We start from the raw sequence: 60,948 nt of genomic DNA, 5'->3' as shown, positions 1-60,948 counted from the left end.
CTCCATGCTTTGTTCCAACTGAAGCATGGGTCCCGGCTGAGAAGGGCAAAGGTGTCTTGATTACGGCTAAGCAAGCCAAGAAGGATTTGAAGCAAGGAGAGAACATATTCCTTGCTGCCCTAAGTGAAGTGCAAACCGAGGTCTTGCAGAAAATTCCTGCGGGTGTGCAGAAAGTGTTGTCTGAATTCTCTGACATCATGCCAATGGAAATGTCAAAGAAGCTTCCACCAAGGAGGCTGGTGGACCATCAGATTGAGCTGATTCCGGAGGTGGTTCCACCAGCAAAAGCTCCTTATCGTATGACACCTTTGGAGCTTGTTGAATTGAGGAAGCAATTGGACGAGTTGTTGGAGGCCGGTTTGATCCAATCATCCAAGGCACCGTTCAGGGCGCCGGTGCTTTTCCAAAGGAAGAAGGATGGATCCTTGAGGATGTGCATCGACTACCGAGCACTCAACGAAGTAACGGTAAAGAATCACTACCCTATTCCTAATGCGGCGGATCTCTTTGATAGGTTGGCGAAGACGTCCTACTTCATGAAGCTAGACCTACGATCCGGCTATTGGCAAGTGAGGATTGCCAAAGGAGATGAAGCCAAGACCATTTGTGTCACGAGGTATGGTGCATTCGAGTTCTTGGTTATGCCCTTTGGGCTAACCAATGCTCCGGTTACTTTTTGCAATCTTATGAATGCTTTACCCATTCTTGGATAAATTTGTTGTAGTGTATTTAGATGACATTGTAGTCTTTAGTAACACTTTAGATGAACATCTAGAACACTTGTATCTTATATTTAGTGCTTTGAGAGACAACAAATTGTATGTTAAAAAGGAGAAATGTCAATTCGGCGAAGAGGAGATCTCATTCTTGGGGCATCGCATAAGCTATGGCCGAATCCATATGGAGGAGGACAAGGTAAGGGCGATCCAAGAATAGCCGATTCCATCCAAGATTGGTGACTTGCGGGCTTTCCTAGGGCTTGCTAATTACTACCACAATTCATCAAGGGGTACTCAAAGATCGTAAGCCCTCTCATGGATCTTTTTAAGAAAGATGTGACATGGGAGTGGTCGGCCCGATGTGATGAAGCATTTGAGGAGTTGAAGTCCTCAATTTCACATGAACCGGTTCTTAAACTTCCGAATTTTGACAAGCCATTTGAGGTTCATATCGGTGCTTCTAATGTCTCTATTGGAGGTGTTTTGTCACAGGAGGAACATCCGGTGGCATTTGAGAGCCGAAAGCTAAATGCCATGGAGCAAAGGTACTCGGTACATAGAAGGAGATGACGGTCGCGATCCATTGTTTGGAGAAATGGCGTCACTACTTGCTGGGGACTTGCTTCAAGATCATCACCGACAACGTGGCGAACACCTACTTTGCCACCCAAAAGAAGCTTATACTGAAGCAAACCTGATGGCAAGAGTACCTTGCTGAATTTTAATTTGAGTGGGTGCACCGACCAAGAAAGCAGAATTGTGTGGCTAATGCTTTGAGCCGGAAGCATGCGGAGGGATATGTTGCTGCCCTCACTGCGTTCAACAGCAACTTCAGAACCCAGCTCAGGGAATTTGCCTCCAAAGACAGAGTATGCCAAGCTACTGCAGGATGTACAAGCCGGCAGTGTGCAGAAATTCTAGGTTGAAGATGGGTTACTGTTTGCTCGTGGAAGGAGGCTGTTCGTGCCGAAGGGAGGTGAACTTCGGAGGATTCTGCTAAAGGAAAGTCATGATCCTCAGTGGGCGGGTCATCCAGGGTCTGAGCGCATGGTGCCGCTTACAAGGTCCTACTATTGGCCGAGAATGGAGGCTGATGTTGAGCTCTATGTGAAGACGTGTCATGTGTGCCAACTGGACAAGGTGGAGAGGAAGAGAGATGCCAGACTTTTGCAGCCACTTCCCATTCCCGAGAAGTCATGGGTGTCTGTCCATGGACTTCATCACCGGTTTCCTGGAAGTGAGGGTAATGAGGTCCATTTTTGTGGTGGTCGATCGCTTCTCCAAGCATGCAGTTTTCATGGCGGCACCTTTCCCATGCCCAGCTGATGTTGCAGCAACCCTCTTCTTCAATGGCGTGGTGAAGTATTTTGGTGTGCCGGTCGATGTGGTATATGATCGTGATCCAAGGTTCACGAAAAAATTCTAGGTGCAGCTCTTCAAAACAATGGGCACCGAGCTGCATTTCTCCATTGCATACCATCCACAGACTGATGGCCAAATGGAGAGGATCAATGGACTGCTAGAGGAGTACTTGAGGTACTATGTTTCAGCCAGCCAAAGGAATTGGCTGGACTTGTTGGAGCCAGCACAGTTCAGCTATAACATCAACCGTTCCTCTTCTACGGGGTTGAGTCCAGCCGAGCTGAGCATGGGATTTCAGCCCATGGCCTCCTTGGACATCGCACTTCAAGAGGAGATGGGGGAGTGCCCAGCTACTCACCAAATGGCACAGGACAAAGAGGAGCTGATTGAAAATGCCAAGGAGAGCCTTTTCAAGGCAATCCGAAGGATGAAGAAATTTGCTGACCGAAAGAGGAGGCCATTGGAGTTCCAAGTGGGTGATCTTGTGTTGTTGAAGATCACGCCACAAATTTGGAAGAAAATGGGCAAGATCAAGCTTCATCGAGGACTTATGCCGAGGTATGATGGACCTTTCAAGGTGTCGGCAAGAGTTGGTGTGGTGGCTTACAAGCTTGAGTTACCGGAAAGATTGAAGATATACCCCACTTTCCATGTAAGTTTCTTGCGGCCTTACAATGAGTCTCATGATGAAGACCGGGTGGTTCCAAAGAGGGCACCATCAACCATTGGCAAGGAGTATCCCAAGGCTATCCATAGGATACTTGCGCGCCGCAAGGTGGGGAAAAATACAAAATTTTTGGTGCAATGACAAGGTGAAGGCATGGCGAAGGCTACTTGGGAGCAAGCGGCCAACTTGTGGCAATTTAAGGAGCAATTTTTCTCTTTCTTGCAGGAGGAGTCAATGAGGGCGTTGACCTCTTCGGCCGAAGGAGGATTGTCACGCCATCAGGCCTAGCGCGCGGGGGGGGGGGGGGGGGGGGGCTGTGCATGGACGCTTGGCTACGCACTGGCCGTGCGCAGGAGGCGCGCAGCAGGGTCAGGCGCAGGAAAGTCTGTGCGCAGGTGCGTGCACAGTAGGCGCGGGCGCTGGCCTTGGCCACAGGCCAGGCGCCTGCCGAGGTCTGGCCATGCCGAGGACAGACACTTGGCCCATGCGCGGGCTGTGCGCAGGAGGCGCGCAGCCGGGCCGAACTCAGTGACATCAGTGCGCAATCAGGCGCACAGTGGTTGGGCTAAGCCCAAGCCAGGCGCGTGTGGGGCCCGCGCACACTGGACCAACCGAGCGCGGGCGCGCACGGTGCAGTGGTCTGGCCAAGCGCTCGCAGGCGGGCGCACGCGGGGCGAGCCGGGCGTAGGCGCGCGCTTGGCAGGCATGCAGGTAGATGCGACATTGGCCACGTACAGGCCGAGCGCTGCTCGAGTGCGCGGGGGGCACGCACGTGCTGGTAGAGCCACGCGCAGGCATGCGCATGGTTGGTCGACCTAGGCGCAGGCCGCGCGCAGGCGTGCGCACGGTTGAGCCAGGCTTTGCCCGGAGCACAATGAGGTTGGCCCTCAGTCGGGCCGTGCGCAGGCGGGCGCGCGGCCGGGTCAGACACGGCGAGGTTAGGTGCACAGAACCTCGCCCGAGACAAACAGCAGGCCGTGCGCAGGCGCACGCACGGTCGATCCATCCGTCATGGCTACAACAGGTGCGCGCGGGCCAGGCGCAGACGCGCGCAGGTTGGGCGCACAGGGCACGCGTGGTGTGGCGCTTGGGCAGGGTAGCCGGGCTGACTGGTAGACAGCGGGCTGGACTGCAGCCAGACCGCATGACACACAGCCAGACCGCGGGACAAGGCGCTGCCGATTGGTCTGGACAAGTGACGGACAGAATCTCCATGTGCTGGGCTGATGTGGGAAACCTGGTTGGGTGACTTGGCGGGCAGCACATGGGTTGAATCAAGAAGACCAAGAAGTGGTTAAGGAGTTTGTTAAGTTAGTTTGGGGGTTGCAACCAACTAACAGAAGTAGTTGAGGTTGTTATGGTGGTTAGGCGGTTGAACCCAACTACCTTGTAACTACTTGTAACCGACTCAAGTCCAAGCCTATAAAAGGGGCTTGGGTTGAGGCCGGCGGACACAAGAGAGTGAATGGGGGAGTGAGCTAAGTTGGGAGCCTAGAGTTAGCCGGGTGAGGCTTGTGGGTTTCTAAGGAAAGTCTACTTGGGCGAGAGGGGCTGAGTGCTTTCCATCGGCCAAGGGGTTAGGCCGGGCCAATTGGGGTTGGCCGAAGGATTTTGGAGGGGCTTGGGTTTTGTGGAGAAGGACTAAACTAGGCTCTCGGCTTGTGAGAGCTACACTTGTGTTTGAGTGGAATACAAGCCTTCTTTCCCTTCATCCTCATGCACTTCATAGAAAAGAGTGAGTGTGTGATTTGGCCTAGTGTCTGAGGGGCTGAAAGGAGTTAGTGTGCGAGCTAATGTGCACCGAATGCATGCTAAGAGGTTGAACTAAGGTTTTGAGAGAAGAGAGAACCTTAGTTGCCGCACACCGTGAGAGAGGGAACTCAAAAAAGTTTGATATCCCTCTTCCAACCTCACAAGGGTGTGACACCAGTGGTGCCCAATTTTATGGTTGCATCTATGCTTTTTTAGTTTGTTTATAATCAAGAGAGTCCGTATTTTTTCTGCTAGGTGATATATGTGTTTATATACACACACTAGTGATCTATTGTTTTAAGTAGAGCAAGACAAACTTCGGTAATGCTGTGCTAAGCCGATGTTTAATTTTCCCAACTTGGACTAAAGTATCACCAACTTCCTACCTCTATCTTCCCACAGTTTATATTGAGAATATGAGATTGTAACCCTTTCAAGTCATCAACTTGAAAAGCAATGAAACATATGCAGGAAAGAATAACAACCATGTCAGAACATACGATATGACTCATTTTTCAGTGAATATTGTCTAAATTGAAGCTTAGAAGGGAAAAATGAAAATAATGATTTCCAACACACCAATATATATTACACATTCTCATGTCTAATTACAGTTCTACAAATGCCTGAGAAACTGAAAAAACTCAACTACATCAGGGAGAAAAGGGAATCATATAGGACACAATAAAGAACCAATTCTCTAGGCAAACAGATACAAGGAATGGTTAAAGACATGACAACCAACAGAGCTTCCTTATTCCATATCTTACACATCAGATCAAACCAATGAGGACATCCCTGGTCCTTCATCCACTTTTTAATGAACAAAGCTTTAATGATTACAACATGACAACTCTATAATGTAGTTTATCTACAACCAATGACAAACCAAACTGCCTAAGGTGGGCTAGAGCACAACCACCCTATAAGAAGAATAAAGAATGGGAGAGTACAAATGCTTAGCTCGACCCAAAAAGGATATGGAAACAAACAAGACTAATACAATAGAAGGCCAAAGGAACATTTCAAAGCACCGGGAAACATACTCGCACACCTAAGAACAACTTTGATGAAAAACAAGCAGAAGGTCTATGGCTCATGAAAAAAAAGCAGCAAGACAAATCCACAATATTGGGATAATGATACCTTAGAACTTCTAAAATAAGAAAATGCTAAGAGAGATGTAAAAAGACCTAGAATTTTTACTGATTGGTCAGAGGCTATCAAGAAGAGCCTTTTTGCAGGCCGGTGGTTGAGATGATTTGGGGCTGGGAGCTGGTGATGGCAGGCCAATTACACTCAACAAGAAACGCCTCTCCTGGAAAATAAAACAAATCTAGGTATCAATTTAACAGCAAGAATTTCATTACCCAGTACCGATATATTAGATGAAAGCAAATGCAAATGTTACAAAGAACACGAAGCACAAACTTCATCCCTACTAATTCAACCAGGAACATAAAAGAAAATATCACTGCATATGGTTAGCACTACCTTGCTAAAAAGATTACATGATTCATGCAGGACATGTACAAGTTTCCATCGAATTTTATGTGATGCTAAACCAAAATGTACCTTTCATGCTTTAGGCAAAAGAAAGGCTCATGCACATCTTTTTGCTGTTTCTACATGTTATGTTATGAGTCTGTAAGTCCATGGTATTTATGTGTACTTGAAAATGCTCCGAGGACACAACAAGATATTAAAATCATTGCTTACACTACTTGTAAATTTTGGGGTTGCAATCCCTTCTGCTAACGATTGGAAAGGTGGAGTTGTCAGAAGAGGTGAAGCAAACTCTGAATTTGAAATATCACAAATATTTTCATCATTCTCCTTTGACTTTGTAATAGGAGGCATGACTTCCTCTGCGAGAAGAACAAGTCGCTTTCTGTAAAATACTTTCCCTTCCCTAGTTATGTGAAATAAATTGAAGGAACTGAAAGAACCTAGGTTTTACGAGTATTGATTATTACCTTGACAAGCAGTTATACCCAAACACTGTGCATCTTCATGAGGACCAGTGACCTCAGGGTCATTGTCAAATGAACTATCATCGATCTGATGATCCCTTTCATTTCCCTGATTATTAAAGTGGCCGGTTGACCCTGTGCGGCACTCAGAGCTTTGTCGACTGTTTTCATGCAAATCGGATTGCCTGCTTGATAGACTAGCCATTAGTTTGAAGGACATGGAGCAGAAAAACCAGCAGAGTTATCAGCCAAAGAACTGCATTATTACCTCAAAGATTGCAAACCTATTGAATCGCTGCTCATTAGTTCCTCTATCAGGTCCCTGAAGTCATCAAGTACAAAATCTGTACCAGATATTTTCCTGCTCAGCATTCCACTCTCTTCTGTTTGGGCGACGTAGTCTTGGATTTCCTGAATTATCAATTCAATTACCATAACATATGAAACCAGAACCTCCTAATATACTTCGCCAATTACAAATAAAGCAAGCAGGTAATGCTTGTAAAAATAGGCTAGTAATGGGCACCTTCCAGGCATCCTCAAGGCTCTCCTTGGTGTTTTCTGCATTAACTTTTTGTGCAAGGGAACTAAGCAGCTCGGCTTGCTGAAGCAACGCGGTTAATTTTGGATCATCCTTTTTAATAAAGGTAGCTCTAGTCTTGTTGTCTGTTTGAATAGCGAGATAGAGTATTCGTTAATGATGTAAGAAAGCAACTTCTTTAAGCAAATTTAGAGCAGCAATAAAAGAAGCACAAGTTCATCATTGTGTACCATTATGTACTGCTGTCCTCAAGTCATTGCCAACATGAGTCGGCAACTCACCTGCAATGTTAGAGTTTTGAGCAAGCACTGCCAGAGGAGGCCGTAGTTGATCTTTGTTCATTCCATGTTTCCTAAGATATTCTTCGCTTATTTTATTTTCTTTAAGATCTGAAATATGGTACCTGTGTTGCAAAAGCAAATTGCATCAAGTGTATCAATTGCATTAATCAGTTGTTTTAACAACCAGTAAAATGGAAAAATGTGTAGTTTTGCTGGTGATGTTGATTCGCATCGATCTTTTGCATACCTGATCTGCTTAGTGGGTAATGATAACTCCCTTGTCTCAGCTGTGATGCATCCATTTTGAATTATGACCCTCTTATTATTTGGGTTCAGGCATGAACCGTTATTTTCCTTGGATAAAGCCTCATGCTTCGCTCTTTTCTTGCAGAGGGTAGAGAATCGGTTCTTGACTGCGTTATCTGTTCTGTTGTTTAACAAATGATACACATCAGTTCGCTACTTCTCTTACTTCTGTATTCCTCTGTATCATTAGAAGTATGTTTCCAAAATGAGTAAATTACCTGCCCGAGACTACCTTTGCAATCTCGGTCCATCTGTTCCCGTAAACCTTCTGAGCCTGCATATGTCACTCTTAAGCTGTCTCAAGGTTGAAACTCGAATTAAAATAAAAGCAAGAAGCACAGGGCCTTAAGACAACGAGTTTGTGCTCTGCAATTGTAAAGAGCAACTTAAAATAGCTTCAGATAGTTTGATAAGATCAGAGAAGATATGCAGGACCACATAATCCCAACATCACATCATCACATACCAAAGCAATACGATAAATAATATAATCATGAATTTTTCCCAACAATCGCAATTCTGGAAACAAAAAAAATTCCTACTTTGCAATCAAACTAGGTCCAAACTATATCTAGGAAATAGATACTGATGCGCACTGTTAGTCCAATCCTTACCTCACACAAAAGCCTGTCCTCTTCTGGCGACCATCCACCTTTCTTGCACTCTGCATTCAAGTACGTGTTCCACCTGCAATTTCACCACCATGTCTCCATCATTTCAAGCCAAAAATTCAATACAGCCGCAATCAAATCAACAAAAAGATCGCTCCTTTTTAATTTTCTTGTAGCCCTTTCCAACTTCGCCTACCTCCTTCGGCACTGTCTGCCGGTCTTGTCCTTGAATTGAGCTGCAATTCTCGTCCAACTGCACACAACCCAACGTCAGAATCATCTCATAAATTCCGATTCAACATCGCAACTGTTCTAACAAACAAAACAAATTAAGAACAGGAAGATAAGAGGGAAATCCAGAGACTGACTTCTCAGTTCCATGAAGAGCGACTTGCTCTCGGAGCAGATCATCCTCCTGCGAGAAACCAAAACCACCTTCACTTCAGAAAACTATCCACCCAAGTAAACAAAACATAAACATACGGGTAAAAAGAGAGACCTTTGGAGTCCAGCTGACGATATGCCGATCCTTCTTCGAAGGCCCCGCCGCCGCCGCCGGAGCTACAGAACCATCAGAATTCATTCCCGCAGCTGCCACTTCCGATCTCCTCTCCATTCGGCAACTCGCGGCGTCATCCAACAACCCGACCCCGAGAGCACGGATTCGATCGAAACGAAGCTCGTCGGAAAGAGGATCCCGAGATCGAGTCGAAGAGATCAGCGGATCCAATCTCCGATGAATCAACGGGGACTAATTTCCCCTGGGGATTCTCGAGCGCGCGAATTCGGATACGTTCGGAAAATTTGAAACAAAAAAAAATGGTGAGGATGTGAAATAAAACGGGGAGCGGTAGGGATCAGTAGCGAAACGAGGAAGCGGAGGTGATGATGGAGTTCACCACCGGTGCGTTTAATAACACCTCAAGCTCTCCGTGACCGGCATTTTACCGAGGTGAAAAATTAAATACTTTCAGTTCTATAGTTTCAAAAACTACCGCTCCCATACTCTTCCCCATCTCCGACGAGTCGTGAACCGGGGATGGGGTTATTTATTGTTATCCGCTCGGGCGGTCTGGTCACCGGCATCAGGTTACCTTCTGTTGTGAAATGGGAAGACGGGGTTGAATCTCAGGTGGGTAAGTTGTTGGGGGAGGTGACTGTAGCACTGTTCGGACCGGGATTGGAAACGGGTGGGCGAGATTGATTGGAGGATGTGGGCCCCGCCGAGTGTGGGAAGGAAGTCGGCGGCGTTGTGACGATGCAATGCAGCTTTTTTTGAAAAAATAGAGGGAAAGTTTGCCGGAGTTAAGATGAGAAATTCTAAACGATACCCTTTTTTTTTTTTTTTTTTTTTTTTTGTGAAGACACATTTCTACACCCTGGCATGAATGTTGCGTGACATTATTACAAGATTTTTACAAAAACATATATATAAATAGTTAGCAATAAATATGTAATTCAAATTGCATGTTATGAAAGTAAAAATTTCTGAAATCTAATTTGCATGAGAACTTGAAGCCTTAAGAGTCTGATCTTCGAGTTTCTAAGCGGAGCTAATAGGCATTGTATTAACCCAAGATATTTGATCTGGTTGCCGGCAATATTGTAATACCTAGTATGATTAATTAGGTTTTTCCATAATATTAAATTGTTATATCTATTTTAGCTTGAGGTCCATATACCTCATTCTATGACTAAACAATAGACCAAGCTCATGCCACCTTGGATTTGATTGTGTGAGTCTTTCTTAATGCTTAAATCATGCATTGTATGCTTCGATCTTTTTTGCACCATCTGTACTTAAATAGTAATATTAACCCTCTATCAAGTGATTCACATCAAATTCCTGCATAACAACAAAATGGTAGCTTGAATCATAGACTACCTCACAAAGCGACAATAGTGCTAGCTCAGGTGCTAGTTGCTGCACAATTTCATTATACTCGTTAAGCAACATTTTCATGAAACTTGTTGCTTCAATTCTCTTGAATTAGAAAATAAAAAATATTGTTTCGCACATTGGAATGTAGAATTAAAAACAAGCACTAGATTGTCATCATAAAGTTGTTTAAATACATCTGTCATTGTAGTGCATGCGTGCAACATAACTATAAGTGCAAGACAGGCCGAGGTAAGGCAACAAATAGGTTGTTTGAGCTCAACTCATTTTATAAAGAAGCTAGTCGTGCCAAGTTCGAGCTTCATCCAAGCTCAAGCATACTTTTTAGGCTTGCTTCGGTAAGATTCAAGCCAAGTTTTTGTTTTCAAATCAAGTTGAGTCTTTATATGTTTTGACAAACTCTTAATGATCAAGTTTGGTATACCATGGCTAAATTGAGCCATTGACAAGCCAATTCCAAGTTACTCATGAACGGCTAAAGCTATCAAAATGAGCAAATCTGTGCTTCCCGACTTAGCCTCCACTTCCTTTAAACTGATAGTGAGATCATGTCTTTTACTTAGAAATAAGAGATTATGTGCATTAGAGAATTCATGAATATAGCTAAATAATTGATAAGAGAATTACATGAATTAAAAGAAGTTTTATCAAATCTATTGGAAATATGATATGTGGAGGGTATGTGGAGAAGCAATCTCATGAAGAAGTAATGCATTTGCCTCCAACTCTAACACCAAAAGGTTTCCCTGCATTGCTGGTATTCCATGTTTGAACAAGGGCTTTGGTGCCATTGACATTGTTGGGCCAATTCAGAGGGCCTTGGTCGAAATCTCGTATTGCCACCTTGGATGGTGGGCCTCCCAGTCTTTTCCCGTACTGAAATAGCCGTTACAAGGTCTGGGGTATTTTGGAAGACGATGCTCGCCGACAACGTCGGTGACCCCTTGACAGAAACGTGGGATCCGCTGTGTCCTCCAAGACTCGAACAGCAGGTACAGCCAAGTCAGGTTTCGGCTCCAACCATGCTCTTCTGACACAGATTTCGGTGCCGTAATTTAAGTAGAGTCCGAGCGAAACCGTGCCCCAACAGCAAAGAGCTGATGCCCCCCGAGAGAGGATCCGCTGAATAGATCATCGCAGCAAAGCTGGCGATGACGGATGACTTGTGTCCCTCTTCGTATCACACGTGTCAGTGACAGTCTATTAAAGGTGCGCCGATTTCTAGCTGCTGCGCTCTTCTTTAATCGTTTTTTTTGCTAGTTCAGCTATTAATGCTTTTTTACTTTTTCAATCAACAATTTTAAATAATAACAAGATTTGCACTCTCTAGTCAATTATAGTTGCCATCTCCTGGATAAGTCTGATGTATTTCGGAAGACGAACAGTGCGACAAATTAGGTTACTTCTTTCACAGCATATCACTCTAGAGCCGTCACATGAGAAGTATTGGAGCATGTGCCATTGACACTAGAGCGTATTTTGTACTGTGACTATTTTAGACATACTCACGACCGTATGTAGTGAGACGCCGATACACCAGAAAAAAAAAGGCTTTATTGCATAAAAATGTTTGTTAATTGGTTATAATAGTAAATGATGATCAGAGATCTCTAGTTATAGGGGATATCAGCCTAATTGAAACATAGCTCGGGTATTGTTAGAAGTGGGCGCCTTGGAGCGTCGTTTACTAATTAGTACAACACTGGTTTTTGGGGGGCTACGTAATTTTTTTGAACTATTGGTATAGACATGATTTTTGAGGAAATAGTAGATATTATTCCCATATGGTATAAACAAGGACAAATGGTAGATACGCACTCCACCTATGATTTTGAGCAATGGGCAAAAACAATAAAACAATAGCAAACACAATAGCACGGGGAATAACATATAGTATCACTAATATGTAACACAGTAATTGAGGTCAATTCAGATGATCATTTGATCAGCATTAAAATATCAAGAACGATTCAAAATATATAACTACATCGAATGTAACAAGAATTTTAGATTTCGTCGCAGGGTCATCTTCTCAAGGTGGCCATTTTACTCCTTTGCTGAGCATACTCCTTTCTTGCTTACAAGATCATCATCCTCGTCGGTCTCTATGACCATTCACCATCACCACCAGTTGAGATCCTTCAACTATTCTATTAACCTTTTGATCAGGATGGTTGCAGAACATTTGAATTCATGATATGATGTAACAAGAGCATTTAGAAAGCAGAAAAAGGGGCAGAAGAGTGCATTTTACGTGGAATAAAGCTTAATGAAAAGCCATACCAACGCAAAAGTGTGCAGTGCCTTTTCTTTTTCGTTTCTTCTCCCTTTCTCTTTTTAGAATGAAAAGCTTGTCTCCGTGCCATTAAGCAGAAGCTGCTTGCAAGTAAAAGCTCCATGAAACAATCTTAAAGGAGAATATATAGAAAGGTCCCACGGGAGCTATCTGATGATATCTTGACATCATGGGTTACTTCGTGCTGCATGGGATTCCCTCATGCGTGTGGGATCTAGCTTTGATGTTTGAGACAACCTTTTGCTGCAGACCTCACCCACCCTTCTTTAAACAGGCAAGCATAGGCAAAAAAAAGCAAGAGGAATTGGAATCCTATGCCCTCGTACTCTATGTTGAGGACGGTACAGTGGGTTAGACATTGTGGGATGACAGCACTGCTAAAAGATTCCTCTTATAGGAAAAGAGCTAAGGCTTGTTACTTTGTTCATGTAAAGCAACATCAAAGTTGCAATATGATGAGAGTCGGTGCCACCTTTTACTAGGACCGGCAAGTGCATGAGTACACCATCAAGGGAATTATTATTAGACATGGTCTGACTTTCTTTTTTCTTTTTTCTTTTTTTTGTTGATATAACAGCGACTCACACCAGACGTGCATGAGTACATTCAGAAAAATCAAACAAAAGAAGTTGATGGAGAAGGGAAGGAACAAACTCGAGACTCTCCCAGAGGAATTTTTCTAAATGGTGCACATCATAGGAGGCAACCCAGTCAGTAACACCGTTCATCTTCCGATAAACATGAGTAACCCGAAAAGAAACAAACCCTCTCATGAGCCTATAGATATTCTCGAAGCAGTGGATGCCAGTCAACATGGTCTGTCCTTTGCAGGGGGTTCTTATCCATTGCCAATGAAGCTAAATTTTTTTTAGTATAGCTTCCTCATCAAAAAACCCATATAATAATACCTTAAGGGTCACTACAACACAAAGCAAACAATTTAGTCATTAATGATGATAGATTCATATCTTCCGAAAGCAATCAAACACCTTATATGATCTTCATAAACTTATGCAGATCACAGATATTCTGTCTGGAAATGATATATCCAATTATTAGTTCGAACTCCAGAAATGAGCCTTACAATCAATCACATTTACCTAGATAATTAGTTCACTAATATGTTGCCGGTAAATGACAACCAATTCTAGTCTTCTACAGCTGATAAGTTCTTTCTTTCTCAGGTAGATTTAGTTCTCCACTGCAGCCTAATAGGATAAACTTTATGGATAAACTATATTCCACTAGTGCCAAATATGAAAGCAATATGTTTTTGATTAGGAATACCATACAAAGTAGCTTAGCATGCAGTCTTTTGACTAAAAAGATGAAAAGACCAGCCATATTCAAATAGAGGGCCCATGGAGACGGGGGAGAAACTAGTCCAGATGGGAGAACTACACTTCACCATCTTCAACAAAGATGTTTCAAGATGCTCCTTGAAACTGGCAGCTTCTTATCCTATCCTCTAGGAATGTGCAGATTAGCTGTATGGTTGCTAAGTTTGGCTTCCAATCATAACTTGACAACATGGCGTTCGATAAGGAGGGTGAGTTTGAGAAGAAAAAAAAAAAAAATGTACACGTCCCTGTGGAGATTACAACATAGTGAAGCTTCAAAAGCTGTAATATTTGGGCTTTTTGAAGTTGGCATCAGTAAGTATTCCTTCTGCTATCCTCATATTTTCCTACTTGTTTTTTTTCCTATATCCATGTTTAAAACTATAGGGGATCCTTGACAGTGCATAAACAATTTCTTTCGATCATCTGAACACAAATTGTAATAGTCAACAAATAATATTTGAACAAATAACTTGAACAAAAATTAAAGCAACCACAGATAACTCCTTAAATTGCTTCTCCTTTAAAAAATTTCAGCAATTAATAAAGAAATTCCTTTTCTCACCTTGATTATCATACACGAATCTGCCTAGTATAGTGTATATAAATTTCACCATTAGAAATGGAATGACTGTTTCTATAAATGGAATAGCTTCATAGCTAAATAGTTATTCAAGACATAAAAAACAAAAGAAATTAACCAAGATATAAGAAGACTACCAAAGCAAGGTTCAGAAATTCTTTCACCTGTTATGGTGAATCAGTGTAGAAATCATGATGAACTTGACAAGCTCTGTAAACTTAATTGCATTGGAAAGATGATCTAACAGACGCGCAAAATCACGATTATAAAATTATGGTATTATTCACAGCATAAAGTCAAATTACCTCTTTCTCTACCCATGAACTAGAATTTGCAATCCTTGAAGTTTCACCATATTATAGAATTTGCAATCCTTGAAGTTTCACCATCTTATCCTTTGAACATCAACCCTTATTTGGACATCAAAGAAATTCCCCAATGGTTGCGTTTCCACTCTAATCTCCAAAAACTGTAATAGGATCCACTACTTCCTAACAATTAGCTTGGACGGCTGTGATGTAGGACTGTTAGTCAAATTCTATATGTTGCTTAACAAGTCCATGCTCCTCTTCTACTGGAGTGTCCTTTGGCATTTGTTCACATCTCAACTGTTTTACAATCATATTATCCATTGTAGCGCATTTAGTAGCCTTTCTTCAAATTACTTTATTAAATTTTGCTTTTCGATTCCATTAAGATGGCAAATCTCCAAAAGCAAATACTACTTCATCGCCTCAACTCAAGTCAATATTTCACATAACTTTCTGTAATTTTGCAAAGTAGATCTGGAGAACAAAATAAACACAGTCATGATACTATTCACTTTAGGTTCTGCTTGAGGTTTTATTTCCACTTATCTCCCTATTAGAATTGTATTTTATGTGATCCAATTGCTTCGTCTACTCAGTTTGAACCTACTTGTTATTTTTAGAGGCCTATTCTTTTTATCAATTAACAAAACTGCTATATTTGATTTGTTGTCCATAATTTTTCTTTAAACTCTTATTGCTCAAGTTATGGAAAGAAACAATATGCTAAGCAAAAACATGAAGGCCCAGTTCAAAAACACAGAGCAACCAACTAAATTGCATCAAATTTAGGACTCTGATATATCAACTCAACAGAAACAGTGAAACACCTGTTTCGTTTGTTTGGAACCTGAATTTTTTTTTCATGATTTGCATCACACGCATGCAAATTTTCATTGACAACAAGCTAGCATCACCTTTATTTTTGCTGATAGCATTACAAATTGAATGATGTCACAACTTCTTTAAAATACCAGGTACCAAATTTATTTCTATCCCCTCTGTGATTGAAAAAGAAATATCATAGAATAGATTAGACAGTCCCTTAATCTCCAACCCATCCACACCCTTTTGTTTATATTTTTTTCATCTACATTGCATGACCATCCATATAACAAAGCATGCTAGATTAAAATGCAAGATATGACATGGGATATCTCAGAAATGTCATCTGAAAAATTACAAAACAGCACTAACATGATACGTGGCATATTCATAAACAACCAATCTCCATTTTCTAGAACATTATTACTTATCAATTATGAACTTTCCTCTGATCAATTAGGTCTAAATATTATTCCAAAAGGAGGCTTTATAGATGTCCTATTTTTGAGCAGGTCCAAGACCTTTTGCTGTCTATAATAGATGAATGCAAGATAAGCATAAACTTAAGCAATGGATTCAACCATAAATTCACCAACTAATAATGCTTCTACAACAACTAAGTACGTGCAAGAGTTTAGGACTTGCAATTCTTGAGTTAACCAAGGGTCACATGAAATTGGTTGCTTTTTCTTCCAGCTTAAGTATTCCTTAAAGATGCTCTTTTGTATCATATAGCAAAGGGAATTTTACAATTAATGTTATGCAGAAAATAATCAAAACGAACAAGCGACAACTACAATTCTAGGGAAGAAAGAAATGATCACTCTTTCTGTAATTCCACATTCTTCCTTCTAAGCTCATTTTCTTGATTGAAAGGAGGATATTAGCTTATGCAAGGATGGACATCTATGGATATAAAAAATCATTAAGCACTAGAACACTTGATTATTAGCTGCTTTAGTGATTACAGTGATGCTGCATCATCATTGATCTTGGTACTCTTCACTATTTCATACAAATTTATGATTCCATCGGAGTAATATCTTCTTCACTGCTGACCTCCCATGGTGCCCAATAGGTGTTATGTAGGGGCTACTGGAAGATTTCAAAGAAATATATTGAACCTGGTGATTAAATAATTAGTAGAAAAGAATGATCATACCAATCTAGTCAGTCTGAACTATTAGGCATATCGAACGATAAGGTTTAACTTTATAGGTTTATCAGTGTATAGGTCTTTGTGGACAGGCCATCTAATTTACTTTCACCAGATAACCACAAATAATTTGTTGTGTTGTTAAGTTGAACTGTCCTGGCATTGGAAGGTGTGAGGACCTATGGAGGTATATGTTTAGTCCCACATCAATTATGTGCTAAGTAGATCTTGAGTATTTATATATAGCCAAGGAATCCAAATAATATCTTCTGACTAACCTTTTTAAGTAGATCTTAGATATTTATATAAAGCTAAGTAATCCAAATAATATCTTCTGACTAACCTTTTTGAGTGAGATTTTGGATTGTCACAAATAGTATCAGAGCGGATCCGACCCATGACCTACATCGACTAGGGGACACGGGCTTATTTAAATAGACCACAGGCTGATTGTGGTACTTATGATTAGATTGAATGGATTTAGACCTTTAACTTGGCGAGGCTGGATAGATGTTGGGTACTTATATAGGACCAAAAAAATCGAAATATTATCTTCTAGCTAGCCTGAGATCCTGGGTTGTTATAATACTAAATTTTTTTGGGAATTACAGCTCTAACTATTATAAGACTATTCTTCTTCTTCTTTTTCTTCCATATTCTTTATCCAACCAGCACATTCCTTTGACTTGAATCTTTCTCTAACTCGTAAACTTGAATTCTTTATATCATCAGCAATCCCCACCCAACCATATTACTCACCAAAATAAATGTTCAATTTTCACTCTCTTCTCCAGTTCAAATAATTCATTCGCCTTTCCAAATTAAATTCAGAACAAAAAAATGTTGCCAATCCCCATTCCGTAAGATCACAATTCAAACACAACATGACCTACAAAACCTATTGCTTCCTTTCCCTCCATTAACAAGAATATCAGCAGAAAAGTAATAGAAATCGGTCGCATACCTCCCGGCAGAAGAAACCCCACATCCTCACCAAAGCACCCAACTTTCAGCTCAGAATCCCCTCGGCCCGCCTCCCCTCTTCTCCTCCGATCCCTTGGGCCCCTTGGCCATAAAAAGGCAGTAGTCGGCGATCTCCCGGAACTTGGTGCGGTCCTGGCTGGTGAGGCCGAAGATGACGGTGACCCGCCGGTTGGTGAAGTGGTGGCGGAGGAAGAAGGCCCGGGAGACGGCGGCCAGGGTAAGGGGGAATCAGAGGAGGGTGAAGCCGAGGACGAGGTTGGCGGCGAGGTCACCGTAGTGGGCGCGGGGTGGGGGGGGGATTTGGGGGAGAGGGTGCGGAAGGAGACGAAGAGATTGGTTCGGGAAAAAGGTGGATTTTTGAGGGGAAGGAGGAGGAGAAGAATTGGAGGAGGGTTCTGGGGGCGGCGAAGCGCGGTGGAGAGAGGGGAAGGGCGACGGCGGCCGCCGCGGCCATTCTTTTGGTGGCCTCACCCGTCGGTAGTTGGGAAAAGTCTGCGTCCTTGGGAAGTGAGGCCTCCTCCAAATTGCTTTGATAGCCGTGCATCGAATAAGTCACAGATAAATGCTTTGATAGCCGTGCTTAAAGTTGTTGCCTAATCGGGCTTGGGCTTGGTGTTGGACTTGGACGGCCTCGTACTGATATGCTCAGTTTGGGCCGAACAATCAGAGAGATCTGAAATTCTGGTGATATAAAAAAAAAATATGAAAAATATCAGATAATTCATATTTAATATTTAATGGATGGATTTAATATTTAATATTTAGTCAATCGATGTACAAAATTGCAATAGCTATTCTACAATCTGTGCCATTTCTATTTGAAGAAAAAAATCTAGTTTATAACCCAAGGAAAATTAAATTTTTAATCTTGTTTTTCTTTGCTAATAAATCCAAAAAATTCAAAATTTTTACTCTAGATTTAACAGACTTTGCTCAACCTTATGCTAGTTGGTGTATATTTCTAGTGCCATGTAAATGTTATGATAAATCTTTTTTTTTCTCCAGTCAACTTCAATCAAAAAACGAAAGACGCAACTTAAAAAGAATACAATAGGAGTAGCAAGACAAAAATTCTTAGAGGATTCTCTCCAATACTCGATTAATACAACATTTTTCTGTAACCAACTATAGATATCCAACTTCCAATAAGGAACTTCACCTCTACCGAAATCCTATCATCTGAACATGACCTCGAATTGGTCCACCCCATCATTTATTCTCCAGATCCTTGCCGATTTCCTTAATGATAGAATTAAAATCATGCACGATAATTCTCTTACTTTAATCTAGCACAATCTAATCATCATACGATCACCATGATAAGTCTCACTAGTATCAAGGTATTTAACTGCAGCATATTACTATAGCAAGCAAGCAGGTCTTTTTACCTCTCCTGTAATTGAGATAATGAGAATTTTTTTCTAAGATATATTTAAAATAAATCATAGTTCTCTCTGGCATTGGATCTGTGAATGGAGGATATACTTAAATTGGTCAGGATTTGAACCAACCTGTATAAGAACCACAGAGGCCTAGCCCCGGCCCTGAGCCACTTGCACCCCAAGACAATGGAACCGACGTACACTTCTTTGTACTTCTTAATACTCAACTCATACAATCCACATATAATTGAAATATGATGATTTATGAGTGCATTTATAAGCTTAGGAGAAGATAGGAAAATAATAAGATATATTCCTATTTGATATTTTAACGAAACGGCGGGGTTATAACCCAGTAGTTGCACCCCACTTCTGTCGTCGAAAGGTTTTTTGGATCATATCATGGGAGGTAACCGTCCGAGTGTTTGCATGGGCAATTATTTTAATATTTCTATGAAATGACTGATGGTACTTCCTTAACTTTTTTTCAAGAGATATTATGTATTGTTTTACCTTCATCCCCTCCAAACCTATCTTATAAACAACGATACAGTATATGAATGATAATATTCACCAAGTGGTACTTGCATGTTATGGATGAGATTAGTCCCTCCTGCCCATACGTTAAAACTATCAATATATAAGAACTAACCGATATATGTTACTTGGTTCTTATCAAATTGCAGAGGAAAAAAAAGAGAACTTCCTTAGCTTGCAAGTGAGACCATATATCACAAATGGATCATATATTTATTTCAACCATGGACAACGCTACGAGGGTGAAGAAGCAAATCATCTTCGATGGTGGTGTAAGTAATGGGAGTAGCAGAGAAAAAGTTGGCTTTGTGATTAGAGGCTCTGACTCGTGCTTTATTACAGTGGGATGGGAGTCGGATCTATGACACCTCTGTTTCAGGAGCTGAGCTAAGAGCGGTCTAGGCAGGAGCCAACTATAAAAGCTTATGCCTGTGGACGGACTTTATTCTACCGGAGAACGACTCAGCCACTATAATTAATTGGATCTGTGGGCAATCCACGGCCGTGGATAGACCTCTTGCTTTTGGACATCTGCCGATTAGATTGCACTTTTTATTGCGGTCACTCTGATAAGATGCTGTGGTTGGATGGTGCGGCCTTGCCATCTCCTCTTTGGGATATTTTACATTCTGACTCTTGAGGATGTATTTGTACTAGATTTGTGTGAGTCATCCAGCTTAGCCAAAAAAAAAAAAAAAGATAATCCAGTTTATAATTTTTTTTTCAATGAATTGTTGTGGTTGGCTTCTTGCCCATGCAAGGAAGCTTGGTCATTATGCTCCCACATAGGGCAAATGCTCCTGGCCAAGCAGGGAACCAATAGAAAGGTGTCGCCGACACTTGCATGTCACGAGATCCCAACAATTCTCACCCATTCTTCTGAATCGTTGCAAGCATTATCGTGCATGGAGGTAGGCCCCCACAACTTTCTTCATTCATGCTTTGTTGAAGAAGATAATGAGGATAGAACGCCCCCCTTAATCTCAATTCATTGTGGAAGAGGAGATGGACTGTTTCCTACAAACTTGTAATCATATTCTTATGGCATCATATGTTTGCATACGTTCTCTGAAGAATCTCACCGCAGCGCTTGAACTTCATACATCCATAACACAATAAACTTCCATAGTTCCATCCATGAATCAACGATACAATTTAGGATTGTTTGGCTAACTGCATGCTTCTTCTGTTTTTTTTACCTTTTTCTAATTTTTTTGAGAAAGAAATTGGATTCTAAATCCTGAAATAAACTTTAAATTGACCTAATTAAGCTTATATATATATGTAAGAGGAGGTTGAAAGTCAGGTTCCCAGGACAGAGAACATATAGTCACATCAAGAGGGTGATAGGTTATTTTTGACAGGCAAGCTGGGAATATACTGTAACAATTTAGGACTACCTTCATATTTTAATAAAAGATAGGTGGCATCTGGCCTCTCTTTCAATCAAAAAAAAAAAAAAAAAAAGAATTTTATCCTTACTAGCCGAAATTAAGATGTTATTTGAATTTTTTAGTTTTGTATAAATATCTAAAATCTACTTAATGCCTAGCCTACATAGAAATAAATATAAATTCTTATGGATCCTCGTACACACCGCAAGTTTGTATTAGGTATTACCTACTTTTTTTTTTCTTTTTCATTGAAGAAATAGGACCACAAGAAATTCCGCCAAAATCAATCCAATCCCTAATGACTTTGCTATTTATTTATAAATAAATTAGTCATCCCTTTAATCTTTGACTACATTCATCTATTTAAAATAATATGGCTATCCATTTAAATATAATATAAAAAGTTATTTTCTGGGTTACAACGATAACTACCTTTTTTTCTCTTTAATTTTAGTCAGCATCTTCCTCTCTCTACTATTTCTTCTGCCCAAGCCATAAGACCCATAAAAGGTTTCTCCAAAGGGATAAGAGATGAATTGCTTAATTGGCTGGCTTTAATGGATCAGGTAAGATAAATATGGAAGGAGAAAGAAGAGAAATGATTACTACGTATATGTGCCCAATAATTTTATGTTAATTAATATAAAATTATTCTTTTGAGTGAATTTTGATTTTTTATACGATCTTTCACATCAATGCATGTATTAAACACTAGTAAAAAAAATAATTGTACAAGAAATTCCTCTGTCGTCATGACAGAGAGAAATAACGCAAGTACAAGTACACTATATTGTAAGGAGTCCCAAGACTTGCAAATGCATTGGAGAAAGGTGGCGATATAAATCATTAAGGGTGCATGCAAAGAAAACGTAGTGTGGTCCATACGACCCACTCGCCCTCATTTCCGGAGAAAAGACCACGAGTGCTTGTTTTGTGACCTGTAATCTTGACTCCTTTCCTCGCCCTTGGACTTGGGATGCCTAAGAATCTATTCACAAAGTTTGACTACTAGTGCTACTACATCACTACAAAATTAACAAAAAATCTTTTGCGTCAGATGTAAGAGATCGAGGTCTATTGTCTATACCCCAGATTTTTTTTTTTTTAACATAGACCACTGCAAACATGGCTATAATCCCTTTGCAGGAGCTCTATTTTACAGCATGTCCAATGCTGGGATTGTAGCATATTACCTTTTGTTGTTTAACCTAACTGCATGACCCTTTTGTGCTATTTTCTCTTTGCTTTATAAATATAAATAGGCCCAAAATATATTGAGAATCACATGCGAGGTTTAGTCTATATAGAAAAATAATACAAGTGGAAAGGATTTGTATAGATGCGTGGGTTCAAAATTTAATAGTTTTGGATCAAATTTAATAGTTTTGATAGGCGGGTGGATATGGAGGGAGTTAGAAACAATCCAAGATGTGGTACCAAGGGCGACAATTCGAGACGAGCTGTGTCACGCCCCCGCCTCTGCGAGGCACGTGAGGCACCTAGTGCCCACGTGGGGGCCACATGAGGGGGGAACACGGGGCTCCCCTGTCAGATATTGTTTGGTTTTGGGCCTTCACGCAAGCGTCCTTCACTCCTCCCCGGTTTTGTTTTCCACCCAAAAAGCGTCTGCAGGATTAGGAGACACCCGCCTCATATGCCCAGGCTACGGAACGAGTCTTTCCGATGTGGGACTATTGGGCCTCACAAGCTGCATGATGAATATGGCTCATAGAAACGAGAGATTTGGTTGGCATGATGCACTGCTAAAGTAGTGCACCTAGTGTAGGGTGTAATTTCTCCCATGCAACCAACCACCGGCTTTAATAGAAGCCTGATGTTCTAATTAGGGAATAGAGTCATGCAATTAAACTTTTCTCCTTTTGAATTTGGAATGATGAACAAAAGCTATGGAAGTTCTGAGAGAGTTTTTGAGCATCAAATAATCAATAGCATGAAAGGATATTATTCCTAGTTTGTAGAATTCTTGTTCTATCAAAATTTTGATGAATTGACTTCATGACTTGAATAGATTCACAATTTGTTACTTTCATAGAAGATTAGCCTGTACATGCTGAGGATGGACATTGTGGGTTTTCCTCTCCACTGCAGGACTTGTATTGCCGTTTTAGGGTGGATTTTATGCCCCTCCTCCTCCTCCTCCTCCTCTGGGTTTTTTTTTTTATTTTACCCCTCTTCTCTTTTGGGGGATTGCGAGAGTGGATTCCATGCTTTTGCCCCATCACAAAGGGTTGTGAGATAGTGGGTGACAGTGGGTCACATGCCTTCGAGCAGGACCCTTTCTTGTGATCCAGAGAGAGGGAGTACGGATGGAGGATGCCTTGCCTTGTCAGTAGGAAATTACTACCAAAATCAAAGACAGATACCTTTTGAAACACCTTGTTTTCTTCCCCCATGTTCTTTCCTGCCCTACCTCCACACCTGTCTTTTCCCTCCTTTCTTTGTTACTTTTATTTCCGTATTCACTCTTCCCCTTCAACCAACCAAGTAGCTTTTTCATGGGCTTTGAGTTTTATAAGCGGATGCTGCATTGAACCCCTAAAGCCATCACCAAAACTTCAAACAGAAGTTACAGAACACCTGAATCACCACAACAACTTCACCAAAAGAAAGTTTGAGCTCGGATGATGTAAGGCATCCATAAAAGCTGAGACCTTTGAATTCATGGTCCATTTCGTAGTTCAAATCAACTAGCTGCAGATTGGCTACTTAAATGTTCTCTCTCATTATCTTATAACCAGGTTGGCATGCTTTAAAGCTTTTGAGCTTTTGTAGTACTGGTGTGTGTGCTGAGCTTTCTTCGGACACCTGAACGGATACATATTCTTGGCTTCTTAAGAATAGAGGCAACAACGTATAAATACTTCACGCCCGCGCAAAGCCACAAACCATCTACAGAATTCTGTGAACTTGGTTTCGAACTCATAATACTACTTCACATCTTTAGCAATATAGGAAAAGAGTTGGTGTGAGTTGGAAAAAACCACTACATCAAAGACACTTTATTCCTCTCCCAGGTTCCTCCCCCAAGCTGACTCATGAGGTGGTATTTTCTTTCATACACCATTTGTTTGGATTCAAAGCCCAAGATTAAGTCTATCCAGAGAATGGAGAGTGATCAACAAGTGGGCAGCACTCGAAACATTACCAATGAAATCATTTAAATAGATCAATGAAAACCTTGGTGATCTGACCATGGCCAGAATGGAGATTGTTCTTCCATGCTGCACAACAAGTTGCTGAAGCTTCCATCGGGGATGCCTTGCTCGATCTTGGGGCATTGGAGCTCTGCTCTGGAAGAGCTTTGGAGGATCTGGTCCATCTCCGCTGGCCTAATTGATGGGAAGAAGGGTATGCTTTGGTGAGGATTTAGGGGACTCTCGGTGGCCGATGTTCTCGAAATATCCAAGTTGATCTCCGAGCTGTTCTCGCTTCTATTGCTGCAAGACCCTTCAGTCTCCTTATTGAGGTTGATGAGTTCTGATGTTTCTCTGCCCTTGAGAGCCAAGATCTGCCAATTTTAAATGGAAGTTCAGTTCAAATGCAAGAGATATATATTTTTGAATGAGCTAATCAATAAGGTGATGAATTGTGTGAGAACTACTTGAACTGAAACATAACCTTGATGGCCAACAATATAGAAATTAAAATAGATAGAGAGAAAAAAAAATTGCATGATGTGCGACTTTTATTAAGTACCAATTTAGAGACCAAAAGATGTTTCTTTTATTATTATATATGTAAAGAGGAAACGAAGAAAATATCCAAAAAAAAGGTGTGATCCCACCATTCATCCCATTTCTCAAAACCATTATATGCCCAATCATTAAAAGAATACATTAACAAATCTATGAGGCACCTTTCTCAAAAGACTCGAAGCCATCTAACAATCCTAGCAATCTGAAACAGATCCATAATTCTCAAAGACTCAAATCAAAAGGATTTGACAGGTGCATGCAATAGATACTATTAAAGCAGAAAACTACTTGCAGCCCACAAATTTAACAACCAAATACTTGTTTCGAGCTAGCAATGCGCTACAGCAAGGAGAAGAACGTAAGAACCATGTATGCCGGAGAGATGTGGGATGCCTCAAAATACCTCGGCTTGTAATTTCTTGTTCTGGGCTTGGAGAGCATCATTCTCCGACTTGATGGCCTCAAACTGCCTCTTGAGCACATCATAGTCTTTCTCCAGTTGCTTGGTCTTCCACCTGGCCCTCCTGTTCTGGAACCATATGGCCACCTGCCTTGGCCGCAGCCCAAGGGCTCTGGCCAACTGGATTTTCCTCTCGGGCTCCAGCTTGTTCCCCAGCTCAAAGTTCTTCTCCAAAGTCCTCACCTGTTCCGTGTTGAGCCTCCTCTTCTTCTCCCCTGCCTGCGAGCACTCATCAGATAAGTCATCATCAGCATTCATCTCCTCGCAGGCCTCAATCCCGGAAAAGGACATGGATATCTTCCCCAGCATCGGGGCCACACCTGCACCACCAAAACCAGAAGAACACCAATTGAGTCGGAGCCAATTTAAGAGCTTAGAATGGCTGTCATGGTTGCTCCTTGTCACCTCTGAGGTCCTGGAGGTTGGTGCATGGGGTGGTAGGGAGGATGGGGTTGAGAGAGGTTGGGAGTGGGTGCTCCTCTCCATGGGGGGTTTGCATCTGAAGCATGAAGTTAGGAGGAAAGAAGGAGGAAGCCATCCCATTGCAGGCCATGTTCTTCAGAGACGCATGGGGTCAGCAGCCCAAGGACGTAATGAAAGAGAAAGGAGGGGGTCTTATGACAAGGATGGGAGGGGGGTGGAGGTGGAAAGAGATTTGAGAGTGAGTGAAGATGGAAATATATCATAGGATATTCTTCAATAAGAGAGAACAAAAAATATGCCTCCTACTGAAAGAAACAAAGGGCCCAACTGACACGGGATGAAGAAAATGAAGTAAATGGTATATAAGGAGTTCTACTCTTACATCTTTCGTTGAGGAAACTAAGAGTTTTACTTTATCTTCTCATCGTTGAGTAGTAGGAAAAAGAAACGTCGGTCTGCTTTCTTTTGTTTTGTCATTTAGTCTACATGAGTAAAAGGCAGTCATTCTGATTAGGCTTAATTGATATAATCAAGTCTTATATATGCATCCATATAAATACACTATCTCTACTCTCAATCATCATTTATACGTGCAGAATCATGTTACTTCACAGTACCATGGCATATAAATGTTGTGTCTACCATGGACACACATACTTATTTGAGAAGCTGATAGCAACCATAGTTGATAAAATTTCAGTTTATTAATAACTAAATTTTCAAGCAGACAACTCCATGCGTGGAGCATAATGACATTATATTCCATAAACATTGCAGATCATACAACGCCATCCGACGACATCGGGATCCAAAGCCCGGTTGTTGTCGGAGCAATCCCCGGCCGATTTTATCATAGTTTCAAATGATACCATCATTATACACTGACCAAGAGGTTTATTCTCCTTGGGAAGCATAACTTAAGATAGATGGTTATTATTAATCAATGCTTGAATGCAGTAATAGCGAACTATGTTAGTTAATTTGCTATACAGGTTAAACTCTAGTTCTTCGAAGATAAGAGCTAGGGGTACTTAAAGATACTCCCATTAGTTTTCTCTTCCATGCAACGGGATGGGCAGATGGGGACTTCATTTTTTTTTAGAATTCCTAAAACAAATCCTCGCACCTCAAATGTTTATTGCCAGAGCTTGGACATTTCCATTTCCATTTGGCTATATTTTATATATGCTCAAGAGTGAGCGCTGGGTTGTCATATAAAAGTAGAAGCCCCCGTATCTTATATATGGATATTCATAAGATATTCATAGATTGGTGTGACCATGGGAAGACAAAATTGGGCAAGGAGATTCTTTACCAGCGATAGGTGGGATTTTTTCCTTGATATTAGAGACAGAAGGAATATGGTAAAGGAAAACCAGAAAAGGGCTGGCTCTAGATAAATAAATATATACAGTAGTTAAGGTGATATCCACTGTGTTGATATATATTATATATATAAAGAGGGAGAAGATATATATTATATATATATATATAAAGAATGGAAAAAAATGTATAAGATATAAGCCAAGCGATAGCTATGGGTTGCTGTGATCCACCATTGCTACGGAGAGAAGTGTGACAGAGACACCATTGCTAGAGAGAGAGAAAGAGAGAGGTGTAAGAGAGAGAGAGAGAGAGAGAGAGAGAGAGAGAGAGAGAGCGAGGGGTGGCAGGAATCTAGGATGGGTCCTCCGGGGTGCAGGGTTTTGCTACCTAACCGACATACAGCTATCATGCATCTGGCTTTCTCCCTTTCTCACCCAATAGGAGGCAAGGATTGGAAAAATCCTCACGCGACACCACACCTAACCTCAAAGTGGAGTTGGATTCTCTTTTTCTTTATTCTTTTTTTTTTTTTTTTTTTTCCTTTTTACGAGCGAGCACCGAGCGCCCTGCTGGCCTTCCACCTCCTACCTGCCACCTCCAGATAGCTTCTCTCTCTTATCTTTCTAATTCATTTCTTTTTCCTCAACGGCTCGAGGTTTTTTCTTTTTTTTTTTTTTTGATACAGCATGTGAAGACCAATGCATATGTATGTTTAGTCCCATATTTATTATTCACTATATAGATTTTGGATACTTATACAGATCAAAAAACTAAAATAATATCTTTTGGCTAGACATTTTGGATGAAGTTCTGGATTGTTACAAATGATATCAGAGCGGACCCAACCTATAAGCTATGTGGACTAGAAGACACTACAACACGGTTTTATTGGAGCTGACCGTAAACCGATCATGGTGTTTGTGATTAGATTTGAATAGATTTGAACCCTTAGGCTAACGAAGACGTTAGGACTTAAACGGAAGGAGAGTATGTGAAGATTCGTGCGGACGTGTGTTTAGTCCCACATCAATTATTCGCAAGTATTTGAGCCGTCACCTCCATACTTATTGAAATGGATAGAGCAGAGATTGAGCATGCCACCCCTTCAGCTTGAAGGTAAATGGACTATTCTCCCCTAATTCTATCAAGAGAAAAAAAAAATTCGCTAGACTCCATCGAAATAAAAGTCCCTAGTTTAACTTCTTTAATTAGTAATTTTATTTATCTAAAACCTTTTTTAATTTGATCCAAGATTCTATAATCAAAAAAATGTATGGATTGAAAATATATATTTAGATATATTATTTTTTAAATAAAAATATTTTAAAATAAATTTTTATCCTCGCACATGCATCACACTTGCAAAATACTAGTCTCAAACTTCTTTATTTCTTCTTTCTCTTAATGATGAGAGGTTATCGGCCCGCCCCTTAGCATATACATGCACCTTCACCTCTACCTAGTTGAAACCTGAACTCCTAAGCAGATCGAATCGAATATTTGTCGACCAGGGTTCGACGGGGGCTCAAAAGGAAGGTCATGCCCCTTGGGCATCAAACCCTAACCCTTTAACTTAAATGGCAAGACATGGTACCATCTAAACTAATGTTTGATGGTAGGTAACTCCCAAGCAACTTCATGAATTAATTTTTGTTTTCGTCAAACTATTTTAGTCATTCGAAAAGTGTTAAACATGGAATGAATTACCCTCATTATTTTGCATATTTGAACCTACATTTACATGCTTGGCATTCAGGACTAATGCCTCACTTCAACTGTCTTCATTTTTTTTTCCTAGAGCAAGTGTGGGAGCATCAACAATTTAAAGTTTTTATGGGCCAAACACTTTGGAAGCACCTCACAATGATAGAACATACATCAACTTGACCATAGTTAGGACATCAATCATCATCACCCTGTTCCCATAGGAGCCAAGTGGGCGGTAGCACAATGTTCCATTGAAACAAAATATGAAAGAAGCCAAGGAGGACAAGCTTTCACCGGTTGTCACAATTTCGTGGTATGAGCGACGACCAAACTTTGTAACGTGGGGCCTAACCCAAAAAAAGGCACATTTTTTTTTATGTAAACAAAGAAGATGATCCAAGAGAATCTTTAAAGTAGATATAGATCATTTTGGCCACTAGGAGAATGATAGGATGAGGTCCAGAAATAAGATCTATCATGTTGGAAAATTGAATTATGCGCTAAACTTTTAAAAGCTCTTACTTACTTGTATAGCTTCCAATTGAGATTTTTGTTTTGAAATCAGATAATTTTTTGAGCTTGATGACGCGGTACATATCAAGAGCGCGGTACAATGAACATTTATTTGGGTCCTAAAATGGGCAACTCAAAGCAATTTTTTTTTTTATGAAATATTTTGAACAAGCATATCTTTCAATTTAAATAGAATTAAGTGAAGTGGCTGAAGATAAAGTCAATATAGGAGTGATCTACCTTATATAAGATTTTTGTTTTTCATGATTGTTTGCCCTAGCTAGTTATAGCTATTTCAAAAAGGCTGTATCTTTTTCTAACTGGAAGAGAATTTTGATTCTAATGGTGCAAGGGTAGAAGAACTGAATTGGAAAGCTTAACGCGGAAAATTCAAATACAGTTCGGAAGATGACATCCAAAGGCAATTTGCCACGCAAATTGCGGTAATGTGAGCCTTCTAACTGCTCCTTGTCCTTTGAAAGCATTAATTGACCCTAGGGACTAGTGTAAATAGTCCTCAAATTCACTCTCTCATAGATCTCGGAGTCCATGAACTTCACCTTTTAAGTGGTCCACCATTTTCCTAGTTACATCGTACCCTGGATAGCGAACCCAGCATTGCACACCATGTCTGCATGTGATAGCAAGCTCTTGAAAGAGATTGATGAAGCAAAACACTCTTGGGTTATCTTCCCCAGTCTTTGAATGTTGATAAGCTTACAGAGATTTTTCTACCTTTCGGATGTATTCAGGGAAGCAGCAGTGATGAAGGATAAAACCACAGGTCTAAGCAAAGGATATGGTTTTGTTAAGTATTTTGATCCTATCTTTCCTGTTGAGGTAGTGGCACGTATGCATGGGTATAATATTGAGTAGAAGAAGCTTGCTGTTTGGTAAGCTGGAGCCCTCCATTATATTGTCAATACAAACATGAGGTCAAGCTAATTAAGCAGCCTCCAGGCGTAAACCCTTCTACACCACTTACTAGTATAAATTAAGGCATGTAACTCAGTTTTATTATTTATCTATGAAAAAGAATAGAAAATTTTTTTGAGTTAAGCGGATTAAAGAAATTTCTTCCTTTTTCTTGGTTGGATCAGAAATTAAGAAAGCTAAATTTGAAAAATGAAGAATCTAAAGTGATGCATATATAAGTAGAAGAAGAAGAAAGCATACGACCACTTGTATCGTTTTTTACATTATCATCGATTTGATTTGAACTCCTTAAAAACAGTCATTAATATGTATTTATTATTTTTGTTGCGTGCGTCCTCTCCTCCTTCTTATGCTACTTCTGTCTTTGATTAGATCTATGACTTGAGCAGTCTAATTGAAATCTTGATCTATTTAAAATGATAAAAATTGCTACCGCCTTCTTTCACCTCCTAAAGAGGCCTATTCATCTTTCACCTGCTAAAGAGACATCCACATCTTGTAGTTGTATGAACTTTCAAGCAGCAATGTAATTTGGTTAAATTTCTTTCCATTTTGACCTATCAACTATGAAAATTCTTGACTTTTATTGTGGTCCTTTAATATATTTTATTGACGCTTGAAGCATTCTATAATTGTAAGGTATAGGAAACACTCTTGATAAGGAAATGATAGTTTTCTTATCTCTCCATTATTTCTTTCATATGCATAATTGAATGCCAAAGGCTTATCATGAACTCATTGATATATAGATCTACATCATAGGATCCAATTTGAATCCAAGGTGATAGATCTACAACATTGGATTTGATTTGAGTCTAATGCCCTTTCTTCTCCTCATTTCCTTTTTCTCCATCATTTTGGAATTTAATAATACTTAGCCCCATGCAGCCACTTCTCTTCACAACAGTGATATTCTTGTCAAAAAGAAAAAAAAAAACTGTTTGAAATTTTGTGGTAACATAAAGTCATTTCTTTAATATACTATATGAGCATGTAAGCTATATATTATCAGTAATACAGAAATTCACCAAGAATCTTTCTGAGACAGAGAAATAACTTTTTGCAAGTCCTTGGCCTATTTTTAATTCTCAGGGTACATTCATCCTTGGATTGGAAGCCAATCATTTATAGAATTTCCCTCATACCAAATATGAGAAATCATTTTTTGCCAGCCATTAATGTCTAACGCCAAACTGAGTCAATTCATTGCGATCCTAAGTTTCTGTAACTTGCACTCAAGCATTACTTGTCTCTTCTCATCCTTTTCATTTCTTCTTGCAGCATCCCTTCTATGTTAATGGAAGTGCTTGACCTGTTCAGTCTAGGCTTGACCACAGTCAAATCCAGTCATAAAAAGATATTTGAAGAAATTTTTCTCAAAAAAAATCCAGAAAATTTAGAAATCAATGGAAACAATTACTGTCAAGATATCGTGAAATTATATTTGATGAATTCATATATATTTCTTCTCTGAACAATAAAAAAACACCCCTAATTCATGTCTATGAAGAAATGTACTCGATGGAACTTCAAATTTTTCTTCTATACTCTCATTGTCTTAGATTTTTACACGTATTTTGGTGAATAATTGAAAGCTTCAAAACTTTCCAAACCTCCAAATATATCTTCATGATTTAATTTTACAGCAGATTTATCACCACTACATACAGAGAGTAGAGGACAATGGATCTAAGATTTGTTCTACAACCAATGGTCTTCGACAAGATAAGGCCGAATCAATTGCTGCAATGCTGGCTCTTGATAATGCAGGACTCTGATTCGTTCGGTGTCTGATGGCCAATGGTGGTCAAATGGGTGTCCAAATTTGATTGGAGCACGAAGGTTAGGTTGTCGTTAGAACGGTCGACTCATGTGTCAGTTAATCAGACATGAATTGCTACCAGTGTGGTCAGCTTGAGTTGATGCAAACATAAGAAATGCAATGCATGGCAAACTATGAGATTCATAGATGATTGCCTCCACATGGGTCTGTCAACAACTTGTACTATATTTCGAACATGCATTCTAAAGAACAATGTCCTTCTCATCCAGCTCCAATGGAAACATTTTGTTTCCATATTGTGCAGGCTGCCTGTGACATATTGATCCCTAACTTGGATTGCAAAACTTTAGACTCATCATCTTTTCGATTGGTGCTAATAGCCAAGCACTTTGTGACATCTTTTAGCATAATAATTTCAAAAAAAAATCTCCCCTTACATTAGAATATTGTAAAGAACAAATTGGAGCGCTCCGTTCGGTTGCCTGCTTGAATGCAGATTGCTCGAAGAAGATATCTTATCGATCTTGTGGTCGGTTTCATTATTCCCTTCTTCCTTCTTATATCTACATAGCATGTGGAAGTAGCCATGTCCCACAATTTTCCTAATCGCAGGATGGTGGCCCTGGCTCTAGTTGGCATTATACAAGCCATCACATGGCTTTGTTAATTAGTTGGAGATCTCAAGCAATTTTCCATTGGAAAGTAGTGGATCTATGAGGTTGTAGGCTTGTGGCAAATAAATAAGTGGCCGAACCTTCTCCTCTCACATACCAACTTCATGTGGATTCCATCAGCCTAAACAAGGTTTGGCTACATTTTAGATATGGCTTCTCTTTCATATACAGGGCCATACATAATAAGTTCTCTTGTGTTGGTTGGTACCAATCGATCTCACTGCTTCGGTACTGTGATAGGCTAAGTTGAGAGGAACTACTGATCAGAAGGAAAGTTGTATTAGTGCTCTCTCCTATTTCATAGAAATGGGTTGAACATACGTAGCAAGGCTCATGTGGGTGATATAATTGGCTTGGGCGTTTGGTGACTCGAGTTGATTGGAGCAAACCTTGGCCAGCATGAAATTTTGATCAATAGAGAATTGAATTCTTTGCATATAACTCCTATTATAAATTAACCGCATCAAGAGAGTTTTTTTGGATTTTTTTTGCATATCACCCTATCTATTATAGACTAATCGAGAAAATTCACCCTATCTATTATAGACTAATCGAGAAAATTCTTTCTTTCGCGTATTTATAGAATGGAATTTTTATCTGCGAAATCTTGTATTAGGATCCCAAATTATTTTCTTATATTTATGGTAGCAAGGAGCTTGCATTCAATGATAGGTGGCATTGAGAAACATGAATGGCCCGCAAGCTAGAGGTTGCAAAGAGGAAAGCAAGAGGAAAATGGAACAAAAAAAAACTTAATAAATATTGTGTTATATTAGATGTGAAGTTAACTTGGGCCCCACAAGAAATTTCTAGTATAGGAGAAATATACATTTGCACATAATTTAATTGGCTTATAAAGATTGTGTATGCTTTATTTTTTGTTAAAAATTTGAATAAAGATCTTACTTCGAACATGTGTCATTATGCTTGTTAGCTCAAACCTTGCACCAAGATCTCTAAAAGATTCTATTTTAAATAATAAAATTATACTTTTCTTATTTATACATCGAACCTATTTTTGGTCATGCTTTTAGAAGAGGGATGCATACCGACCGACCAACCGACCAAATTTAACTAATCAGAGATACCATTGTTCATGTAGAACTTTGGTAGAATCATGCATTTTGCTATCAACAACTTTGCTAGGATTACACATGCGAATCTTTTCATTTTGGTAAAAATATGAGGAAAGGCAAGCCTCAAAGGAAAGAAAGAATAAAAGAAAAGTCCTAAGAAGATAACTAAATAGAAAAAATAAGTGGTGCACAAATCTACATCTTGGTTGCCTTCTCTAAATGTATGTGGCTTTAAAAATGTTGAAAACAAAAAGAGAAAAGAAAATTATATTTCTGACCATCAATTATAATATACAAGAGCAATCTTTATATAGTATTAGGAAGTTGGCGAAGTTTGGTAAAACCGACTAAGTTTGGCACAATCAATCACAAATCAATCAAGGTAAAATTTGATAAGGCCATTTAAATTTGACACAATCAATCTTTATGAAGGTTGACCATGTTTGGCATAATCAATCACAAATCAATCAATGGTTCTACAATGATTCTAACAAAAAGAAGCATAGAGAATTATCTCGATTTACTGGGTATCCTTAGGAAGAGAGATAATTAGGTTTAGATCTTCAGCTGAAACTCTGGTAATCCAATGCACCAGTGCCATGGAGTCTCCCTCCGTCCAGATTTGAGTGGCTCCCATCCGGTGCAGAGCCCTTGGTGCTCCAAGTCCGGCAGCTGGCACGGTATTGTTAGGATTCTTGCCTTGCTGCCGTATAAGACTTGTTCCCAATTGGACTCGGCTTTGCCCAACCTTGAAGGCCACCTGGTTCCCAGTTTGAACAGAGCAAAGGCCCTTGGCATTGGATCCGGGCCCACTCGAAAGAGCTCCCCTGTTTGCTCTGTTTAGAAGGAGAAATTATGGACCAGGTCTGGCCCATATGAAATCATTCCACCTTCCATCCTTTTTGTTGATGTATTATAGCAACACCATCGAGGATGGTTTCATTCCAGATTCACGATCTAATCCACCTAATAGTTTCTCAGAAAAAAAGGGAGTCCGACCTCGGCCCCATTTTGGAGAAAGCGTCTACGACTCTTTCTTATAAAAGGAGCGGCTCCGGCATGCTTTTGCGGTGAGCTGCAGTAGGCTGCAAAACACCGCATGTGGGTGGTTGGCTTGAGAACAGAGAGAAAAAGAAAGGGAAGGGAACAAGAGGAACAAAAGGAGAACAAGAGGAAATGAGGATTTTTTTTCAGGTACATTATCTAACCCGATCTTATCCGTAGCAGATTCAAGGCGGATGTGGGTCATAATATAACTTACTTTGGACTTGATCTAGATATATATAAGTCTTCACAAATTCACTCTTCATTTTTTTTTTCTCTAATCATGAGAAAAATTACAAATATGAAAGATTACATATCATGGTGCTTAGTTGTTCATTTTTTTTAGTTGATTGCTTTTTTTGATTTAAGAGATATTTGACTTTTAAAAAAAGAGTAATTTTGTTTGTTATTTTTCTATTATTGTTGAAAATTTGGTTTGTTATGTTTTATATATTTGATTTTTATTTTGTTTAATACTATATGAATTACCAATATTTATTTTTATATTCTTTTTTATTTATTTAATTTATATATAAAAAATTAAATTTTGTAGCTTTACTCAATCTGGTTAATTCAATTTATCCCATACCCGTTCCGTTGCTATCTCTATTTGGTTTTCTCCCATAGAAGTCCTTCCACATTACTCTCCGAACTATTTTCTCTCTGTGAACACTTGTAAGAAGTCCTATTCTTTATCTATAATAGAAGATTTCAGACTAGGGCCAGAAATGTGTTCGGGTCGGCGCGAAGCCTATCGGGTCTAGGCTAGGCACGACAAATTTCAGGCGAGGTTTGGGTTTAATTATAGAGCCCACTTTTTTTTTAGGCCGGGCTTAGGTATATCATTGACCCGGCTCGGGCCTGTCCGAAGCCCGAGCTTGGATAAGGCACGAAATCCCCACGCCCTCTAGCATCGACTCTGGTCACCGAGGGAAGTTAGTGCTCCGGTGATCACGAGAGGGGACGAGGCCTTAAATTCGGTAATGGCGTGGCTCCTGGAGCTCGGCAAAGCATGCGCCTACGCGGATCTAGATGAAAGGTCCAATATGAAGGAGGTAATCCAGTTGATTGAGGAGATAGTTGTTGAAGGTGCGGACTAAGTGAAGGATGTCGAGGGTAGGCTATTTGGACCACTGCCATCGCTAAAGAACGGCCATGCCTACGTGGCATTGGGCACACCGAAGCTGGAGCCAGAGGGCATGGGGAGTGTGGGGAATACCGACGAATGACAAATCTGAGATATTTTTTGCTATTCGATCTATTCTCCAAACTCCCAAATACGGAATCTGATCGATCAATGAAATGCAATTTGGAGCCTAGGGTTCGGGTTCTCCTTCTTCGCCATTCTCCTGCTCTCATCCTTGATTCCTCTTCTCTCCGCCTCCACCACCATTGAAGAGGTGCCATGATCTTCTCTCCTAGTCTTCTTACTCTCTTTCAATTCCATTTGGGATAAGGCTAAGTCCATTAGGTTGACCCAATTGGGCTCAGGCCGGGCTCAGGACTAGGTTTGGGTTGGGGTTTTCAAAATATTTTTTGGCCTAAGCTCGGCTCGAAGACCAAAAAAATATTTCAGGCAGGGCTCGGGTAGGGGTGTGGCCAGCCCACCTCGGCTTGTTTCCAGCCGTATTTCTGACTACTCTTTTTGTCATTTGTGCAAGTAGATGAACGATAGAGATTAGAATGTTGAGTGCTTTAAGATCTATGTAACCGGTGATCTGATGGTAGTTAAGGAAGGTGAATCCTTCCTTCGCTGGAAAAAATACAATCGTGCCCTCATAGGCCAGGGCAAGGGCGGACCCGGTTCTAAAAACCTTATCAAGTGACCAAGCTGAGGGCGTTCTGAAATGTGTTGTTAAATTTCTAGAAGAAAGAAGCTCTCAAGGGCCAAATTAAACTAAGGTTTCTAAGTTCGAGAGAGTTAGGTGGTAGATAAGGTGGGACCCTGGATCTTATCTAATGGACTTGAGGACTGCAATTTTTTTTTCTTTTGAAAAGCCACTCACATTAATAGAAAGACATTATACTTGTTGTATGATACCAAACAACCAATCCACCCAGAATCTGATAACTCCTCTCCTTGGTGCACATCACTTCTAGTTGAGGTCCGGTAGTCAATCGTTCCCTTGTCACAATTTTGAATTAGATCTTAAGACCACCTGAAGATATCTTTGGACTGAAACCAGAACCTAGACTATTTAAGTGACAATTGAGTCCATAATTTAAGCCAATTTTGTATCTAAGCCAACCTAACCTGGCCCAGCCAATTCAGATATTAAGTTTCAACAGCATCGATATCTTTAAATTAGGACACCGAACAAAAATATTATCTACCAATTATCAATGAAAAGGAGCCTCTAGTCCTAAGATTAAAAAATAAAATAATAGTTGTTATGATGGAAAAATAATATAAATAAAAGAAATATGATGATATTATTTGCTCAAGTCAAATATTACTATTTTTCTTTATCATATATCATTTTTAAGCGCATAATTTTTATTTTTTATTTTCAAAAAAAATATAATAGGCAAACAAGACAAATAATGGTCATTGTTACCTTTATTTGTTTTTGGTAAAATAATGATATTTTTTCTCAAGCCATTGTTTGCATGATAAATATTTTAGTTCATCTAATTTAGATATTAGAATTCAATTAAAAAATTAAAATATTTTATTTAGATGAACAATGAAAATGCCCAATAATAGTTATTAATTTTTCTGTCATGGTCCATTTTTAAATATCTCTCTTTTTTTTTTAATAAAAGGGAGGGAAGATATCTCTTATTAGGAAATTATTTTGTTCTGCACTTGATTAGGCCATAATTGCTGATTTGGTATAAATCAATAACCCTCCTATTTGGCGACAAATTCATGGGTGTTGCACCAATCCTCTCTTACCACATAGCAAGATAATTGTTTGTGTGCATGTAATGGGAGCCCCATTGCATTGCTCCTATTAAAATGTGTGACGTATCCAGGGCCTTAGCCTTAGGAATCATTCTAATACATGTTATAGTGTTATGACAGCACTTATTTTAAACCTCGCCAAATGTTATAAATCATAGGGTGGACCAGACACAAACCAGGTTGACCCAAGATTCGTCATTATGGCCCATGCCAAATCTAAATGGGCCATCTTTAGAAGCTACCCCATTGTCCCCCTCTGTAGCCCACTTCTTCGCTAGGCAGTTCTGTCGGGTTGTACCTTTCTTGGGAAAGAATGATTGATGTTCGACCATTGGATCGCTCTGTATATATCTCAAAGCACTTTGAACTTTCTCTGCTTGCACAGATTTCAAAGCTATAATTGCACGATATAATGGTGGATTTTTACGACAGAAGGCAAATCTTTCTTTCGTGCGAAAGATACAAAACAATGTGGGGCTGGAGTTAAAATGACTAATACTTATTATCGTAGAAAGTATGGGAGTTTGTTTGCTATCCATGTCAAAGGGCATGATTTAGGTTTGGTAGATAAATGTGAATAATCAAATAAGCCGATGAATTTAATTGCTAGCTCAGATCATACACGAGACATGAATTAATCGAACTGAAGTTTAGCATATATACACAATATGTAAATCATGATGATCCAACAAACTATGAAATTAGTGGGGTAAACAATTTGGGCCTACATCAGGTCTGGCCTATATCCTAACAAAGGTTTCAATAATAAAATTATTTTGTTACCATTGGATGCCCACCAAAATGGTTATTGACTGTTCTAATGACCGCAACTACTATATTTCGCCCCATCTTAAGCAACTCCAAATTTTGTTATTAAGATAACGATTATTATAACGATCATTATGACAACATTGTAAAGGAAAATAACATGCAATAATGAGAAAAAATATGTTATCCAAATTACTACTCTCTCAGTAAATATATTTGATTTTTTGTGGTACAATCTTTTTTTGGAGGAATAATTGAAAAAATGTCGCAGTTCAAAACAAATGATATTTTATTTAAGAAAACATTACAAATGCCAAACAATGGCCATTATAATGGGATAAGGATCATTGTATAACATTTCATTATTAATAACATAATTGATCCGCTCTTAAACAGTTATAATGGCTGTTTTACATCCATCATTTTAAACCATGATCTTAACCAAATAAGATCCATCCCAAATCAATCTAATTAATAGATTGGATCATCTTAGATTCAGTTTCATTTTGGGCTTGGATCAGCTTACCCTGTAAAAAGAGCAAGTGACCTCAACCCAGAACAATGCCATGCAGACAATGGATCAAAATATTTCAGCATCATCTAGATGCAATCCAACCCAATGCAACCATTGTAGATCCACATAATTAGCACAATTATACATTGGTGCTTATTAGTTTAACTCCATTGCATTATTATTTTAAAATAGTCTGTAAAAATGCAATCCTTTTTCAGGTACGTACAAAAATATAATCTTTAATGGTCAAAAAGTTCATGATCAATACTTAACATGCATAGCTCCGAAAACCACCAGGGTTTAGGCTGACGTGATACTGAGAGCAGGCTTATATTGGGCTGGGCTAGGAATTTGGGCTGGTTGTTTACTCTCTGTGGGCCATCATGTTTCTTAGTAATATCTGTGGTCGAGGCAATTAGTAAGGCCCAAATTTGGACCTTGTGGTTGGTTAACTTAGGGCCATCTCAGACTGGGTTCAAGTTGACTTAGGTCCCAGTTGTGGGTTGTTTCCAATTGCACTAGGGTTCCTCGCTCTCTCTATCTCTGTGTGTGGATGTGTGTCTCGAGTAAACTGGTTCTTTGATACATGTAGGGCCCAAAATTAATTAAAAAAAGAAATATCCGGCTCGCTTTCAGGCTAGCTTTTTGCGGAAAGGTTGGATGCCCCCCTGTTGAGCTCCCCATCTTGATCAATGATTTCGTGACTGCAAAATTGACTTGTACAAGTGAAACAATCACATCTTACAAGATACCATCTAAATTAGTTGCATTTCAGCAAATAGCCTCGTTCCTTTATTTTGAAATAAATTCCACTGCTCGTCTTTTCCGATAAAGCCAATCATGTTAAACACTCAAAAATGATAAGCATTACTGTTAGAGCAGGAAAAGAAGTTGTGTCCCTGCACAAGGTATTATCCGCTTTGGGATGGTTTCAAGCCCCCCTCATAGCTTTGTCCAAAAGGGGATGGTGACCCCTTATAAGCACAAGCTTTTCCACTACTCAAGCAGGTATTGGACTACAGGGTATGGCCCCCCTCCACCCCCAACAGTAGCACTCTTAGTAGGAAGGATTCGTGCGGGGTCATGGTGGGAAGGTCCACGCACCTTCGGGGCACCCTATCTGTTAGAGCAAGAAAAGGAGTTGTGTCCCTGTGCGAGGTATTGTCCGCTTTGGGATGGTTTCAAGCCCCCTCATGGCTTTGTCCAAAAGATGCCTCACGAGAGAAAAGAGAATGGAGATATCTTATAAGCACAATCCTTTCCACTACTCAAGTAGTATGGGACTAAAGGGTATGACCCCCTCCATCCCCAACAAATACAAAAGTGAAGCAGTTGAAACCTCCATCGATTCTGTGAGACAGAAGAACATGGACGCACTCCGTTTTTCTCCATGAAGGTACATGCAGAATGTCATTCTTCGCTGTAAAGAGACGAAACAATCTCATGTGATGATGTTTTTACCATCTATCAAGTTTGGCTGCATTAGCAATGCATGAAAAATATGGAGAGTTTAGATTCGTAGGATGCCAACTATATTTCAAGCATGATAGGACATAACTGCTAAACAAGGACAATAGTTTATAGTTAGAAAAAAGTTAGCGAGATGCCATTTCAACCTTGAGCTAGTTATACTTTGACCACAATTTTTTTTAAAAAAATAAATAACTACTAAAATTTAATTTATGTTGCAGTATAGCCCATTTGTCTATCTTTATTATAAATTGTTACCAAATGATGGTCACGTAATAATAAAATATTTATAAAACTTTAGAAATGCCCTTTCTATCAACTTAGCAGGGTGCCTCTTTTTTGGTAAGAATTGAAGGAAAGGGAAAGATGATTGAAATGAAATCTTCTTGCTTTGGGATATGTACACAGGCGGATGAATGAAAAAAATTAGAACACTTTGAGATCTATGCAGGAAGGTGAATGAATGATAGAGGATGGAACGCTTTGAGGTCTATGCACGCAGATGAATGACATAGGATGGAGCACTTTGAAATATTTGCACACAGATGGATAAATGATAGGATGCTTTGAGACTTGTGCAAATGGACAGATAATGGTAGAGGATGGAGTACTTTGAGATCTATGCAAGTAAATGAAAGATGATGGATGGAATACTTTTGAGATCTGTATAGCTCAATGGATGAACGACAAAGGATAGAGTGCATTGAAATCTATGCAGGCAGACTAATGATAGAGGATGCAACGCTTTGAGATCTGTGTATATGAATGGATTAATCATAGAAGATAGAGCGCTTTGATAACTGTGCAAATGGATTGATGAATAGAGAGGATGGAGTGCTTTGAGATCTATGCAAATGAATAGATGAATGATAGAAGATGGATGCATAAACTCGCTTTAAGATCTATACCGATATCAAGTGCATAAACTTGCTCTAAGATCTATGCTGGTGGAAGAATGATGAAGTGCAAAGTGCCTTGAGATCTATATGGTAGGTCTATCTTGCATTAGAGCCACGATCCAACCTGTTTAAATCGAGGGTATTTTTGTTTTTTCTCTAACTCAGTTAATTGTTTTAGGATTTGATAGACGATTGGGCCACATTGCAATAAAAATTAAATTTTGGTAGGCCCACATTGTAATAGAGATTAAATTTTGGTAGCTAGTTGAAACTTTTTAAAAAATTAGGATCAAGTGTAAATGCCCCAAAGTTGAAGAGGTGTCTTCCTAATTTTTCCTTATAGTTATCATTAAGTTATTCTATAACCATTGAGGATAGGTGAGACAAAATATGAAAGTGGCTGCATAAGACATGTAGGTCAGAAGTCATACTTTGATACTCAGTGAAAATTGTAGGCAATACCAGGTTCACTTAAGTTAAAAAGTAAATAAAATGATATTATCTAGCGAATTTAAGTGATACCTTATGTGTGTGGAATTATCTAGTGCATGGTTGGAAAATTTTGTAGTGGCCGCCATTTACCATTGATAGAGTAAAGATTTTTACTTAGTCGGTGAAAGATTACTTCTCGTTTTACAAATCATTTGTATTCTCGTGTATTTTTGCATTCTAGAGAATGAGCAACTCAACTGCTTGATTCGATGAAGATGGGTACGATATCACAGACATGGTTGCCTTTCACGCGAGAACGGATGGATGGGAGGGTCACTGGGTTCATACATGTTGGCTCCTTCCATCCGAATTGGTTTTTAGGGTCCTTTTTTTTACGTTTGCTTTGCCATATTTTGTATTCCTTATTCTTTTATTGGTATTACCAAATGAGTATAGTTTTTAATTATTTTCATTGATTGCGGATTTCGTTTCTATGCTTTCAAAAAAATCCATTTTTTTGGATGTTCATGTCCTTGGCTATCTTCGTGATAAGAGATAAATTTAGTATTAACAATATGGTTACTCTTAGCGCTCATCAGATAGTGCATTTCTTCTTATTAAAAAGCTGTCATCTTTGTTTACATTAATTAATAATTTTTCCCTTTTTTATTATTTTAGAGCAAGTATTAGTTATGCAACAACCAACTAGATCAATGCTTGTATGTATTGCAATGCTCCGAACTTATCACTCGGGTAGACTATGTGACATGGTTATACATTCCATAGGGTTAATTTTTTTAGAGCCTCAAGAGCATAACTTGGTTAAAGTTGGGTCTACTAGTGAGAGATGCATAAAGGATTAAATGTAGCAAATATCATTGGATGATCTCAAATTTGTATTTGGATTGCTATTATTAGAGTCAATTTATTCTTTCTTAAAAATGATAATTTATATTATAAAAATTGTTCAGAAGGCCTTGCACATTTCATAGGGTTATTGCGTTGCAGAATGTGCAGCCTTGTCACGTGGTTGATGCGGATGATGGATTCGGGGCCTGACATATATGTTTTTCCTTTTTTTTTGAAGATAGCCTAAATATTATTGTAGGACCAAAGAAAAGGGTCATATATGGTAACTCTGTTTCTACTATTTGAGGAAAAGGGGGTTGCGGGCAATGATCTGCTGAATAAAAGAATAGAAATCAAATTAGTTCGAATTCTCTCTCTCTTTTTTTTTTTTTTTATTCCAGTTGGTGCGATATGCTACATCATCAGATTCATAATGGGAGTTTAGCTCAATTTTTCTGGCATTTCATTTCTTCTTTTCATATCACCTCAACTTGTCGTAACTGTAGCGGTACCAAAGATGCTGATTAGTTTAATCCAAACAACTCAAATCCACAGAATCAAGCAAGTTGGCCAACTTCTAAGTTGTGTAGCTGCATATAATTCTTTTGTAAGTGCTCATCTGCTCTTTGGATTGCACTTAGAACCTCTTAAATTTGAGCTGGCAATGACTATCCTGCCTAAAATGCCATATCCAAGGGATCTTTCATGCTTATGTTGGCATTGGTCCATGCCCATCCAACAATATCGATCTCATATATAGGTTCTAAGATTCCCTCCTTCCCACCCACATGAACTGGCTGACATTTTCCTGATCGACTGCACTGATCTCATGAACAGACTCAAGGAAGATGTCGGCCCAACGGTAACTCCACCAATGATCACTTTCATCCTATGGTTTTCTGCAGATTAATGATAGTATAAGTGATATTTGTTCAAATGAAAATATGGGAAGCATTCATAAATTAAGTATGGACAAAGAAAAGAAATTAATATTGGAATCATGATTCAAGTTTTTGCAAGCTAGCTAGGTTGGCACTCCAAGCGCAGTGATGCATGACTTCATATTCACAAGAGAAACGGAAGCATGAGTTTATCGTTCTAAAGATCAGAAATCCTAGAGATTGTAAATTTGACTGTCTTGAGAAGGGAAAAAGCAACCTCACTATTATCTTGGTATCAACCAAGGTTAAGAGAGTCTCTTGAAACTACCCCCCCACTAACATCAAAAGAACGCAGCACACTCTTTGTTGCATCACCACTCCTTCCAAGGTTAAGGCAAAACACATCAAACCACCCACATCCCTTCGGCCTGCCAAGAACATTAAGACGAAGAACCATTGTTTTATATGGAGCTGTTTAAAGATGAGAATTTCTAGGACTAATAAATAGCCACCATAGCAAGATTTAGCTTATAGGTACAGAAAAGACTAAGCTTAAGTTTGCTACATTGAAGACCACGACAAACCTCATTAAGCTAAAATTAAAGGGTAGCTTCTAAGCGCATCTTAATTTATTCCAAAAACTCAAAGCGTTCGATCACATGAGCAAGCTCCTAATTATGGCTGCTTGAGCACTGGTTGTGTCGGTCGTCGCAAGCAGCTCCGACAGCCTCTCACTCAGATCGTCGACTTCTCGATGCAGGCTCCTAATGTAGTTACAGGTGTCTTGCAAGACCCGAGCAGCCGACGCCTGCACCCAAAGGCCAAACTCTAATCATGCTTTAGAGGAAATAAGAGCAAATGAGCTTGTAAAACACTATGGTGGGTACGTAGTTGGTATGAAACCTACACTGCTGTTGCTCCTAATGCTGGCTTCAGGGAGCAGCGCTTCCAACTTGGACACGAGATCATTGATCTGCTCTTCGCTGATTCTCGATGAGCTTGACTGCCTTGATCGAGTCCTCCTGCTGGACATCTTCGTCAATAATGGGATGTGTTCTTTAGTGTAGGTTGAATCAGTGACAGGGAGGTAAAGGTCCAAGATACTAGGCTACTGGCTCTAGTGGCTATTTTATATGAGGAAGAGAGTGAAGCAATTAGGCAGGTTAAGGGAACAGAGGCAGCGAGATGAGAGATGGAAGATGAGAAAGGGGAGATCGAGAGAGAGAGAGAGAGAGAGAGAGGCAATGGGAGAGCGCTTGAGGTGTTGATGGGAGGAAGACAGGTGCATGGGAGAAAGAAATGGGCAAGTGTTGTATTTAAATAGCGTGGTGGCGGTTGGCCCGGGGAGTGGGGTTGGGTTCGCTATAGTGTCCTCTGTTTGTGTGTCTGCGAAAGGCGAAACCATGATTGCCTACACTGCATCCACCACGTGGCTGTACATGCAGCGAATCACGACCGCTGGTATCTGCAACCCCCCTGCCTCAATGAATTTTTAATCTGAAGTGGAATCTTCTTATTATACTTCTGAAATGAATTTTACAGGGTACAAGAAAACTTATAAGTGATGGTAATTCACCAAGAAACATTCATATATATTAATTTCTACTTTCTAGATACCATGATCACTAACCATGACTAACTAATCTTGTTTGATTATATGTTAAGATTTAATTATATTATTAATTCACTTCCTAACAATTTAAGCTTTTGGAATCTTGCAGGCAAATTAACATGATTGACTTTAAAAAGCCCTGTCTAGTTCATTTTGTTTTTTTAACATGCAAAGTAACTACTTTGTAGCTTTCCCTCAAAGTTCTTGGTAGAAGCCATGGGGGAGAGCAAGCAAGCTACCTAACCAGAAAGGCTGAATGTCTAGCTAGTATCACTAGGAGACCAATCCATTACTCGATTAGTTATTCGATCCATGAAAACTTATATTCTATATTCTTAGGTTTTCCCATTTTGGTTTGCCTTACTATCTCGTAATCTTTCTTGATCATCAATTAAGAATTGAAATTCAATTGTATGCTGTGGACCTTTAGGAATATAATGCCAAATATCAAAAGTCAGGAACACCTTGATATCGGCCGGCCCAGACCTAGATCCTCAGTTTGCACCGCATGTGGCATTTATCACATGCTTGATACTACCTTGTCTCACATTTACAATAATTGGAAGCATTAAAGCCTCTCTCTTTGTTCATCTTTTTGCAAGCTAACTAATCCTCTACATGTTTTCTCTTTTTCCTTTCGATATGGTTGCAACCATAGTACCATAATCTGAACCTAGCCGGCCGTGTGATTCATAAGTCAGTCCGATAAATGTGGCGATGATCTATATGTTAGACTGAGAAGCTGGTTATTAGCATCGAGAGAAGTGTCATGTTTGAACCTAAATGGTAAAATTTCTATCATATTTTTCACAAAAAATTTATTATCAAGAGAGACACATGTGGACGTTCACAACAGCGTAGTATTAATACTTGGAAATTTTAACCACACTATGTTATAGCTATGGAGATACAGAAGAATTAATAGAGCTATAGCTTAGTGAAATAGCTGATGATGATAATTGATAAGAACATTCATAGAGTGATGCAAAGCAATAGTTTTCATGTATGAGGGTGGCTATGTGCTCATTTAATAACGTTGGCTATAACCTTGCAATCATCATTATGCTTGAGTTTATGCACATTATTAACAATAATGCAGATGCTCGGCAGGAACTTGGTACACTGTGCTTAGCCAGCCAGTCAAAGGACAGAAATGCATGGAAAGCAATGGTCCCATACCTGGATGCATCTAAAAATTTCTTTTATTTAGATTGTAAAGTCCCTACGCAGCCTCACTATTAAATACATAGGGCCCAGATCATTAACAATAAACAGAATAGATGCTCATTAAGATCCAATGATGGAACTGACACCCCTATTAAATTATATATCGCAATGTAATATTCTAAAAGGCTACTACTAAGCTTAACTAACTCATAATATGATACTAATTTTTGTACAAAATAGAGTATAAAACACTTAGCAAAGAAGTGCAAGAGGATCTTAGACCAGCATTGGGTGATATTGAATACATTTGATCCTCACATAAGCAATGGTAATTAAAAACGACCAACAGGTGATGATCAAGGTGAGGTTTCCATGCTGCAGCGTTCTTCACGGAGCACATGATCGAGCTCAATCCAATCGACAGCGAAGACTGTACTCAAGTCACAAGGCCACAGGGTTTGTTTAATCCCCGAATTTTCTGGGGCCCATGAAGGATCCAACGATCACTTTCTATGTATCCTCTTTCCTAATTCTTAGTTCACATGAAGGAAACAAGGAATCACATGCATCATCAGACACCACGTAACAGCCCAAATAGATGTCGTACGTGCATTGCAGTGAAATGAGGAATCACAAGCACTCTTTGCTACCATTTATTATTACATCACAGCTCTCTCTTTTCTCTCTCTCACTCATATCAGACGTAGTGTGGTCTTTGTATTTTTTCTTAGATAGCCACGAGCACACAGCAGAAAAGGTGGTGAAAGTTTCCTCTAGGAACATGCCTGTGGTGCAACAAGTGGGGCATTATGGCTTTGTAAGTGAAGCTCGATTAGCTTTAGGAAGCAGGTTTGGAGTTTGGTCCACAAATCCGGCAAAAGCAATTATGATGAAGTTGAATGCAGAAGTACTGCAACAAGCTTTTTAGAGATTCAAATAACTTAGGAATGATAGGTTGGTGTGAAATAAGGTTGGCCTTTCTATCAAAAGCGGCATCATTCAACCCATTTGGTCAGCACCTATGACTATTAGCTTCTAGTATATGCGTACGTAACATGTTTAGGAAGTTGCACAACTTTATCCTTAGGCTAAAAGAAACTTTATTCTTTTTTTATTATTATTTTTGCTTTACAAAGTCTAATATCACCTAATTAGGTTGAGAAGATCGGATACAGTATATCCATATCTCTATCTATTTTTATATGATAGATACAAATATAGATACGGGTATTAGTTGGATGCCAAGTTTCATATCCTTATTTGTTTTAACTAGATATAAGTGCCAATGGAATATTAATAGAATAGTCATAAATATGAATATAAATAAAATAACTACATTTTATAAATCATCACATAGGAAATATCATCCATTTTGTTTTTCTTTAATGGATATAAATATGGATATAGATATTAATGGAATGGAGAATTAAAGTTGTATTCTTATTCATATAGATCCAAATATGAAATGGATCTGGAAGGATGCTATCGGCCGGGTTCATTTTCATCCCTACGTCCAAAACTAACCAAAACTATTTTAGTTATCTTTTCTCAATTTTTTCTCCAAAGATCTCCCTTTTCCGACTTTTCCTTCTCACCCTCCCTTCTTTCCTAAGCTTCCGCTAAGTCTTTTATATTCTTCCAATTTTCCAACAAAATCCAGGCTATATCCACCAAGGGAATGAGAGATCCACCATAATAAACAGGGTATAGAATTTTTACAATTCTATTCATCGAGTCAAAGTGATCAACAGAAAATTCTCAAGAGTGCTTAATGCAAGAGAAAAATAACCGAGAATTTTTTTTTAAAGAGTTACACCAAAAGATTGGCGAGGATTTAAAACCCGATGTGAGTATCAAGAAGAAAAATACTTTCCTTAATTCTCTTCCTCCATCTCTCTTCATCTTTTTCTCTTCTCCTCTCTTTTTATACTCTTCGATGGAACCTTTTGTGTCCTTATCTATAACTTCAGAAAAATCTCCGTAATAGGAGTGTAGGAGAGCACCGTCTCACTTTTCGGCATGCAGCCCAAAGAACAGAGTCGTAAATGGACTTTGTTTCTTTTTCCTCACATTCCCCACCTTGACTTAAATTGCCAAGCCAACTGGAAGATTCTGCGTTAAGCTCTGTATCAACCAATCCCTCAAACAACACCACCTCTCTCCCCTGGAATAACAACAAGCTTCCTGCGAATCCAAGCACCTCTCGAATCATCCCAAGTACCATGTCTCCATCTCACTTCTGTTCACCATCAAAATTCCACCAACAACCATGCATGTGTCCAATGAATCGAAATCTATGCTTGTATACTTCTTGCACTTCATCAGCACCATGATGCCGCATGCCACTTTCAAAAATCCATCTTGCATCGAGCATCCATAGCCTCTAGAATCTAGTGCACTAAGCAAAATTAGATTCTTGCACATCTTTGAGACATGTTGTACACCATGCAAAATATAACTACTCTATCAAACGTCTGGATTTTGCCATCAATCAGCCAATTGAACCATCGGAAGTACATATAATTGAACAATAACTTCGTTTATCTCAAGGAGTAAATATGATAAGAACTACTAGAATTCAAAATCCAAGCATCATCAGAAATGTCCGTACCTACGAGATGTTGAGAACCTCTCCATTAGTGTGGCTAATGGAGAGTGGACTTATGGGCTAGAGTGGTAAGACGTGGTGCACCGAAAAAAGTAGTGAGTTAGACTCCAGGAGTAGTGAAAATCAGCTTACACATGAAGGAGGAGAATGTCGAGGTTCATATATGAGATTGATTCCCACATAGCATAATTAGTGTGAGAGAGAAAGAGTGATACAAATAATTGAGCTCAAAATTTAACTGCTTAATGACTTGTACAAAACTCCTTCCACGCTCCCCGCTTCTCCCTAGCATGGGAAATCCAAAGTTGCTAATAAATTTGTTTAATTCCTCATTTTTCAAAGAAAACATGGCTACCAAGTTGGAGGTGTACGATTAAAATGCCAAATGCCTAACTACTTGATGCCTGGAATCATTTATATGGAGCAAAATTTTGGCTGTCTTTCAGGGCATAAGATGGACGATATACCCTCAAGTGGGTGTTTCTTTAGAACAAACTTGTTTGAATTAGTTCCACCCAACAATGGACAAAATACATGAATCTCTCACCAGGAAATTAAACTAGCTAATATACTAACCCACCATAAAAATTACAAGAAAAAGGAATCATGATCAACAAGCTAGCTTATGGAACCATAGGTACACCATTTAATTGATTAGAGTGAGACACCATCCAAAGCTCATAAACCCATGCAACACATCATTTACCTCACGTGCCTCCCACGGGCTGTTCATTAGGCAATGATTCTACCCCTTCGAAATCATGCAATCCAGTGGGAGGACTGCTATTTATTATTCTTAAGATCCCTTCCATCCAATGAGCATCATATTAAGCTATGGACTCCCAAGTTTGGATACCTTTGTTTATGATTACGGGATGGAAAAAAAAAAAAAAAAACAGTACCTGGGTTTCTAGGCAAGCGTGTGATAGAATTATGGATTAATTTGTACCACGTTGAATATGTTAAAAGGCTTTTGGAAAGGAGTTGGTAGAAGGGTGGAGCACGAGAAGGTGCAGGTGGAAGCATCAAAGCAGTGGATCCTCCTTCCTCTTTCCATGCATTGAAGCCATCAAGATTGTCCTTTGATGAGAAAAAGAAAAAAAAAAAGAAGAAGCTCACAGGTGGTCCTCAAGGCTTTAGTAGGTTGATTTGGTTGACCAGATGCCTATAATTACTGAAGGAACTTTAGATAAAGGATGAAAGCTTTATTTGGGACTGTTCCTTGGTCCTAGCTATCAATTGGGTGTGAGATGGTCTTTGAAGACAATTAGGTCAGGTGCGAAATGCCCGGTCTTATACTAACCCATGAACTGTTAATTTTAGCTTTGGAGATTCATCTGAAATATAGTTGCAACTTTGGGACATGGCAATCTTATGAAAGAGAAATATCCAAATATGAGGAATATGTGATTTTAATAACATAATGGAAATGGACGAGTGCATGCAAAATCATAGGAGGTTTGTCCCTTCTATTAGTATGGTGCAGTAGATGTGTAGCATTTTTCTGTTTTTTAAGATGATAATGGACCCGAATGAAATTAGGTATCATTTATTTCCTAATGTGCCTTATTTGTGAAGCCATGTATCTTAGCAGTTATTACACCGTGCATCTCTAGGTGTATTGCAAGGTTTGGATGAATCCTACTTTGGGGCTGATGTAGGCAAATTATAGAATATATCGTTATTTGTGCATATATTATGGAGAACCAACTCATCTAAAGATAAAAGTGGATTGGATAATATCCGTCTGGATCTATTTTTATATCCAATTCTTTCCGAATATGGATAAAAAATTGAGCATTCGGCTAATATCCGTATCTATATCTGTAAAAAAAAAGAGAGGATATAGATATGAATATGGATAGGCACCTATCTAATTCGTATTCGAATCTCTGATTCTGTTCATTACTCTATTTATTTTTTATGTGACGCTCATTAACTTTTTTAAAAAATAAATGACCGTATTAACATGATATTAACTTGATTTATCATCTACTTGGTAAGATCTTTAATTCCGTGGTCATAAAGTTTAATAATTCAATTTATATCCATATTTTTGGTATTAAGTTTAAATCCATAATCGTTTAAAATAAATATAGATATGAATTTTTACATCCGATTAACATTTATATCTGTATCGGTATTCGTCAAGCAAAATAAATATGAATATGGATATACTAGTATCCGATCTATATCCGATCCGATTTCAGTCCTAAAACTTCCGAACTAGATAGCATATTACTCTAAATATGTTATATACTATTTGTTTTTAGTAGATCCTTATGATGTTATCCTGATGAGAAAAAAAAAAAAAGCCAAATCATATAAGTTGTCTACTTGTCTCTTTGTTTTTTTTTTTCTATATTCATACATGGTCATATTAGCAGAGTAAACAAAGAAAAAGAAAAGAGAAAACTATAAAAGAAAAGAAAAGGTTATTATTGCACAAGATTTTTTTTTTAATGAAAAGGTATTCTCACACAAGATCATCCAAGATCCGGGCAATTCAACATGTCTTGGATCTATCATGCACTCCAGAAGACCAGTGTGTCTCTCCTCTTTAAGCTTCGTCCTAAAACTAAATTTCTAAAGAAAAAGTGGTGCAACCCAAATCTGTGGCAAATCGTTTTAGGTGCTGAGCTGGTGCGATAAGATCTGCTACTGTCACGCCCCCGCCTCTGCGAGGCACGTGAGGTACCTAGTGCCCACGTGGGGGCCACATGAGGAGGGAACACGGAGCTCCCCTGCCAGATATTGTCCGGTTCTGGGGCTTCACGCAAGCGTCCTTCACCCCTCCCCGGTTTTGTTTTCCACCCAAAACGCGTCTGCAGGATTTGGAGTCACCCGCCTCATATGCCCAGGCTCTGGAACGAGTCTTTCCGATGTGGGACTATTGGGCCTCACACCTTTCCCACCATCGGACAAGAGCCGTCCTCGGCTCTGATACCAAATGTCACGCCCCCGCCTCTGCGAGGCACGTGAGGCACCTAGTGCCCACGTGGGGGCCACATGAGGGGGGACCGCGGGGCTCCCCTGTCAGATATTGTCCGGTTCTGGGGCTTCACGCAAGGAGCAAGTTTTGAGGCGGCGCACCATCCCCTATGTGAAAGTACAATGGAGCAACCATTCAGAAAAAGAGGCAACTTGGGAGCTTGAGGATGAAGTGCGTGCGAGGCATCCGCAACTCTTTGGAGTCTCAGGTATGTAAATTTCGAGGACGAAATTTTATTTAAGGGGGGGAGAATGTAAGGCCCAAGCCGAAGGAGATGCCGGAATCCTCGGCTGCGCCTTCTCGAGCATAACGGGGGCGAGATCCGCGGCGGCCATTTGAATGGCCGATGAACCCGCGCAACCGTCGCTGAAATTGCGGCGGTAAATGAGCATAGCTGTTTGTAAAATTCCCCCCATTGACCGCATCTGAGATCCACCAAGCACTTCTCCTTCTCCACCCCACTCTGCCTCTAACGCCTTTCTTCTCCTCCGCTGCTAGGGTTTGGAGCTCGCACCAGTGCCGCCGGAGAGAGTAGCCGCAGCTTCTCCTTATAGCAAGGTATACCCTAACCCTGTGTCCTTTTTACCTTATAATAATGAAATAAAACAAAAGAAGAAGAGGGGAAGAAAGCGTACCTGTGGTCGTCTGCGTCGCCAGCTCCCGGCCACAAGTGCGGTTTGGTTTCGGCCGCAGCCACCGCCAGTCGTCGGTAGGGATTGCAGCCGGATCAGAGCCTTTCCCTTCTCCCCTCTGGTGGGACAAAGGGAGGCGACTCACGCCTGTCTCCCTGGGTGAGAAGCAAGAAAGAAAGAAGAAAAAAAAAAAAAAGAGGAAGGGGAACGCCGGCCACGGGCCGCAGGCGCGGCCTGCAACTGCGGCGCCGGAGGCCGGGGACCGCCGGCCGCAGGCACGGCCTGCGACTGCCGGCGCCGGAGGCCGGGGACCGCCGGCCACAGGCCGTGGGTTCGGCCACGGCTGCAGCCGCGGACCGTGGGTACGGCCACGGCCGCAGCCGCGGGTGCCGCAGGCACCGCGGGCGACGGCCACCCGCGGGCGCCGCCAGTCGGCCGAAGGAGCGTCGCCGGCTGCCGTTCGGCCCTCTCGAGCCCGACCTCCCTTACGAGAGAAAAAGGGGGGGACGAGAGAACCAGAAGAAGAAGAAGAAGAAGAAGAAGAAGAAGAAGAAGAGGGGAAGCTTCGGGAAGAGGGGAAGCATCGGGAGAAAAAAAAAATGAAAAAGAGAGAGAGAGAGAGAGAAACAAAAACAAAAAAAAAAGAAAAGGAAAAATAAAATAAATAATAATAATAAATATGTAATTAAATAAATAGAGAATTAAGGTAATAGATGTATTTAAATGAAATGAAATAATAATAAATAAATAAATTATAATTAAAAAAAATGATGAATGAGTGGTAAATAATCTGTCCTCTATGATGATGATAGGTACAGTGAAATTATCATCTGGTTCTAGAGATTCGTGAGCGAATCAAGGTAAGTAACCCTGGCACTGATCTTATTAGTTTAAAAATTCACTGTTTAATTGTAAGAATAAAATAATGAAAAATATATTTGTTATGATGTATTTTCTTAAAAATAGGATTAAGCATATGATTGCATGTGATTAATGAATTTGATTAAATTGCATCCTTTATAAATATTTCAATATAAATTATGGTTATGATAAATTGCATGAAAATAAGATTTGTGGCATGATTATGAATTTTATACATTACGATGAATTATGGTTATGATAAAATTGCATGAAAATGAGATTTGTGGCATGATCATGAATTTTATACATTACGATGCCATTTGTCTTTTTCCAACCTATGTATGAAAGTATGACTTATGAAAAAGAATAATGATTTATGAACTCTCAGATAGCTATGCCCACCTCTAGAAATAGAGGTCAGTCGACCCCTCTGGAGCTAGCATTCCAACGAATATGGCCCTCTGCCAACGGGTTAAAGTTGGTAACGAATAAGAATAAGTTATAAAACTTGTCGACTACGAATACGAACCCTGTCACGGGATTATAGTGACCATAGCAGCACATCCGTCTGAGAGTAAGATTTATAAAGTATGGATGAATGGCAACATTTTTATAAGGCTTGAATTATCATGTTTATGAACTTGCATGGTTGAAGCATATTTTGTTTTTTTTCTTAACCTGTTTGAATAGTTTATCTATGAAATGCTTTATTTTCTGTTAAGTTCTTCAAATGATGCATTGGCATAAGAAAAATTATGCTTGATCTAATGGGATAGTACATGGTTACTTACTGAGTAGCAAGCTCATACCTCTCCTGTTGTTTTCTTTATTTATTTCAGATAATTAAGACGATTTGGAGCAGAAAAGAGTGAATGAAAATTGGAGTGGAAGCATAGTTATAGGGACTCTTAGAAGTATCTATGTTAATAAGTTTGGGTTGTAATATTGCAAACTCAAGTATTTGATTAGATGCTCCGTATTTGCTTCTTTATGATTAGTCAATAAACTTGATCGGATTTGGTTTTATTTCATAAAATAATATTGTTATCATGGGCTGCGTGTTATTGTGGGCAGCAACCTACAATAGCACGGCCATGTCATGAGCCGGATCTGAGATGCAAAACGCAAAAAAAAAAAAAAAAAAAAAAATGTCCGGATCCGGGGCGTGACATTTAGTGGTATCAGAGCCGAGGACGGCTCTTGTCCGATGGTGGGAAAGGTGTGAGGCCCAATAGTCCCACATCGGAAAGACTCGTTCCAGAGCCTGGGCATATGAGGCGGGTGACTCCAAATCCTGCAGACGCGTTTTGGGTGGAAAACAAAACCGGGGAGGGGTGAAGGACGCTTGCGTGAAGCCCCAGAACCGAACAATATCTGGCAGGGGAGCCCCGTGTTCCCCCCTCATGTGGCCCCCACGTGGGCACTAGGTACCTCACGTGCCTCGCAGAGGCGGGGGCGTGACAGCTACAACCCTGCGCTTTGCTTATTCCTTGTCCCAAAAAGAAAAATGATTACTCCATGTGATTAACTTGATAAAATAATCTTGTAAGTTCGACTTGACTAACAAAAAAAATAAATAAAATTCTGTGATTCGGGTGCCTGGTTATCCCAAGCATGGTACGTTCAAAATGAATTAGGAAATGGATTTAAACAACGCATCCAGAACAGATATAGCTGGAAATGAATCTGGCTGGTTTTTCCCCTGTTGTTTCTTTTCTCCTCCCCATTGATTGGTCTCAGTTAACACAAGTTAACAGCCGGTTAAGACTCGAGCAAGAGTCTCACAATGTACAGTGACTCCCTTCCTCCCTCCCATAAAATTTACTACAGGCTTCGTTTGAGGTTATTTGATTCGCGGCTGGAACCAGAATGAAAATTGAAATAGCCATATTTTCCAACACATTTGATTCATATCTTGGATCCGAATCGAAATTGGAATGTTGTTAAGTAAATTTTTGAGACACCAATTAAACATAGGAGTATTTTTGAGACATTCCTATTTCCTATTAGAATGAGTATAGGAAGTCATTCTCATTCTCATTTCAGAGCCCAACTCTTTCTAATTAAATATATCCTAAATATAACATACCAAGATCAGAATGATTGAAGGCACTGAATATTTATGACCATCAATGCTCCACCAATATTTTCGGGCCCTCTGGTCCAACAATTGCTCAAATCGACAGCGAAGCAACTCCAAGCACTGAAGCAAAATGTCTATTAATGACCACCGATGCTAATCACTACAGTATTGAAGGTTAAAATTAGATAGCCAATTTATCACAACTCAGGGTCTCATCCAAAATAGCTACCCGGAAGGTAATATTTAGGTTTTTTGATCATGTATAAATATCCAAAATCTACCCAGTGAATAATCGATGTAGGACTAAATACATGCCCGCACAAGTTCTCACATACTCTTCCATTTAAGCTCTGACATTCGCATCAGGCTAAGCGTTCAAATCCATTCAAATCTAATCACAAGCACCATGATTGGGTTGTGGTCAGCTTCAATAGATCGGTGCTGCAGTATCCCTTAGTCCACATCGGCAAATAACCGATGTGAGACTAAATATACTCCTGCATGGATCCTCACATACTCCCCCCATTCAAGCCCAAGCGTTTTGATCATGCTAAGGTTTCAAATCTAATCACAAGCACTACAATCAGTCCGTGGTCAGTCTCTACGAGCCTATGTTGCAGTGTCCCCTAATCCACATAGGCTATGGGCCGAGTTTGCTTCAATATATTTGTCACAACGCAAGATCTTACCCAAAAAGGCTACTTAGATGGTATTATTTAAGTTTTTTGATTTTGTATAAATACTCAGAATTTATCTAGTGAGTAACCAATGTAGGACTAAATACACGGCCATAAAAGTCCTCACACAACTATTGGATGAAATTTGAATTGCGGAAGGATATTTTGGATTGGTTTGTGGCTCCACGAAGGGCTGAGAAACAGATGTAACTTTCATGACATCTAAAGATACAAGCCCATTCGCCCCAAACATAGCAGAACGATCCAAAACTCCAAAACCCATAATGGGCCAAGATAACCAGTTATATGCTTTGTTTCAGTGGCTTTGCGAAGCTATTTTCTCATGGTCTATTATCATGAAAACCTTAAGAAGGCACCACACTTCATTTCAGAGTGCCTGGACCGTAGTTTAGTGAAAAAAGTGATTCTGGATGGAGTCTTAATAATAATATCAAAATGTCTTTCTGTCACCTCGAATATAATTTGGACTTGATTTGTTGGCCAATCTATACACAAATTCTTTGCCCATCCGTCATTTAGATCGGACCATGTCAACCAGGACCAGACCAACTCAATATGCTCGAGTTTAAAATTGATGGAGACTAGATTTGAGTCGAAATCAAAAACTGAAGTTGTTCACTCTATTTCCATGATAAAAATTAATGGTGAGATATATAACAACTAGTAAAATGCCCACCATGATGCAGAGGAAATTTAAAAAATATTAGCAAGTTACAAAAATAAAGATAGAATTTTGAGTCTATGAGCACCTGATGGCTTGTTTTCAGTTTGTTCATTTTCTATTGCGAGAATATTTAATTTCCGTACTTGCAAATAAGATAGTGAACGAAGTATCATAAGAACTTTCTCAGTAGAATATCAAATCAACTTTCTATTAGACATGATGGAATTCTTGTTGCATTTTTTTTCATGTCTCTTCTCAACTGATTTTTTGAAGCTTCTATCTAATGAGTTAATCATGCTGCTTAACTTTACCATTATCTTTTCAGCAGAACCATGGGAAGGCCACCTCACATTTCATCTATATATATGGACCGGAGAATAAACAATCCTGAAAGGAAAGAAGGGGAATTTGTGGAACTTGGAACCCCAGCAACGAGGAGTCAAAGTCTATGTTACACCACAATGCTTGGCTTCTTCACCCTTCTGCATCTTCTCCTCAACCTTTCCCCTCCACGTTAAGATATATGAAAAAAAAATATGGCACAGGCCATCCAAATAAGGCCTCATAGATTGACAAGGAAGTTAGATACATTTATCTGCTGGGAATAGCTTTTAACAAGGTCTGATCCACTTTGAGTCACTTCAGCGTTTGATAGCCCCAAACCTGCTAGAATGTGGAATCTGAATCAATTTAATCCATACATGAGCCTGCATAAACTTCGAACAATGCCGATGTCAAAATTTTCCCGTCTGGAATTACACCTTGATCTTACACCATGATGATTCGAGCCGGAGGACCCTAAAGTATGTGCACATCTTGATTGATCTAGTGTCATGAAACGAACCTAACGATTCAACTCCTAATGCAACTACAAAAATGCCTGCCTAATTTTGTTTTGAATCATGTGTGCTATACCTAATTTGATCACTAATCATGAGGTGGCTGATCCCATCTATGGGCCCTAGCCCAGTAATGCAAACCAATTGAGGTCCCAAGCCTGATTCGTGTGCTTGCGTGGACGGATGGATAGGCCCAAGCCCTATGATGCTGTGGGAACCAATGACAAGTTCAACACAAGCTACAATTAACACTTGTGCACAAAAATGATCTTTGAACATAATTGGATGAGCCATGAGTCTAGCGTTTCATGCCAAGCCCCATCAAACATGTGGCTCATCCTGATCAATCGATGTGTGTGTGTGTGTGTGTGTGTGTGTGGGAAAAGGCTAGCAAGAATTGGTAGAATAAAAGGAAGAGAAAAAGCTTGTTGATCGAGGCATGCCCAAAAGCATTGTCTTTAGAGAAAAGAACAATACCCGCGAAATACACAGGTTACTTGGCGTCCTTCTCCATAAACAAAGATCCACCGAAATTATACATGCAACAATCATCTAGAACTCGGTGGGGGAAAGATGGAGAAGGTAGAGAATTCAAAAAATTCATGCAATCTCGAAGACAAATAACTCCTTTTTACAGCCATTCTAGGTCACTCAATAAAGGAATCGATACTCTACCATAGAATAAAGGGCTAGTTGATTGAGCTAATCTATCTATGAGGGCCTAAGGACAATTATGGTAGTCTCTTAGGTATACAAATGCTAAAGTCCCATGTTAAATATTTGAGAAAGTCAAGTTGAATGCCTTTGCAAAAAGCGACTAAGTATATAAAATGTGAAAATTCAAATAAGGAATATTTGTGTGGAAGACATGGTAAGGGCACCCATCCACTTGTGCTATATTATATCGTAGTTATCGCAAAATTTATCTAACCTCATCAAGTCATGTCACGTCACATATGCGCATGAGACCAAACACCCAATGTTCAAAATTTTTAAAATATATTAAAAATATTTAATAAAATAGTTTTAGAATTATTAAATACCCAATATATACCCAGTGCATATCCCATATAGGACTAAATACGCATCTGCAGGAGTCCTCACATACTTCTTCTATTTAAGCCTTGGTATCCTCACCAGGCTAAGGATCCAAATCTATTCAAATTCAATCACAAACACCTCAATTAGTTCGTAGTCAATCCAAACAGACTCGTGCTGCAATTTTTTTCAGTCTAGATAGACCATGAGCCAAATCCACTTTGATATTATTTGTAACAATCCAGAATCTATCCAAAAAGGCTAGCTAAAAAGTATTATTTGAGTTTTTTGATCCTTTTTAAGTACCTAAAATCTATCCAATACATAGCTGATGTGGAGCTAAATACATATCTGCACGAGTTCTCGAATTTCTAATAATACATTCTCCAGCTGGGGGAGGCTTGGAAATCCATTCATGCATATGGAAGTTCCTAAAACCCTTCCATTGGTCCAATTGGAATGCAACTAACCAAAGCATCACTCTTTTTCTAACTAAGATTCCTCTTTGATGCAGACATCCGTGGAGGGATGGTGGTTCAAACACTAGGCGATAGGACTAACGTCTTAAAACATCCCTCAATGTCGGCCTGCAAGGCTTAGGAAATGCAAGCACCCCCCATAATCAAAGTCTTTGGCCAAAGCTGAGGATGCCAAGTAAGATATGCTTCCTAGGTCTCTCTCTCTCTCACTCTCACTCTCACTCTCCTTTGGAGCTTGTCATGACCAAATTCTAAATCTTCATGGAAAATTAAAGGCAGTACTCGGTCAGAAGGATTCCTTTCAACTTAATCCTTGCATCCACCTCCTCATCGCCACACGGGATAGCCGACGTACGTGTCGTCATCACTGATAGGTGGCGCTCCGCAGTATGATGCTAGATCTTAATAATTAAGACAATTAAGTTGGTTTCAGTGAAGGGGAGAAGCATGCCCATCTCTTTCACATGACAATTGATCGAGCGAGGCGAGGCTTTGTCCTGGATCAAAGTCTTCGAACGGAAAATTCGCGAGTCAAGGAGACGTAACCGTGTTTGCCATGATGATTCCAAGGGAGCACCCTTGCATGCAGGCATTCTTAATTTGGTCTTCACATCATCACCAATGACATATATATATATATATATACACTTTGATAACCAATAAGCTGGCACTGAACTTTGAAAGAAGTTAAGAAGGTGTGGCTCTAGCAGCAGCAACATTCTTATACTCTCTATCAATTGGAGACTACTGTGTGGGAGCTTGCATTAGTGCCATATGCCATCTACAAGCTGGCAACTAGCTGCTCTTTCCCTCATCGATTGCGATGTACGTTCAACGATCGAGACAGTTGTGGCTTACCATTCTCTTATTGAAGATTCTTGCTCCTAAATTCACCAGTTATCGGATTCGTCGAACTGTTGAGAATCAAACTAATTGACGCTTGGGTTGCTAAAGGATTTGATACCTTAAGGTGGATGCGTAGGGGAGGGCTGAGGAATGGGTCACCTCTGAATCATGTTATGGCGATGGTGATTGCTGCGTTTTGGAGTGGCTAGCTTCCTACATACAATGCTAATTATTCCTTCGATGGTGATTAAACTGGAGTACCGACTATGGCTCTTTGCCGTTGCGTTTTCTGCATGCCATCACTGTTGCCCACTCATTCAAAAGCAAGCAGTAGCATGACACGAGAAAAAGAAGGATGAGTAGATCCCCATTGGCTTGTGCTTCATCAGTACAAAATTTTCCACTAGCTCTACTATGTTTTGTTTGGGTTGGTAGGAGCATATCACATGATGCTACTGTACGTACTTACATTGATGGGAGCTCTTTACTTCCATATTAACCCCAAACTGTGGCTATAGATAGTTACTTCTGCATGCCCAGAGGTCTTGCCTATAGGATAATTACTGTGCTTCATCCGTTTGCTTTCTTTTTTTTTTGTTTTGTTTTTTTTTTTGACGTAACAGATCTCAGTTACATTCATTGTAAAAGGCAAATCTCTGGCATCAGGTAAAGCCTTCTTCTATTGAATGGAGCATGCTGGTCCGCCCATGAAACTAGCTACCTGATTCCTTTGCAATAAAACATGAGACGACTCGAAACTTGCAGGCAGTCCACCATGCACTTAATTAGTTGCTTCATATCCAAGATAATATGGATGAAAAGGGGTATTTAGTTTATCTATTACCTAGGATGGACCTGCCCATTCTCAGTTAATTCAATAATAGGAACTGACAGACTTTGCAATGGGATAGTCCAAACTGCTATCCATCCTAACTGATAAACAAACAGGTCTAAAACTAGAGAAAAAGATCAGGTTAAAAAGAGAAGAGCTTGGAGTCCGTGAGAAGTGCAACTTTTGTTGTCTACAGCCATGGCTAACTTATTATTTCTCAAAGCAGATAGTTATCTTATTTAACCTATAAAGTTGTCACGTACGGTACGGTAAAGAAAAAAAAAAAGAAGCCAAACTTGGG

General features: G+C 39.7%; 3 protein-coding genes and 1 long non-coding RNA gene across 5 annotated transcripts; all 4 read right to left on the bottom strand.

Annotated features, from left to right (window-relative positions):
• Positions 1-5,055: 5,055 nt before the first annotated feature.
• LOC103700612 (transcription factor MYB124) lies at positions 5,056-9,227 on the bottom strand. 2 transcript variants are annotated; one of them, XM_017841278.3, is made up of 12 exons: positions 8,712-9,227; positions 8,581-8,627; positions 8,409-8,465; positions 8,216-8,288; positions 7,820-7,875; positions 7,543-7,722; positions 7,245-7,417; positions 7,000-7,139; positions 6,742-6,884; positions 6,477-6,658; positions 6,220-6,368; positions 5,056-5,818 (listed from the first exon to the last, which is right to left on the bottom strand). In XM_017841278.3, exons 1-12 carry the CDS (start codon positions 8,826-8,828, stop codon positions 5,714-5,716), a joined length of 1,422 nt encoding a protein of 473 aa, XP_017696767.2. In that variant the 5' UTR covers positions 8,829-9,227; the 3' UTR covers positions 5,056-5,713. The 2 variants fall into 2 exon arrangements, with proteins under 2 accessions (XP_017696767.2, XP_008780751.2); XM_008782529.3 differs by having other exon boundaries at positions 7,296-7,417.
• A 2,764-nt stretch (positions 9,228-11,991) lies between these two features.
• Positions 11,992-18,137, bottom strand: LOC120110473. Its single transcript, XR_005511481.1, has 2 exons — positions 17,585-18,137; positions 11,992-12,257 (listed from the first exon to the last, which is right to left on the bottom strand). It is a non-coding gene; the product is annotated as an uncharacterized LOC120110473 (long non-coding RNA).
• A 5,698-nt stretch (positions 18,138-23,835) lies between these two features.
• On the bottom strand, positions 23,836-25,743 carry LOC120103999 (homeobox-leucine zipper protein HOX21-like). The gene is made up of 3 exons (XM_039125536.1): positions 25,499-25,743; positions 25,037-25,413; positions 23,836-24,446 (listed from the first exon to the last, which is right to left on the bottom strand). Exons 1-3 carry the CDS (start codon positions 25,644-25,646, stop codon positions 24,105-24,107), a joined length of 867 nt encoding a protein of 288 aa, XP_038981464.1. The 5' UTR covers positions 25,647-25,743; the 3' UTR covers positions 23,836-24,104.
• Positions 25,744-43,736: 17,993 nt separating this feature from the next.
• LOC103700583 (transcription factor ILI6-like) lies at positions 43,737-44,579 on the bottom strand. The gene is made up of 2 exons (XM_008782506.2): positions 44,204-44,579; positions 43,737-44,104 (listed from the first exon to the last, which is right to left on the bottom strand). The coding sequence occupies exons 1-2, from the start codon at positions 44,327-44,329 to the stop codon at positions 43,952-43,954; spliced, it is 279 nt and encodes a 92-aa protein (XP_008780728.1). The 5' UTR covers positions 44,330-44,579; the 3' UTR covers positions 43,737-43,951.
• Positions 44,580-60,948: the final 16,369 nt, after the last annotated feature.

The sequence above is a fragment of the Phoenix dactylifera genome, chromosome 4, assembly GCF_009389715.1.
Source record: "Phoenix dactylifera cultivar Barhee BC4 chromosome 4, palm_55x_up_171113_PBpolish2nd_filt_p, whole genome shotgun sequence".
Taxonomy (NCBI): Eukaryota; Viridiplantae; Streptophyta; class Magnoliopsida; order Arecales; family Arecaceae; genus Phoenix; species Phoenix dactylifera.
Note: the sequence above shows the minus strand (reverse complement) of the source record. Positions and strands in the feature narration are given on the sequence as shown.

Coding starts and splice junctions, on each gene's coding strand:
- LOC120103999 (XM_039125536.1), bottom strand. CDS start 25,646: ATGGCCTGCAATGGGATGGCTTCCTCCTTCTTTCCTCCTAACTTCATG. Junction 25,414..25,498: donor CAACCTCCAGGACCTCAGAG/GTGACAAGGAGC, acceptor TTGGTGGTGCAG/GTGTGGCCCCGATGCTGGGG. Junction 24,447..25,036: donor ACAAGAAATTACAAGCCGAG/GTATTTTGAGGC, acceptor TAAAATTGGCAG/ATCTTGGCTCTCAAGGGCAG.
- LOC103700583 (XM_008782506.2), bottom strand. CDS start 44,329: ATGTCCAGCAGGAGGACTCGATCAAGGCAGTCAAGCTCATCGAGAATC. Junction 44,105..44,203: donor GCATTAGGAGCAACAGCAGT/GTAGGTTTCATA, acceptor CTTTGGGTGCAG/GCGTCGGCTGCTCGGGTCTT.
- LOC103700612 (XM_017841278.3), bottom strand. CDS start 8,828: ATGGAGAGGAGATCGGAAGTGGCAGCTGCGGGAATGAATTCTGATGGT. Junction 7,876..8,215: donor AGGACAGGCTTTTGTGTGAG/GTAAGGATTGGA, acceptor TGACATATGCAG/GCTCAGAAGGTTTACGGGAA. Junction 7,140..7,244: donor GAGGACAGCAGTACATAATG/GTACACAATGAT, acceptor CTATTCAAACAG/ACAACAAGACTAGAGCTACC.